Source organism: Myodes glareolus, chromosome 4, assembly GCF_982192425.1.
Source record: "Myodes glareolus chromosome 4, mMyoGla1.1, whole genome shotgun sequence".
Classification (NCBI taxonomy): domain Eukaryota; kingdom Metazoa; phylum Chordata; class Mammalia; order Rodentia; family Cricetidae; genus Myodes; species Myodes glareolus.
Window position 1 is genome coordinate 72,708,254 of NC_142029.1, and position 60,948 is coordinate 72,769,201.

General features: G+C 47.5%; 1 protein-coding gene, 1 long non-coding RNA gene and 1 pseudogene across 4 annotated transcripts; 2 read left to right on the forward strand and 1 right to left on the reverse strand.

Moving 5' to 3' along the window:
* Positions 1-37,553: 37,553 nt before the first annotated feature.
* LOC125388582 (acyl carrier protein, mitochondrial pseudogene) lies at positions 37,554-38,016 on the forward strand (annotated as a pseudogene).
* Positions 38,017-39,538: 1,522 nt separating this feature from the next.
* Positions 39,539-42,766, reverse strand: LOC125388737 (uncharacterized). 2 transcript variants are annotated; one of them, XR_015001609.2, is made up of 3 exons: positions 42,095-42,766; positions 40,632-41,144; positions 39,539-40,468 (listed from the first exon to the last, which is right to left on the reverse strand). It is a non-coding gene; the product is annotated as an uncharacterized LOC125388737 (long non-coding RNA). The 2 variants fall into 2 exon arrangements; XR_007228316.3 differs by having other exon boundaries at positions 40,632-42,701.
* Positions 42,767-42,800: 34 nt separating this feature from the next.
* Thy1 (Thy-1 cell surface antigen) lies at positions 42,801-48,041 on the forward strand. 2 transcript variants are annotated; one of them, XM_048417024.3, is made up of 5 exons: positions 42,862-42,944; positions 43,226-43,348; positions 45,574-45,635; positions 46,011-46,346; positions 46,738-48,041. In XM_048417024.3, the coding sequence occupies exons 3-5, from the start codon at positions 45,599-45,601 to the stop codon at positions 46,848-46,850; spliced, it is 486 nt and encodes a 161-aa protein (XP_048272981.1). In that variant the 5' UTR covers positions 42,862-42,944; positions 43,226-43,348; positions 45,574-45,598; the 3' UTR covers positions 46,851-48,041. The 2 variants fall into 2 exon arrangements, with proteins under 2 accessions (XP_048272980.1, XP_048272981.1); XM_048417023.3 differs by lacking the exon at positions 43,226-43,348 and having other exon boundaries at positions 42,801-42,944.
* Positions 48,042-60,948: the final 12,907 nt, after the last annotated feature.

The following is a 60,948-nucleotide window of genomic DNA, read 5'->3' on the forward strand; positions in this document are numbered from 1 at the left end:
AGTCACACTGAACAATTGGCACCTGAGCAGAGACCAAAAAAAGCTGAGATGAATAGGAGAGGAGGAGCTGCGGTTCCTGCAGTGGTTCTGGGACATGGGGGGAGGGGGGAGCAGCTGCATTCCTGCAGTGGTTCTGGGACATGGGGGGAGGGGGGGAGCAGCTGCATTCCTGCAGTGGTTCTGGGACATGGGGGGAGGGGGGAGCAGCTGCATTCCTGCAGTGGGTTCTAGGACAGTGGATGAGGTAGGGAAGAGCAGCTGCGGTTCCTGCAGTGGTTCTGGGACATGCGGGGGAGGGGAGGGGAGGAGCTGCGTTCCTGCAGTGGGTTCTGGGACACGCGGATGAGGCAGGGAGAAGCAGCTGCGATTCCTGCAGTGGGTTCTGGGACACACAGATGAGGCTGATCCACGTGAGAGTAGAGCATCTGGGGGTGGGCAATATCAATAGGACGGCCTTTCCCCATGTGGCATGGGATGCCATGCCTCCTTGTAGCAGGGCTTGCATGCCTTCCACAGTGAGCTATAGGACATGCAACCAAGTCTAAACTATCTGAGAGGTACAGTGTCATGGGGGAAACCCCAGGGTGGCTATCTTCTACTTGGTATGAGGTGGTTTGATGACTAATGTGACTCTGAGATGCCCCCCAAACTGCTGCTGAACTGGAGACTACATTGCACTCTCTGAAAGTAGCACTTAACAGGATGGTGTCAGTTACGTGGCCTTTCTTGTGGTCATCCACATGCAACTCAGGTCCAGCTATCTCTCCAGAAAGAGCTTGCCCACCCAAGGGAAGGATGCCAAAACACAAAAGGCACTGGATGCTATCTGCTGCATGAGCCTCTGATTTGGCAGGCAATCATTTTATCAGAGGGGGAACAGGATGAGATGGAGGTGTTGGCTTGCTGTTTCATACAGTTGGCAAGATGCAAGGAAATGAGAGCCCAGATGAGATCTATGCTAAACATCCCTTCCTGGATCCAGGGACTTGGGACTCATGGGAAGAACTGGACAGTGAAGAGACAGGAAGGAGGGTGGACGTGTTAGAAGGCACCCTCAGGTCCAGCCTTTAATACTGACACAGGGAAATCCATGATTTGGCATGCAGGCAGGCAAGGGTCTTATGAAAGGTCCCATATGAGACAACGTGTCAATCAGGGGACGCTCAGCATCTGAACCAATTGAACTGGGAAAGACTTGAAGAAGCAATGGAAGAACCTCTGACTGTCTGATGCTGATGTTGTGGCACGTGAGGGTGGGTGGGGTCAGGTTGAATGCTGGATGTATGGATGCAGAGGAACTGATGTAACTTCCCATCTTTCCTTGAGACAAAGTTGCACGACCTGAGGCAACAAGAGGGATACCAGTCCCTATGGACGATTCATAGGGGCCCTTAAGGATGCCAGATGGTCTTTTGTTCGGGTATCTATGAATAGGAGACTGAAAGACGAAAGAGGAATAGCAAGCTTTACTGAAGGAACTGAAAGTGAGAAGGGGCTGTATGATGCTCAGTTCACCAGACCAGACAGGACTGTGCTTGTGGGAGAATTAAGAGGTTAGTGGGCAGTGGTGGTTCACTCCTTTAATCCCAGCACTTGGGAGGCAGTGGCAGGCACATCTCTGTGAGTTCAAGGCCAGCCTCGTTCACAACGTGAGTTCCAGGATAGTCAGGACTGTTTCACAGGAAAACCCTGCCTTGAAAAACAAAAACAAACAAGCAAAAAGAAAAAAAAAAAAGAGGTTAGTTAATTCAGTAGGATCCCCAGGATGGGTTTGGGACTTCTGTGACTTTGCTGAGCCCTGTGTTGAGATGTGATCTCTATGAGGTAGGAGAGGCTTTGGCAAATCTGAATAATTTAGATCAGTTTGTCAATTGCATCTATAAAGTGCTAAAGCAACCAAGAGGGTACAAGAGAAAGACAAAGCAGACAAAGAAATCTATCTGGGCATCTCAAAGGCAAAAGTGACAAACTCAAGTTCCGAGGAAAAACTTAACAGAAAACCAAATGCTATGATAGTTTCTGGAAAACTCTAAGTCTCAGGAACAAATTGCAAGTAAAGATTAAACTCCACCTAGGTGTGGGCAGTTATTCCCCCAGACTGTGCTGCGTATGGTTTCCCTCCGTAAACTAGGAGTAAAGATCACTCACCTAACCCCGGGCCCTTTATGCAACCAGGTGTATCCAGTGGAAAGTCTAGACCCACAGTGCTGACCCGGAGCCTATCAGAACTGGGGAGGTGACTCCAGAAGCGGGCAGGGCAGGCTAGAACATAACCTGTTTCCTATTCAGCCTGAGGCAGGCCAAGCCGTGCAAGCTGGCCGTACTAAAACTGTCAGGGCTGGCCAGTTGTGCAGAGGCCCTGTGGCAGGGTAAGGAAGATGAGGGAGGAGGGGTGGCTCACAGAAAATGACTGTGGGTTGTGAAGAACTACGTGGGGTAGCATCCTCCCCCAGTGCTGCTGTCCCAAGCATGGCCCTTTGACAAGACAACTGATACAGAAATTAAACCACTCTGCACTGAATTGAACATTACTGCCTCTTTTTGCGTCGCCTTAGCTGCTTGTGAACAACCGGCAGACACTTCAGAGTGGATGATGACAGGCTTCAGATCCTACCCACTCTCTGTAAAAAGGCTTCTTTGTACACTGGTTAACCCTTGAGTGTCTTGCAGGCTTGTGAAACATTTGGCAGAACCGCAGAGCTAATGATTATGGAATGTAAGCAGAAGTACCCTGTGTGAGCAGGCAGGGCACACCCAGAAGTCACACAGTTGCCTATTGGAAATCCCAGTGGCTCACCAGGAGTTGTTAGCTGGAAAGACCCCGGAGCTCCCCCACCATGCAAGCTATTGCCACTGCTCTTGGCTGCACACGAGAACTAGGTGGTGGATTGTGTTGCCAAAGACACTGACTGTTTCGGCTATAAGACAGAGAAATGGACTGGGACTGAACCAGAGTCTCCCTTCTGCTGACTGGCTTGTTCGGTGTCCTAAGACACTGTGTGGACTCCTGGGAGAGAACTGTCACCAGCAACCACGGGCACCGCAAACGACAGTATCAAGATGGACCTACGGATCCCAAAGTGGTGCCATTTCTCCAAGAGTATTTCTAAATAGATTCAAGCCTACTCTGTAGACTGGGGGCTCACATCCGGTACTGTAAGCCAGGACAAAATACCACGGCTTAAAAGAGGTCCTAAGTGCCAGTGGGGAGGTCGCTGCTGTCATTTGCTATGTAGGTGTTGAGTCCCAGTCCTATTTGTCTTATAACCTGTCAAATCGCCTTCTAAGCAACGCGGTGGTGTTTCCACCCATAGATGCCTGCTATCAGCCTTGGCTGACTATGAAACAAGATTTCTTTTTTTAATGGGCAGTCAGTCTCCTAATGGACTCATAACTGCTCAAGTTCTTGGGAACAAGTGACTCCTATCACGGCACAGATTCAGCAACAGAAAACAAAGTGGATATGCCATCATAACACCATAATATATACACCATGGACAGGGTAGCTTGAACAGAAGACTCTTATGTCTCACAGTTCTGGAAACTGGGACCCTGAGAACAAGGTCCCAGCATGGTAGGACCTGGCACGATGACTCCATGGGTAAAAGCCCTGGCTGTACTGGCCTGGTGACCTGGGTAAAAGCCCTGGCTGTACTGGCCTGGTGACCTGGGTAAAAGCCCTGGCTGTACTGGCCTGGTGACCTGGGTAAAAGCCCTGGCTGTACTGGCCTGGTGGCCTGGCATCACTCTTCAGACCCCACAGTGGAAGGAGAGCCCTGACTTCTGAAAGTGACCCTCTGACCTCCACACATGCACCTTGGTATGTGTGTGCCTTTACTCACATGACCAGCACCATATGCACAATAATAATAATTTTTAATCTATTAAGAAAAAGAGTTTGCTTCCTCCAAGGCCCCTCTGCTTGGCTTGCAGAAGGCCATCTTCTTCTGGCATCTTTGCCTGATCTTCCCTTCCTTCCTGCTCTCATCTTCCAATAGGGACACCAATCGTATTGGATTAGGTGTTGAATACATTGGATTGAAAAGACCTCACTGTAACTTAACTACCTCTCTAAAGCCTTTCTCTCCCAGTACTGCCACATTCTGTGATAATGAGGGTTAGACGGTTAACACAGAAACTGGGGGTGGCTGAGGACAATGCGACCACAACACTAAAGACACCCTTTGCTTTGGAGCCGTTCCTGAGGAAGAAACCAACAGTAAAGCCAGGGAAGCAAGAAGGGGGCGTTGTCAGCCATGGGAAACACAGTTTGTCCCCATCCCTGTAGCTCTCCAGGATGACCAGATTCATAGAGAAATAACCACAGTGCCATCAGTCCAGTCTGGGATTCTTCTGCCCTGACCCTGAGCCATCACTGGTAAGGCAGAGCAGAACTAAGGGGCCAGAGGTAGCAAAAAAGGCAACCAGGTCCCAGCTTTGGCCTTGATTCATCACCTTAGCATTCATCACCTTCAGCTGCGTGGCCTCAAAGATGCATTTCCCACTGTTGTGGATTTGTCTCGGTTTATTCTTTATTTGAGACAGGGTCTCACACATCCCAGACTGGCCTTGAACTTCTGATTCTCCTGCCTCCACCTCCTGGGTGCCAGATTGCAAGACCACCTAGGAGACACATCTCCACATCTCCAAGCGTGTCTGTGAGGGTGTTAGCGGAGAAGTTAGCTGAGGAGTGAAGGCCACCGGAAATGCGGGTGGCTCCATTCCATGGGTTGGAGCTGAGCTGAGAAAAAAGAAAAGGGAGAAGAAGCACCAATACCACCAGTAACCACCTCTGCTTCCTGGCTGTAGAGGCAGTGTGACCAGGGGTCCTGCACTCACAGCCAGAGCCTTTCTTACCAACACGCTTCCCACCATGATAGATAGACACGTAAGCTTAACCCCTTCCTTCCCTAAGCTGCTTTCATCAGATGGATTGCTTTTGTTTCATAACAACACTGGGAAAACAAAGTCCTGTGAGCGGGGTGTGGTGCATGCACCTTTAATCCTAGCTCCTGGGTGGCAAAGGCTGGTCTGTGAGTTCAAGGCCAGCCTGGTCTACAGGGAGAGTTCCAGATCAGTCAGGGCTACATAGAGATAACCTGTCTTAAAGACACATGTTTTTCACATTTACATTTAAATGCCATTGTAAGAGGATCAAGAGATAGGGCTTTTCAAAGGCAGTGAGATCATTAGGACCTGGCCCCTGTGGATGGACTGACATCACTGCTGAGGCAGGTTAGTTGCTGTGGGTGTGGGCCCTGTAATAAAAGGACTTGTTAGAGTAGGGGCCTTCCTCTCTTTTGCACGTGCTCACTGCCCTTCCACCCTGTTACTGCAGGAGGAAAGCCCTTCCAGACTCCAGTGTCGTGGTCCTCAGACTTTCTACCCTCTAGAACTAGGACCCCAAAATATTGTCATTTAAAAGTTACCCAAGCAGTGATATTCTTTTAGAACAGCAGAAATCGGACGAGGGGACCCGTGTTGCTTTGCTGACTATGTGATACAATATCTGACATAAACAAAGTTTTTAATTAAATTTTTTTTATTTGTTTTGCATACCAACCACAGTTTCTCCTCCCTCCTCTCCTCCCATTCCCTTCCCTCACCTCTTTTCTACCCCACCCCATCCATTCCTCAGAAAGGGTAAGGCCTCCCACGGGAGTTAACAAAGCATAGCATATTAAGTTGAGAGCAGGACCAAGCCCCTACCCAATGCATCAAGGCTGGGCAAGGCATCCCATCATAGGAAATGGGCCCCAAAGAGCCAGTGGTCCTGGTCCCACTGGTAGGGGCTTCACAAACAGACAAAGCTACACAACTGTCACTCACATGCAGAGGGCCTAGGTTGGTCTCATGCAGGCTCCCTAGCTGTTGGTCCTACTGACATAGGCGAATTAAATAGAAAAACTACTTATCTTGGTTCACAGCTTCAGAGGTATCTATGATCAACTAGCTCCATTGCCTTAGGCCTGTGGCAAAACGGGACATCAAGGCAGAAGGACACAGCAGGGGAAACATGCTGGCCTTGTGGCAGCCAGGAAAGCAGAGAGACTGACGGGCAGAAAGGAATGCGGACAAGATAAACCCTTCGAAGTCCATGTTCAGTGACTCTCCAGCCAGGGGGCTTCTACAGTCCTCCAGTGGGAACTCATCAGTGGGCAATGGCCTCACGACCCCATCATCTCCCTCTAGTGCCACCATCTGGGGACCAAGCCGTCCACACATCTGCCTTTTTAGGGACACTTCATAAATTGTTACACCATGATGGTTTAGATTTTAAATGCTCCCAGAAACTGGTGTCCTAAAAGACTTGGTCCCCAGTCTGCAGCACTATCAGTAGGTGTTGGAACCTTTAGCTGGCAGGGCCTCGTCAGGGGAGTGAGGTCCCTGGAGAGGCGTGTTCTTGGAAGGGATATTGGGACCTTGACAATTTCTTCTCTGCTTACTGAATGCCCTGAGATGAATAGAATCTACCCCTATCCCACCCCTACCTCCCTCACCCACCCCTACCCCACCCCTACCTCCCTCACCCACCCCTACCCCACCCCTACCTCCCTCACCCATCCCTACCCCGCACACTTCCTGCCATGATGTGCTCTGCTCCCGCAGGCCTAGAACAACAGAGCAGAGGAGCATGAACCAAAATCTGAAATTATGAACACAGGATAGCTGTTTCCTCTTTATAACTTAATTGTATCAGATAGTTTTTCACAGTATTAGATTGTGGATTAACACAGGCACTCACACACGTGTCTAAACCAGGTCACCTTAAGATTAAAATTAAAAGACAAGACACACAGACTTATCCATCAGTGTGGAACTATAGAAGAATGTGGATCTAGGAGGGAAAGATGGCTCAGCAGGTCACAGCACTTGCTGTGAAGGCCCAGTGACCTGAGTTCAGTCCCTGGAATTCATGGTAGAAAGAACACCAACTCCTGAAAGGTGTCCTCTGCCTGGCATGGACGCAAGCAGGCACGCACGCTTGCACACTTGAAAGAAGGGAAAGAAAAAAGAAAGAATTCTTATGTGGATTTTAGAACCATACAGGCTTATCTGAGATGGGTTTGGTTTGTTTTGTAAGTATGCAGCTTGCTTTGCAGCTAAGGACTTGCCTTGAAGTCCTGATCCCCCCTGCCTCCACCTTCCAAGGCCGGTTTCCATGCACTCTTTTCTCACCCCTCCCGTATCGCTTTAAAACAATGGTGATTGAGGCTGTGGGTGTAGTTCAGCCAAGGAGTGCTTGCCTGGCACACATGAAGCCCTAGGTTCAAACCCAAGCACCACATAAACCAGGTATGATAATCGCACAAGTCTTTAATCCCAGTATGTGGGGAAACGTCAGAAATTCAAGGTCATCCTTGACTACTGGTGAGTTTCAAGTAGATTTGTAACATGTGGCATGAGGCTCTGTGTGTGTATGAGGGAAAGAGAGACAGAGACAGACAGAGGAAGGGAAGGAGGGAGGGAGGGAGGGAGGAAGAATCAAAGAGAATTAGCTCTTATATATCTGAGCTTATCAGCTAAAATGAGAGCCTCTCTGTACAGCCACTAGTACTGGAGCTTGTTTGAGAAAGACCAACAGAGAAGGGGAAGGAAACGGAAGCAGAAGAGAAACACGGCAAAGGTCTTGCCTGAACCTCTCTCCATCTCCCCCGCTGGCCTGAGATTCCCTCTTCCTAGCAGCAGGCTCTGATCTTATCATGGGTACATACTTTTCTTCACAAGTGTGTTCCTGCCTTAAAGTCAAGCTCACAGGGAAGGGCTGACTACCCTCTGCTCATCCCTCAGGCCTCCAACACACCCTATTCCAGGCAGGAACCCAACTAATGTTCTTTAAAAATGGGCCCTGGGTCAACTCACAAAGATGCAGAAGAAACCCAGAGCTCCTCAAAGCTCAAAGGTGGAAGCAAACCAGGACAGTTTCCCGCAGCAGGGAAGCCAGCCTCCTTCTGGGGAGAGAAGGAAGCCTTGGTCTGGAGCTGAATTTAGCCAGGCAGAGGGGGTGCGGACGGACTGGCACAGAGCCGGCGACATCCCCGGCCTTCTCAGAAACCAGCTCCAGGGCTTCCAAGGAGCCAAGAGTGAGGGAACTGTCACAATGCTGTCTATTTCCCGTCATGATTTATTTAATTAAGCTGTGTCTGAAAATATCCCTAGCAGGTGGCTTATTCTCTGCAGGGCCAGGACGAGGGCGGGCACAGAGTGCAGCCTCCTGATACAGCTCTAAGGCAGACCGATTAGACACCAGCCAGCCTGGTTCACAGATAGACACATTGAGGCTGGAAGGGAAACAGATTTCACCAGGCTCCTGCAAGGCCAAGGGTGACTGCAGGAAGGCAGAACTACATACACCAGGAGAAAGAAAGCGTGAGTCCTCCCAGCCCAGAGGACAGAGAGACTGCCGTGACCTAAGCCTCAGGAGCTCCCACCTACACCTGCTAGCCCAGCTCTCTGAGAGAGGGGCAGGGAATGAGTGAGGAGATCCAGGCCCATGCTGAAGAAAGCAGCCCCAAAGGGAAGGAATCGTCACACACAGAAGCTGAGGTTCCCTGCAGGTCCCACTGATGTCTGTTCCCCCACACACACACCATCCCCACTTCTGCATGCTCAAGAGCCAAGAAGCAAACGTGAACCCTCTAGGTCACCATGTCCCTGACTCAACGTCGACCAGTATCTCAGCTCAGTTTCTGCGACACAAATCAACCTGACCTTTTTGCAGTGGTGCTGGGAGCAGTGACTCCGGAGAGCCTTTAGACTCTAGGAGGCTGTATCTCCTCGATGTGAAATGGGGATGGGCTGACTAGAGAAAGGGCTGCTGGACGGAGAGCGGAGATGTTGTGTGCAGGGTTTTGGGGTTTGGGGAGCTTCAGTCTTCTCCTGTGCCCCACACCTTCTTATCTACACCACCTCCCCCTGCTTTCCAGGCCATCACCCTTTAAATAGAAGAACTTCCCTGGAGAGAAGGCCATACATCATAGATGATAAATGCAAACAGACTCCTTACCACGCCTGTTTCTACCCAAGAGGCCGCTGCCTTAAAGAGCACGGACGAAAAAGCTTTGGAGACAGAGCTTTCCAAATACCAGGGAAGTTCTGAGGGAGCTGTCACCATGGATTGACACCTTCCCCGACCTACCAGGGTCCTCACCAGGAAGAGGCCAACAGGCACGGCAGAGACATGACGGCAAGGGGAATACAGCAAAATGGCCAGTGTGTGTGTGTGTGTGTGTGTGTGTGAGAGAGAGAGAGAGAGAGAGAGAGAGAGAGAGAGAGAGAGAGAGAGAGATCTACTGAGTTTAATCAGAGTTGCTTCCATGAGCATGAGGGAGGAGGTTGCTTTTTGGAGCATGAGCAATGTATTGATGGCTACACCACCAAAGAAAAATGACTCACCTGCCCCCATCATTTTAGCTAGCACTTGGGAGCAAGAGACAGGAGAATCAAAAGTTCAAGACCAAAATCTGGGATACAGCTCAATGTTAACGTGTTTCCCTTTAGTTCACAAAGGCACCGGTTCAATCCCTGTTTCTGAAATCAGAAGAAAAATTCATGCACAGATCTTGTCTCAAAAAACCAAGGGCTAAGAATTTGGTTCAGTGGTAGATACTCACTTGCCCAGAACTTGCAAGGTTCTAGATTTGACCCCCTGAAATACACACACACACACACACACACACACACACACACACACACACACACACACTACTCATTCACCTTAAAAAAAAATCTCCCCAATATAACAATCACACTCATAGAACCACAGATGGAAACCATGGTTCCAGCACCCGTGCATATGTATCATTAAATACAATGACCTCCACATAATTTGTTCCCATCTCAAATTTTAGTTGCTAAATAAAGACCAAAATGACAGCACCTGATGAATCCATGAATTCACAGATTGTGCCCTGGTGCTGGGGATGTTGCTGGACAGCTAACTAGAGCTCTTCAGCTGGACACAAGACAGCTCAGATTTGCATTTTAATGAGAACACTCTGGCTAGCTAGGATGGATGCCAGGATTCTCTTCCCACCTCCCCGGGATTGGACAATGCTTCTGACACTATGACAGCCAGGAACAGCTGCACCCGATTCATAGGGGATCCACTGAAGACTGCTGTTGACAGTCAACCCAAAACCTCAACCCAGCTAAGCTTCCAAACAGAAACTTGTTTTAGGAAGCAACACGGGAAGCCTGGTGAGATGGCTTTCAGGTAAAGGTGCTTGCTGCCAAGGCTGACCACCTGAGCTCAATCCCAGCACCCACACGGTAGAACACACCCTCACCAGTTGTCCTCTGACCTCCAAAGCTTGTACACCCCCACCCACACTGACAAATAAATGTTAAAAAGGAAGAAAAGAAAGAAGAAAGAAAGAAAGAAAGAAAGAAAGAAAGAAAGAAAGATAGATAGATAGATAGATAGATAGATAGATAGATAGATAAAGTCTAAAACCAAAAATATGGCTTCAGAATCAAAGAGCTTGGGGCTTACTCCAAAGAAAGCAAGAACTTATCAAGGCTTTAAACCAAGCCAAGGCCATAGACAGTCAAAGAGAAGATTCAAGATAGAGAAGCCAGATGACGTCATAGGAGCCCCACCTTCTCCTCAAGTACACATCTCCATGGAAACCTTTCTTTTTAATTTTTGTTTTATTTTTTTGATTTTTGTTTTATCTTTACTTTATGTGTATGAGTGTTTTGCTTACTGTGTGTGTGTGCACACAGAAGACATTTTGCCTTACTCTTTTTATTTTATCTTATTTTATTTTATTTTAAACAGAGTTTCCATTTGTAGTCTTGGCTGGCTGGCCTGGAATTCACAAGATAGATTACACTGTCCTGGAACTCGCTGGGACCCTAGTCCTGGGATAACAGGTGTGGCCCACTACACCTGGGTCAATGGTTTTATTTTTCTAAATAGCCCTCAGGTGGCTTACCATCGCTCCATCCCTACATTTACTCCAGATTTTTAAGAACACAGGGTGATTGTTTGGGGATCATTTGGCAATTCCTCACAATTATGTTCAGCATATACTTTTGAGGCAGTAAATCCCTCAAAAGGTGTGTTCCTCTCCATCCATCTCATGGGCTGGCACCGCACTTCAGTTTCTGGTAAATTCTGCTGCTTTGTTGAGGCTGCACCTGCCAGGCTTCTCAGTCACACGACCGTTCGCGGTTCTGTAGTTGGTAAGGAATCGGTGGGAGTCTCTGGACAACGCCAGTCTCGTTCCTCATCAAACATTCACTCACAGATTTTCATAGCTACAGGACCTTTCTGCCACACCAAAGTGAGGGCTAATGCTATCTTACATTTTAAGTTTAAATTACTGTGCCTGAGAGAGCTCTAAAACAAAAATGCCTGTAAGCCCCACTTGCCAAAGGACAGATAACCCCCAGGGATGCTGGGGGCTGCTGTTCGTAACAACAACACATAGCAAGCCGTGTGTTCTCACTTCTGTAAGCAAGGTCGGTTGCCCCAGCTGCACAGGATGTGTGTGATCACATGTAGGTGGGGGGCAGGTAGGCAGGAAGTACGTCAAGATGTAAATGATGTAAACTTGGCCCCGAATGGATGAAGGCAGGAAGAACGCAGCCCTGTGAGGTTTGCCTTTCTAAGTGCCTGACTAACTTTTAATTCAAGGCCTTTCTCTGGGCATCCCAGGTACGGCCATTGTCCTGGCCGGTATTTTATAAAACTTGCTTCAAATCTGGCTCAAAATGTGTTGTGGTGGTCTTATCCTAGCCTGGTGGGATTTAACACCAGTTCTGATTGTGATGTGGGTAGGACTGTTCCTGTTAATTAAATTTGCAGAGTCCTTGAGTTCTTCTGGACTCCAGAGCCAGGCTCACAAAGCTGAGTGTTGCCCTCCTGAAGGGCGTCTTGCTGTTACCACAAGGCTTAGTGTGTTGTTCCAGGACAGTGGTGAAGATCTGGGCTCTCACTGTGTAGCCCACGTGGTCACTCACTGTATAGCCCAGACTAGCCTTTGAGCACATTATATCACTTAGGCTAGTCTTGAACTCAGGTCCTCCTTCCTCAGCCTCCCAAAGGTCAAAGTCACAGGCTATGCTACCACGCTAGGCTTCTGATTTTTGTTCTGAGAAATCATCACATCTTTTTCTAGGATGAAATATTAGGGTCCAGTAGAGGACCAGACCCAACAGAGTGTAAATAGTTATAAAAGGGACCTTATGGGTATAGGGGATCAGAGGCTGAATAGTCAGTCACACAGTGGTCATGGGAAGACTGGAGGGTCGGAAACCAGTAGCTGTTCGGTCTAAACTGAACGCCTCAAGACAAGAGGGAACAAAGGAGGCTGGGAAAATAGTTCAGTAGGTAAACTATTTGCCTTATAAACACAAGGACCTGAGTTCGACCCCTACCCCCAAAACTCATATAAAAGCCAGCCTGGGAGTGGGAGAGAGACAGGGCTCTGTGGTTGGGAGTGCTGGTTTCTCTTGTAGAGGACCTGCGTTTCACTACCAGCACCCGTATTGTAACTCCACCCCTTTGTAACTCCAGTCCCAGGGGATCCAATACCCTACTCTGGCCCCACTTCATGCCTGTGGTATACAGACATACACGCAGGTAAAACATCAATACATCAAAATAAAAAAAAAAGTTAAAGTCAGCATAATGGAGCCAAGTGAATCTGGGGCTTGTTTGTCTGCCAGCCCAAACTACTTGGGGAATTCCAGCCCAGAGAAAGAGCCTGACATCCTGAATCAAAACATGGGGGGCAGGGGAAGACCTGAAGAATGACACCTGAAGTTGTCTTCTGGCCTATACATCACGTCATGCACCCACATGTGTACATATTCTCTCATATGTACATACACATACACACATGCCATGATGCGGCCTGTCACGTCTCTGGAGAGCTGCTGGTGTGAATCCAAGTTCAGACTGAAGAATCTGGGGGATCTAATGTTAGCAGGAAACAGCTGCAGAGGAAGGACCGTTCGCATGAAAGGGAGCTGTACATGCGAGCACGCGGCCTCCTCCTTGCACTCCTGGCCCCAGCCTGTCAGATGGTACTGTTCACATCCAGGGTGGGTCTCTTCCTTTCAGTTTGCTCACTCACATGCCAGTCATCTCCAGAAATGCCCTCACAGGACACCCGGAAGTCTGTTTTACTCATTTTCTAGGTGTCTCTCCATCCGGTCACGGTCATAAACCATCATAGGTCAGGATCTAGATCTTCAATTCAAAATCGAATTTGGACCACTGGCTCTAGAAGTCCACGTCTAGAACAAAGGTTGTTTCTTAAGATCCATGAGGTGGGCTGGAGACGGGTCTGTAACTCCAGTCCCAGGGGACCCTGTGCCCTCTGGCCTCTGTGCCACCATCTCTCAGGCAGGAAACAGGATCGCACCAGAGGACTGTGTATGCCTGAAAGGCTCGAGAGAATGCGATTGGGAACGTCACAGCGCTGTGTTCTACTTTTCACATCTTTTCACGCTGTGGTTTTTCTGAATCACGTAAAGACATTATTAAATTAACATAATTGAAGGGTGCATCCCAACAAAATGTTAAGTGGAAGAAGACAGGCACCAAGAGCACACGCTGCATGGATCCACTTACGGAAACGATTGGACTGGACATTAAGATGTTGTGATAGAGTCAGGTTAGGGAACTCACGTGTCCTAGTTGTAAAGCTTGTTTCAGAGCTACAGAAACCAAAGCAGCGTGGTGCTGATGTTAAAAGTGAACATAAAGTCACACCGATTAATGGACTCCAGAAACCATGTATCCATGGCCGGTTAAAATTTGACATAAGTGGGGAGAGCATGCAATGGGGAGAAAACGGTCGTTAGCAGATGGTGCTGGCAAGGCCAGAGAGCCACGTCACAGAAGGAAGCAGCACCCTGTGGGACAGACAGCATCCACAGACACCAGCTCAAAATGGACCGACATGCTAGTACTTTTACAAGAATTACCATGAATTTTCATAAGCTCATATTTGAAAGGGACATCTTAGATATGACATAAAAGGTGAAGCAGAAAAAAAAAGTAAACAAGCTGGACTCCACCAAAACTAGGGCGTCAAAAGCCACCACGCAGGAAGGAAAGGGGTTGGGGTGTGAGAGACGAGGCGAGATCCTGAAAGGATAAGAAAAGGCAATGGGGTACATGTGATGCCAAAGAAGGGGGCAGGGTAGCTGAAGGAAGGAAAGGAACGATCCAGAAGAGGACAGGAGACACAGGGGAGAACACCGTGACGGGACAAGAATACAACAAAGGGCGGGCCAATGTTTCAGCAGGTAAAGGTGCTCATGGTCCGACACCTGCGTGCTCTCCCTGGAAGCTATGTGGTGGAAAGAGAACCAGCTCCCTAAGCTGTTCTCCGACCTCCACATTCCAGCCGTGGCACACAAGTGTTCACACAAATACACACATGAACACACACACATAAATAAATACACACAACACATCATTTAAAGAACGGAGGAAAGCTGTGCACACGCATGAAAGCACATAACGGAATCTATTACTTAATTCTAAAAGGACAGACTGAGAAATTAAAATTGAAAAGTGAGCTACTGCGTACTGAATGCTTGTGTCTTCCCGAATGCTCATGTTAAAGCCCGAACCCCCAGTGTGAGAGAATAAGGAAGTGATTAAAATTGGATGAGGTCACTAGATTGTGTAAAGATAGGGCCCTGATCTAATAGAATGAGTGCCTTGTGTAATTAGTGTATTCACTTGAGTGTGTATATGTGGGTGGAGGGCAGAGGACCACCTATTGGAGTCAGCTCTTTCCTTGCACCATGTGGATCCCAGGGATCACACTCGGGTCCTCAGGCTTGGAGGCAGGCACTTTACCCACTGCGTCTTGCTGCCCCAGCATCACTGTGTCCCATGGTGGTTTGAAAAAAAAGAAATGGCCCACATAGGAAGTGGCACTCTTAGGAGGTGTGGTTTTATTGAAGTAGGTGTGGCCTTGTAGGAGAAAGGGTGTCACTGTGGAAGTGGGCTTTGATGTCTCAAGCAACACCCAACGACGCAAGTCACTTCCTGTTGCCTGCAGGTCCAGATGTGGAACTCTCAGTTACCTCTCCAGCGCCATGTCTGCCTGTATGCCACCATATTCACCATGACGATAATGAACTAAACCTCTGAAACTGTGAGCTGCCTCAATTAAATGTTTCCTTTATAAGAGTCGCCGCGCTCATGGTGTCACAGCAATAGAAACCCTAAGACAACGTCCTAATAAGAGACAAACATTGCAGCTGTAACGTGCAGAACACAACAGCAAAGAAGCTAACAGTATAGTCTTAAATGGGAAAAGTCTTTTTTCTTTTTTGATTTTTTGGGGACAAGATTTCACTATGTAGCCCCAGATGACCTAGAACTCACAACGATCCACCTGTCTCTGCCTCCTGAGTGCTAGGACAAAGGTGTTTGCCACCACACCTGGCTGAGAAATAGACGTTTCTCAAAAGAGCAACCACAGATGGTCAACAAACACATGGAAGGACCCTTAGCTTAATTAGCCATTTGTAAAATGCCAGCCAAGACCCTAGGAGAGAGCTGGCCGTCTGGCTCACTGGGTAAATGCACGCATGTGCAAGGCTCATGGCCTGAGTGTGATCCCCAGAGCCCACATGAAGGTGGAAAATGAAGGAACAAGTGTCCTCTGAGCAAGCACCCACACTCACAAGCACACACATGCTGTGCCCATACACATATAATAATAAACAAAATTGTTTCTAAAGAGTAAAGCTCACCAAGAGATGCCACCTCACTGCCTCTAGCACGATCATAGTTCTTTGAAGTAAGTAGGGCAGGGTGGTGCTGGGGAGCTGATTCACTGGGTAACAACACTTGCCGCACAGCCTAAGGACCTGAGTTCAAATTGCCATGGCCCACATCAAACAGCTCGGCGTGGTCCTACACACCTGCAACCCCAGTTGTGGGGTGAAGTGGAAGCAGGAAGATCTCTAGGGGAAATAGAGACAGGAAGATTTCTGGGGCTTGCTGCCCACCAGCTTAGCAACCGTTTTAGTGAGAGACCTGTCTCAAGGGAGCAAGGTGAGAGCAGAGCAGATGACATCCTCTTCTGGTCATGGCAAGCACATGGCGTGAACACACATACACTGTGCACATACATCAGAGAGAGAGAGAGAGAACTGGGGATGTAGTTCAGTTGCCTAGCGTACATGCTACATAAACCAGGCGTGGTTGTGCATACCTACAATGCCAGTCTTTGGAAGATGGAGGTGGAAGAATCAACCTCAACTATCTAGCAACTGTAAGGCTAACTGAAACACATGAGATCCTGTTTCAAAGGATTTTTGCATAAAAATAAAGTGTCGGTGACAATGGGAAGCCCCTGGGGCCTATATATACTGCATGCAGGGTATAAATGGCTCGTCCTCACTGCAAAGTATGGGTGTTTCCTCAAAAAATGGACCATAAACTTTGGTTTTATTTCTGCTTTTGTTTGTTCATTTGTTTGGTCCCTTTAGTTCTGTTTCGGTATTTGAGACTGTCTTGCTATGTACCCCAGGCTCAAAGATAACATCCTCACAACTCAGTTTCCCATGTTCTGGGATTACGGGTGTGTGCTACCACGCTCCACAAACATAAACTTCTCAAACAGCACAGCAACGCCCCATCTAGAAAGACATGCAGAAGAACTGAACAAAACTAGTCGAACAGATATTCTCCCGTGACCGTTTATAACAACACAAGAGCCAAAATAGGAAGTCAATAACGCCTGTCAACAAATAAATAAATAAATATAGCTTACTATACTGTGGAATATTATTCAGCCCTAAAAAGGAATAGAATGCCAGCACACGTTACTGAGTGATAAACTAGGGAACCTTCAGTTAGCTATAAAAGGTCACACAGTGGTTCTGGAGGCTGGGGTGGGAAGAATGAGAAAAGATTGTTTCACGGGGAACAGTCTCCCATGGGTTGAAATTTGGTAGAAGCTGTGGCTGCACAGTGCAATGAGCACGTGAAATGCCCCTGAATCGTACACATTAGGCTGACTTTATATGGAGTGAATTTCACCTCAATAAGCATAAGAAGAGAGGGCTGGCAAGGCGGCTCAGCAAGTGGAGGCGCTCACCTACAAAGCCCGATGACCTGAGCTCCATTCCTGGGACCTATACTGTCAAAGGAGCACCGACACCAAAAGCTGTCCTCTGCCTCCCACATGTGCGCCATGGCAGGGGTAAATGCATATACAATACATTGAAAAAAATAAGTAAATGTAATTAAGAGAATTAAAAGCTGGTCGTGGTAGCACAGTCCTTTCATTTCAGCCTATGGAAGGCAGAGGCCTTCTCACAGAGAGATTGCTCTCTGTGAGTTCAAGGTCAGCCTGGTCTACAGAGTGAGTTCTGGGACAGTCAGGATTACACAGTGAGACCTATCTTTTAATTTTTTTTTTAAAGAAGAAAAAGCAGGCTAAGTGTTAGCCTCAGTTTATGGGAGACTAGTCCTGGGAGGAGCTGATTCGTTGCCTTAGTTTCTAGGTTCTGTGGTATCTGCACCTGTGTATCAATTTGTGGCAATTCATCCAGTTAGACACGGTGACTGGAACAGAGCCACCTATGTGTTTGCACTCACATAAAAGAAAGATTTTAAAAGCTTTTAAAAGTCAAACCAAAGCCCCTGTCATGTTTAAGATGGAGGGACTAGGAAGGCTGACGGGAAGGTGAGGCGTATGCAAGTGCTGAGTCAGGCCCTGGCTTTGTTTCAAAGATTAATATTTGATTCCCCAGGCTTCCCTGTATTCCTTCTGATTTTCCGGAATGTTGCCATTAGGCCTAAGCTGCCTTGAAATGAGTAAGGATATGGTATAGAGACATCTGTATGAAAAAATGCCATAATGAACGCATCACTTTGTATGCTGATAAAAAATAAAAGACGTTACAGGTAGTGGTGATGGTGGTGTGTGCGCATGTGTGGTGTGTGTGTGTGTGTGTGTGTGTGTGTGTGTGTGTGTGTGTGTGGTCTCTCTCCATATAGAGCCACCACCAGGATTTATTTTTCAATGATAAGGGCTCCATCCTGATGACATTATCTAATTTTTTCTCATTTCTCCAGTACTGGGTCTTCTGCATGCTGGGCAAGCATGGTCTCTGAGCCCCAGGCCCAGACCAGTCTCATCTAACTCTGACTACTTCTCCAAGTCCCCCTTCTAGACCCAGAGACATGGCAAGTTTCCATCTCTCAACACCACACTGTTGGAAAAAAAGTCAACAAATGGAGACAGGGGATTCAGCTCACCCAGAAGACAAGATGACCTTTCTTTCAACTTTACACTCCCCTCAAGTTCCTCAGCCACCTTCCTGGAGTCCCAGTCCTAAATCTTCACTGGGAAAGACAATGCAATTGTAGTCGTAACAGCCACAGTGGGGTGAGTGCTCATCTTCCTCTCACTGGCTCTGACCCCAGAGAAGATGCAGAAATAGAAATCCACACAGGTACCTCCGTGTCAGAGGAAAGACCTTCCTAAAATGGCTCCCTTAGCTGTCAGTGACCTAAGACTCCAGCCCACCTCCCTGATATCCCACCATGAGATCTCCTGGGCCCCTGAGGCCCCTGTACCAGTCAGTAGGCAAGGACTTCGGGGCCCACACTCCCACTGTGGGGAGTCCTAAATGAAAGTGTATCACTGTCATGGGCACACCTACACACAGCTGGCAGTTGGTTCTCCCCACCACTACCCCACCCTGATTCCAGGAATGAAAACAGGGAACTGGGTAGGACATGAGATGCAATGGAAATGAGGCATCATGGCCAACTGAAAAGCTCAGCCTCAAACAACAGCGTGAAGGCGCTTTCTTGCACCACACTGCATCTATGATATCCATATTAAGCAATAAGATTGACAAGTCAGAACCGAGTGGTGGTGCCTCTCGGGAGGCAGAGACAGGCAGATCTCTGGGAGTTCGAGGCCAGCCTGGTCTATAAGAGCTAGTTCCAGTTCGGGACAGAAGATGCAAACCCGACCTTCACGTTTCACAAAGTAAGTATGTAATGATTGTGATGGTTAGTATTGACTGTCAGCAATGCAAAGCCAGTCTGACTTACGCCGCAAGACTCATCTCAAAAATCACAATGCAGGAACAGGGAGATATTACATAATTGGTAAAAGAATAAACCAACTTAAATGGCCTTGGCCCATTGTGACCCATAATAAATGCTATTCAATAAAAAGGCAAGATGCGTGATGGAGTGTACAAGAGACTGCGTTTCTATGCCCCCTCCCAGAAGGACAGGATGCTAATACTGTTACAGGCATGGGCTGTTTCTGGAAGGGCTCATAGTTTCTAACAAAAAAAGACAGGACTTGGAAAATTATATGGAATGTTCTACGCTTTACTCTGTGAGGTTTTGTTTTTCTCACATTGTAGTTATAGAACTGTACATCTATGACTTTTGTCTTGTGGTTAGAGCCTCACAATGTAGCCCAGGCTGGCCTCAAACTGGAATCCACTTGCCACTGCCTCCTGAGTGATGGTATTCCAGGAGTGTAGCACTGCGTTATAATTTCTGCAAGGCCGTCAGCCCTCTGTTTCCATGAAGTCAGCTATGTTTGGAATGGAAACATTTGTGGGAAAAAAATGTCTGTACTGAACAACATGCAGGCTTTTTTTTTTTTTGTCGTTTTGTAAACAACATGTTCCAAGAGCCGTTCCCATGTTATTTACATTGTGTTCAGTATGAAAAGTGAAATCCGTGGGAGGCGCTGCCTACTACACAGGATGCCATGACGGTATCACCTTATGTGGAATGCAGTGTGTACTTCGATCAGCCTACAGGCTGAAGCTCCAGATGCTAAGGAGCAAGGGGACATGATTTTCAAGGCGGTGTCTCTCGGCATTACTCAGGCTCACCTCACACCCCTAGAGCCCAGCAGTTCTTTGCCCCTCCCAAGCAGCTGAGATTATAGGCCTGCACTACTATGCCCAGCTGCAATTAGAGGAGGGAAATTGTGGTCTAGAAGAGTTGGAGCAAGGAGCGAATACAGGCTGCTTCTCTGGAAGAACCAGGTTCAATTCCCAGCACCCACATGGAAGCTCCCAACTGTCTGCAACTTCAGTTCCAAGAGATCCAGTGCCCTCTTCTGGGCCTCCAAGGGCACCAGGCACACGTGTAGTGAGTGCACAGACACATATACAGGCAAAACACCTATGAATAGAATTATAAATTTTTTGAGTTTTTAAAATATGGTTTGAAACAAAAAAAAATGTTAATTCTTATAGCATTGCCAAGGACAAAGCTACACATGGGTTACCAACCAGCAGACCATTGCAGCAGTGCAAAGGTCTGTCAGCTGCAGCAGGCTTGCCAGTGTGTGGGAAACCCTGGGTTTGATTTCCAGTGCTGCAAAAAGAAGAAAGAAGAAAGGGAGAAGGAGGAGAACGAGAACTGCAGCTGCATCAGGGAGGATGGGGCGGCTCCAAAAAGTACCTTCAGTTGGTACCCAAACTTAGATGACCGAATGGAGATGCGAAAGGATGTAGGCTGAGAAAGGCTTCTTTCTCAGTCGTAAGCCCTAGGTCTGCCCTTTTCCTCAAACCTCCTGGAAGGTTCAAAGGATCTGAGTGAGCTAAAGAGTGGGCTGTAGGGCTGCAGGTGTAGCTCAGTGGAATAGCACTAGCCCAGTATACGGCCCTGGGTTCTGTCCAGGGAGGACAGGGAGAAAAGGAAGGAGGGGAGAGAAAGATCTGGGGCCAGCCAGGCAGATGGCTCAGCCCGTAGAGACACTTGCTGCTAAACCTGATAACCCGAGTCTAACCCCAGACCTGAAGAGTGGAACGATTCTTGATTCCCTGGTTCCCACAGGAAGCCCTCTGAGCTGCACACGTGCACATACTGCATACACACACATAAGTGTAAAACGTTTTTTTAACTTTTATTCTTCTCTCATGTATTACACCTCAGCAGCAGTTTCCCCTCCCTCCACACCTCCCAGTCCATCCCCCCACCTCCCTGCTCCCCCAGATCCACTCCTCCTCCTTTTCCCTTAAAAAAAAAAAAGAAAGAAAGAAAGAAAAGAGCAGTCCTCTCAGGGATATCCCCCACCATGGTCTAATAAGATACAATAAGACTGGGCACAAATCCTCATATTATGACTGGATGAGGCAACCCAGTAGGAGAAAAAGAGTCCCAAAATCAGGCAAAAGGTTCTGACCCCCTCCACACACATTCCCATTGTTGGGAGGCTCACAAGAACACCAAACTAACCAGGAGAACATGGTCCACGGATTCAACTAAGCAGGGCTCATAGGGTCTCACAGAGACGGGAGCAACAAACACAGACCCTTTATGTGTCTAAGCTAGGTCCCCTGCATATACTTTATGGTTATGTAGCTGGGTGTGGAACTATTTGTAAAGGAGAAAAGAAAAAAAGGACAGGAGGAGATGAGAAGAGACAGAACAGGAAAACTAAAGAAAAAGCATCCGGAGCTGAAAGTAAATGAAGATCTTTGACCACCCATGTGTCACACATGCACACACACACCATCACCCCATGACCACCCATGTGTCTCACACACACACCATCACCCCCATAACTACCCATGTGTCACACACACACACCATCACCCCATGACCACCTATGTGTCTTACACACACACACGCACACACACACACTATCACCCCATGACCACCCATGCCTCTCTCTCTCTCTCTCTCTCTCTCTCTCTCTCTCTCTCTCACACACACACACACACCATCACCCCATGACCACCCATGTCTCTCTCTCTCTCTCTCTCTCTCTCTCTCTCTCTCTCTCTCTCTCACACACACACACACACACACACACACACACACACACCATCACCCCATGACCACCCATGTATCTCTCTCTCTCTCTCTCTCTCTCACACACACACACACACACCATCACCCCATGACCACCCATGTGTCTCTCACACACACCATAACCCCCATAACTACCTATGTGTCACACACACACACACACTATCAACCCATGACCATCCATGTGTCTCACACACACACACACACACACACACACACACACACACCATCACCCCATGACCACCTATGTGTTTCACACACACCATCACCCCATGACCACCCATGTGTCTTACACACACACACACCCCGTCACCCCATGACCACCCATGTGTCTTATACACACACACACACACACCATCACCCCATGACCACCCATGTGTCTTAAACACACACACACACACACACACACACACACCATCACTGCATAACCACCCATGTCTCTCTCTCTCTCTCTCTCACACACACACACACACACCACCAACCCATGACCGGGATCCATGTGTCTCACACACACACCATCACCCCATGACCACCCATGTGTCTCAAACACACACACACACACACACACACCATCACCCCATAACCACCCAAGTCTCTCTCTCTCTCTCTCTCTCTCACACACACACACACACACACACACACACACACACACACCATCACCCCACATCACCACACAGCCTCTTGAATGTTCTCTATACTGTCACCTGAAAAGCAGAACCTCATATGCTCTCTGACACAGTGTGCTTTGGACAGAAGAAACACCTGTCAGCATTGCCCTTCCTTTCTTCCTGCCAAGGAGCACAGAAATACCTCCACCATAGAAAAAAATGTTTCCGGTTTCCTTCAGTTGACAGTCTGAGTGTTAAGCCTCCTCAATGTGGCCAAGTAGCCCAGGATCCATTTGCATACTGCCCCGCTGCTAGCTGAAGCCAGCTGCAAGGGAGCTTGGTGGTGAGGGGCCTCTCCCAAGGAGCTGGGATAGCATGAGCCTATAATCGGGAGGCAAGAGCTTGCTCAGCAAACATGTCTTTAATGGAGCCTGTCTGTGGAAAGTTCAAGAGGACGTAGCCTCTGAGAGTCATAAAACTTGTCGCCTCCTCTCCTCTCAAAAAACAATTTTAAAAAATTTTAAGTAGGCGCCTGCCTACATTCCACAAAGATGAGCCTTGTTCATTCCTCAGTTCAGCTGACTCTGCCAAAAATCTGCTATTTCATTCTCCCCGTGCAGGAGAGTCAAGCTCAGCTTCTCACCCTCACATGGCCTTCTCTGGCCGCAGTGACCTGGTGCAGACTGAGAGAAGCTGAGTTCAGTCAAAACAAAATGCAGCTGGTATCCTCCAAGATCCCCACCAGGATCCACTGCCCAACAAAAATTGGAGAAAGATCTTACCAGAAGGTCTATCCTGGCTTTCCCAGATGCCCTGAGTCATCTCTCTGCACCTCTGTAAGGTATCTACCAAGCCACCTCAACCACCGTCAGCCTGACACAGACAAAGTTCCTTCTGCATGATAAATTCATTCCTCAACCCATGGCCAGGTTAGTCCACCTTACTGGTGTGTGTGTGTGTGTGTGTGTGTGTGTGTGTGTGTGTGTGTGTGTTCACGTGCGCTCATGTGTATATGTGTTTGGAGTCCAGTGGACAACATTGGGTGTCATTCCTCAATAAGTAACTATCTACTTTGGGTTTTTTTGGTTTGGGTTTTTTAAGATTTATTATTTATGTGTGTATATATATATATATATATTTGTGTGTATCTTCATGTATGTACATGTGTGTGTGAGTGCAAGTGACAAAACACGCCAGAAGAGGGCATCAGAACCCCCGGGACTGGAGTTACAGAGAGTTGTGAGCCACCGTGTGGGTGCTGGGGATCAAAGCCAGGTCCTCTGGGAGAATAAACAATATTAAGAATATTGAGCACTGAGTCATCCCACTACCCCCTACACACACACACACACACACACACACACACACACACACACACACACACAACACAACACACTTTGTTCTCTGAGACAGAGCCTCTCACTGACCTGAAACACCACAAAACCGTCAAGCGGGTTAGCCAGTCAGCCCCAGAGATCTGCTTTGCCGCTTCCTCCGCGGTGCAGTGATCACTAGTGCGTGCCCAGCTCAGCTTTTATTTTATTTATTTATTTATTGGAGGAGGGGTTCAAGACAGAGTTTCTCTGTGTAACAGCTCTTGCTGTCCGGGAACTCACTCTGAAGACCAGGCTGGACTCGAACTCACAGAGATCCACCTGCCTCTGCCTCCCGAGTGCTGGGAGCAAAGGCGTGTGCCACCACCGCCTAACACGCCCAGTTTTTTAATGTGGATTCTGGGATCAAACCCAGGTCCTCATGCTTGCAAGACAGGCACTTTCCTGACTGCCTTCCTTCCAGCTCACGTAGGTTAATGCTTTAACATCAGGTGACGGTCCCTTCAAGTTTCGTCATTTCCTAGAGGTAGAAACAGCTCTGCATCCTGAGCAATTTGGTGCCCACACCTCCTTTGTGGGGCCGTCACACTTGGGTAACAGTTGCCAGCCATAATCTGCCCAGGATCCATTACCAGACAACTGGGGACAGTACTACACTCCCAAGCAGAGCCCCATGGGATTCTTCATATCAGCCAACCTACGCTGGTCACCTAACCTCACTCTTTCCTGCCTCAGAAACGGTAAGTGAGGCTCCAGCCTACAGCCTTCCCTTCCCCAGCGAGACCTAATGCTTCCCAGTGTCCCCCACAGCATGATGTGCAGTCTCTGTTTGGAGAACTGTCAGTTTGACAGACTCCCAAAGGTGGCTAGTTGTGCTTCCCTTGGCTTGCCATACTTGAATAAGAAATTTTTTGCATTTATTTATTTATTTGCTTGTTTATTCTTTGCTTATGTGTGTGTGCCCACATATACATACACCCACTTGTATGTGCGGAGGTCAGAGAACAACTTGTGGGAATTGGTTCTCTCCTTCTACCACATGTGGCCTGAGGATCAAACTTGGGTCATCAGGCTTAACAGCAAGCACCTTTACCGACTGAGCCATCTCACCAGTCCAATAATAACAATTTTATTATGAGCACATAACTTGTCATTTATTATAAAGCTATAATGTATTAATTATACTAATCTATACTACATAACAAATAATACCTTGGACAATAATAAATTATAACCATTTTGAAGCAACAGTCTCAGGCTCTGTTCTGGAACCACCCTCACCATATTTTCCAATCTCCTGGCTGCCAAATCCTTACCTCATCCCTCCCACCACTTCCTTGCTGAAACACGCCATTTTTGCAGGTCACTGTCTGGGTTCAGTCCTCGTGGCTTTAGACTCTTCTGATGTGGCTGCTCCCATCAGTGCTCCACCGGGCCCTGAACTCTGTCCATTTCCAGAACCACACCCAGCGCCAGTTGCCACCTATTCACAACCCTCACTAGACACCTCTGGGACGCTAACCCACTCCTTGCTCATGCTCGTGTCTCTAAGCACCTCGAGCTCTATCCTGAACTGATAGCCTGTGTCTCAACATTCTCTTCTCTCTGTTCTTCTTGTATAAAAGCTCACCAGAAACCTGGACGCCCCAGCGGCCCTCACTGAAAACCTCCCGGGAGTGCCTAAGTGATGTACACCTTCTTCCCAGAGCCTGCCACCATTACCCATCATGACAGACTCTCCCGCCTCAACTGGATTCCAGCCCTTTGCTCTGGTCCCTCTCATTCCTCCTGTGTACCCCCCCCTCCAGCCCATCTCCACCAATCCAGCCCCAATGCTTCATCAGACTGCTTCCCTAATTTAGGGCTTTCCATGGTTCTGCTCACTGGAAAGTCTAAAACCTTTGACCTAATAAATGCAATCTTCGTGATCTGGCTTTCCTTCCAAGCACACATCTAGCCCTGTTCCTCCTCCCATTCCACACCCTGGCAGCACTTAGCTCCAGAATGTAGTGTAATGACCCACACTTCTGCTCCTTCATTCCTTCTCTTGCTTCTGGGGATCCCTTAGGAATGCCTGTCCATAAGCCACTGCTCTCTCCCAGCATTTCTTCCAACTGCTCTCTTTTTGGCCTCATATGATCCTTGTAATGCTAGATTGTTCTTGTTTCTTCCCATGTTTATTCACAGATGCATCTTCCCAGGCATGGTGGTACACACCCATCATCCCAGCACTCAGGAGGATGAGATGGGAGAATTGGCAGGATTACAAGGCTAGCCTAATCTACATAGTAAATTCCAAACTAGGCTGATGCGGGAGAATTGTCTGTATTCTGTCAATCATATTTTAATAAAACGCTGATTGGCCAGGCAGGCAGTATAGGTGGGAAAACCAGACAGGAAGTAGATGATGCAATGAGAGGTGATGCAATGAGAACAGGAGAATTCTGGGAAGCAGAGAGGTTCCTCAGCCACTCCTGCGCAGACCACTGAAGAGACAGCATGTAACTTGCCCAGCTGAGAAAGGTACGGAGCCATTATGCCTAACATAGATCAAAATAATGGGTTAAGATAAGTCATAAGAACTAATAAGTAGCCTGACCTAATGGGCCAATCAGTTTATAACCTTATGGAGTCTTGTGTGTGATTTTCTTTGTTGCTTGCCAGCTGTTGGGGTACTTGGAGGGATGGAAACCCCAACAAGCCGGCCCCCTCACGTTACACTAGGCTAGACCTTATGGGGGGCAGTGGAGAACCAGGGCCTGGTGAGATAGTTCAGTGGATAAAACATTTGCCAAGCAAGCCTGGCAATCTGAGTTCAATCCCCAGAACCCATACCCCCAGGAGGGAACCTACTCCTGAGAGTTGTGTATGCCTGCTATCACGCACACCAAATAATAATAATAATAATAATAATAATAATTTCTTCCCAGAAATCAAAAACAAAATTCTTGAAAGCCAGTGTCTTGGATACTTTTCTATTGCTGTGATAGAGAACCATGACCAAGGCAGCGTATAGAAGAGTTTATTTGAGGTTTACAGGTGTCGAGGCTGAGTCCATGACTATCGTGGCAGGGAGCATGGCAGCAGGCAGGCAGCATGGTACTGGAGCGATAGCTGAAAGTTTACATCTTGATCCACAGCAAAAGGCAGGACATAGTGGTACCCACCTTTAATCCCAGCATTTGGGTGGCAGAGACAGATGGATCTCTGTGAGTTTGAAGATAGCCTGATCTACATATGGGGTTTCAGAACAGTAAGGGCTACGTAAAGAGACCCTGTTTCAATAAACAAGCAAACAAAGCACAAGCCAGAGAGATAGAGTTGGGGGGAGAGGAGAGAGAGAAGGGGGGAAGGAGAGCTCACTGGGAATGGTGTGGGCTTTTTAAACCTCCAAGCCCACCCTCAGTAACAACTTCCTCCAACCAGGCCACACCTCCAAATTCTTCTCAAAAAATTCTTCCAGTTGTAGACCAAATATTCTAATACATGAGCCTATGGGAACCATTTTTATCCAAACCGCGACAGACAGGTAGAATGACACATGACTATAATGCCAGCAAGGGAGAAGCTGACGCAGGAAGATTTCTAGGAGTTTAAGACGAACATGAGCTACCTACTGGGTTTCAGTCCTCCTTGAGCTGTGTGTTTGTGTGTGTGTGTGTGTGTGTGTGTGTGTGAGAGAGAGAGAGAGAGAGAGAGAGAGAGAGATGTGTGATGAACTGTGACCTCAGGTCACAGTAGGCATATCAGCTTACAGTCCTGTTCCAGGGAGAGGTTTCCCCAGTGTAGCAGCTCTGCTCAGACGGGGAGAGTTCCCCCAGTGAAAGTGTTCCAGCCTTGCTCCGCTCTGCTCTGCAGCGCTCCTGTGAATAGTTGTTACTTCTCTCATCTGCTCCATCCTGGCCAAAGGTCTTCACCCAAACCTCAGTCAAGAGACTTATTGGGAGGGAAGAATCCAGGAGAGTGGCTGCCTCTGCCAGGGTGGAAGAAGGGCACAGGGCTTATATAGGGCTTCTTAGGGGCAGAGATTTTCTAGGGAGAAGTTTTCGGGGTAGGAATTGGTCAGATTTCAGTCTCTTGAGCTCAGTCTGGCTAGAGCTTGTACTCAGGGATTGGTTGGTTTTCTGCTAAGGGATTGGTTGGTTTTCTGCTCAGGGATTGGTTTGTTTTCTGCTCAGGGATTGGTTGGTTTTTCTGCTCAGAGATTGGTTGGTTTTCTGCTTAGTTGGTCAGGGCCAGATTTGGCTCTGGTTTCAGGCCAAAGTGTGTTTCTTTCACTGGCATTTATAGACCTTTTGGCCCTAATTTCAGGGCCAGGACATATTTCTTTCATTGACTCTGATGCTAGGACCAGTGTGCTTCTTTCGCTGACCATTTTACCTTACAATCAGGGCAGCATCTATCACCTGTTCTTCCTCCCCAGAAACCACATCCTGTCTCCCACCTACAGCTGAACAGACAAAAGAGCAAGCTGCGATGATACTCATCTCTGCCCTGCCTTGTCGGCTGACATCGGCACCATTGGGGTGCTTGTGGAAGGATTCACTCCTCGTCTGGCCGTCAGCAGGTGGGTCTGACATAGCAGGTCTTCCTCACATGGCAGCCAGGCGACACTTATGCATCATGTTTGACGGAAACCATGAGCCAAAAGTGTACCGTAAAAGGGTCAACCAAAGAAATCCATCCTGGCCCTGAAGCCCAAGCCAGTGAAAGAAACACACCCTGGCTCTGAGATGAAAGCCAGTGGAAAAAAATACTTTAACTCTGAACCCAGAACCAAAGAAACACACCCTGACCCTAAAACCAGAGCCAAATCTGCCCCTGACCCACTAAGCAGAAAACCTACCAATCCCTGAGATTGGCTCTAGCCAATCTGAGCTCAACAGATTGAAATCTGACCAATTCCTACCCTGAAAATCTTCTCCCTAGAAAAGTTCTGCCCCTAAGAAGCCCTATATAAGCCCTGTGCCCTTCTTCCACCCTGGCAGAGGCAGCCACCCTCCTGGATTCTTCCCTCCCAATAAGTCTCTTGATTGAGGTTTGGGTGAAGACCTTTGGCCAGGATGGAGCAGACGAGAAAAGTAACAACTATTCACAGGAGCGCTGCAGAGCAGAGCAGAGCAAGGCTGGAACACTTTCAGAGACGAATTGTAACAACTTCCCTACGGAAGCCTCTCCTGCTGGAGCAGAGCTGTTACATTGGAGAAGCCTTACCTTAGAGCAGGGATGTAAGCTGCTAGGCTTGCTGTGACCTGTGGTATTCCTTGGCCCCCAATTGCCAGAATATTCTTCCATCCAAGCTGAAGCACTTAGTATTCTTTGACTCCGGAATGCCAGGATCCCTTTCCATCTAAGCTGTAACATTTACAAAAACATCTAGGACCAAACCCACTGTTAGTGTGGAGGGGGCATGGATTTGGAGGGCCATCAATGTAGGGATCAGCCATAGTCTCCCCTCCACTAGAGCGTCTCAAGCCTCCCACAAGCACAGTAGACCTTCACAAAACACCCATAATATGGTCCAGAGGTCTGTGAACTAAAAGCACAAATAATCTACCCCTGGATGAAGCAAGAATGAATCTGCTCAATAGATGCTCACAACAGAGGGGGAGAAATAAGCACAGAGAACTGCCCAAAGCAGTTCTGAACTCAAGCCAGGAACGTGGAGGCAGAACCATACTCTAGAGCAGTGGTTCTCAACCTTCCTAATGCTGTGACCCTTTAACACAGTTCCTCATGTTGTGGTGACCCCCAACCATAAAATTACTTCATTGCTACTTCATAACTGTAATTTTGCTACTGCTATGAATCATAATGTAAATATCTGTGTTTTCCAATGATCATAGGCAACCCCTGTGAAAGGATTGTTCAACCTACCAAAGGGATCATGATCATGGTTGAGGGCTGCTACTCTCGAGGCAGTATTGCATCTAAAGAGATCCCCATGTTTCTGGGCTCTTGGTCCTATGCATTCCTCCCTCCCCCCTTCTCCGGCTCTTCCCCTGTTGTGTGATATAAGTGAGTGTGTATGGCTGCACTCCCTGGAGCCCTCACAAGGAGAGGCCAAAGTTGACTCCAGACGTCTACTTCAATTACTCTTAACCTTATCATGTTCAAAGACTTAATTTCTTGTATTTATGTGTGTGGCTATGTGGCCACCAGATCTTCTAGAGTGGAAGTTACAGGTGATTGTGAGCAGCCTGGCAGCTGGGAACTGAACTCTAGTCTTCTTAAAGAGTAGCCACGAGTTCTTAGCTACTGGCCTCTCCAGCCCTCTCCACCTTATGATTTGAGACAGGGTCTCTCATTGAACCATGAGCTCACCGTTTAGGCTAGACTGGCTGGTCAGTGAGCTCCCAGGATCTACCTGTCTCTGCCCACCACCACCCACCCACCCCCTTTCAGCACTAGAATAATAGGCATACGTTGTTACACCCAACTTGCTGTCAATCAAATTCCGGTTCTCTCTTTATCCACTAAGTCATCTCCCAGACCCTCCCCCTTCTTTTCCCTGAGAAATAGCTCATGAGTGCTTAGACCTGCCTCCTGTCCAAAGAAAGCTGGGATCCACTCTCACACTGAATCATTTCCAGCCCTTTGGATCATGCCCTCTCCCCACTTCAAAACAGGGTCGGCATCCTTTCATAAACCAGTGGATGGATCTTTCCATTAGACCTGAGCAAATTATGTGGTGGTACTTTCATGTCAAAATCTATCCATGGCAGATTATTCAGATATCCACATTTTAGAATTTTAAATATTTTAAATAAACTGCATATATGGTGACTGTGAGTATAACTCCCCCCCTTTTTTTATTAGATTCCATGTGTTCTTTCAATAATTCCTTGCCCCTGAGTAGTATATTATCTCAAATCCTTGAGATGAGTTTGTTCCAGAGGCTGATATTGGGATTTTAGCATCATTATGTGATGTGGGATTCTCCTCTGTATGCTGTGAATACCGTTGGTTAATAAAGAAGTTGCTTTGGGCGTATTGCAATGCAGAATAGGGCAAGGTGGGAATTTCAAGCAGATAGAGGAGGAGAGAGTAGGCAGAGTCAATGAGAAGCCATGTAGTTGCCGCAGAAGACAGACTCACCTGAACTTTGCCAGTAAACCACGAGCCTCATGGTAAAATATAAAATGATAGAAATGGGTTAATTTAAGATGTAAGAGCTAGCTAGAAATACACTTAAGCTATTGGCCAAACAGTATTGTAAATAATACAGCTTCTGTGTGATTATTTCGGGTCTGGGTGGCTTGGAAATGAACAAGCAGCCTCTGCCAACAGTACCCAGACAGGAATTATCATTTATTTAAGGCATCAGTGACCAAAAGCCCTGTGATGGCTAAGAAAGAAATTTAATTTCTATCTAACATTCCATGGTGGGGAGGGGACAGGGCCGATGTATTCTTTCTATAATTACTTCCTGCTGACCTTAGGCTATTGTTTCCAGTCCCTGGAAGGCTAGAATGTTAGTGGACGGCAATGCAGGAACTTAAAAGCATCTGGTTCATTGAGAAGTTGAAAACACAGCATTTACATTGGCTGGGTTGGTTCACATCAGCTTTCAGCAAGTTCAGGACTCATAGTCATTTGGAGTAAGCTGTTGTCAGCAACTGACACTTGGATGTATTTGTCATCCAAGTGGAAACCTGTTGAGACAGATACAAAATAGGAACAGAGTTAACATTTATGAACTCATTTGAAACTTGTAGACTCATAGTCTCCGTAACTGAGGAAGGGGAGGAGTGCCAAGACCAGCAGAGAGAAAAAATACCATAATCCTTTTAACTTGTGAGAAGTGTATCCAAGTGTTAGGACTCTCTTGATTTTCTGAAATTTATATGAACCTCCATTTTACAAAAAGACATAGAAGTTTTAGATATGTTAGCATTATCAATCTGTACTGAAATCCAGGTTGTAAGCCTATATTCAGAAGACAACTAAAAGAAATTTAAAATCTTGAGCTTGTGACCCCCCCCAACAGTAAGCAGGCATTGCTCTGTGACCTTGTCAGAACTTTATTAATGCTAAACTATGAACTCTTGAAGTCCTGGTATATTATGGAAGGGGAAAGAAATCCTGTAATACTTTTATATACAACTTAAGCCATTCTTATCCTTATAAACTGTATCCCTATTTTTCAGACTATCCTCTTAGAACCATATAATCCAAGCCTTTGTGCCTTCAGATCCTTTCAACCTGTATTGATGTCCTCAGGCCTTTATATTTTTTAGACCCTCAGAGTTTATGCAGACTCATTATGCAAGCATTGTATCTTATTTATAACCATCATAGACATTAGACTGCCGTTTTCACTTACAGACCACAGATGTGATGCTGGCAGTTTTAGGAAACATGTTTGGACTTCCCTGTGAAAGTATGAATTGCGAAGAGCTTTAGCCTGTCATTCCATTGGAGGTCAACCACATAGAACCCTGTGACCCAGAGGGTTGCAATATGATGATTAATTATTAACTTGTATTTTTGACCTGAGTCCTCCTTTCACCTTTAAAGAACATGATCCCATTTTTAACATAAATATTCTGAAGTGAAGAATCACCAGCCTTCTTTTATTTTTCACCAGACTTCTTAATGAAAAAAACCAAACAATTTACGCAGCATGATCAAACCTCATACAGACTTTACAGCTTCCCTTGAAACTCAGTATTATTCACGTCCCCTGTGGCCTTCTACAACTCTCCATGTATCCTTGGGTCCAGCCTGCCCTCTTTGCTCCTCTGGTTTAGCCAGACATAGACAATTTCCTTTTTTCTTTCCCAATTATTATTCCAGTCGCTTGCATTTTTTCTTATCTTTTCTCTCACTTCCCAGACAGCATGCAAATTTCCATCTAAGTGTTTTTCTATGATTTCTTCCAGCGGTCTAAAACATTGCATAAATACAACATTTTAAACAAGAGCAGAAATATATATATATATATCATAATAGGAATAACTTAAATTTGCATTAACAAATAAAAACCTGTAACAATGTGAAACATTTGAGACAAGCAGCAGTTTTCTATATCTTAATCAATAATAATTTGTACCTAATTTCCTTGAAAGATGATAAGTATTTGTAACCCATTGGATATAAATGACTAAAACTCGTATTTTTTTCTTTTCCTGTGAAAATAAAAGTATAATGTTTCCCAAATATAGTGCATCTTTGCTTTTATCTTAAAATCAACGCTTCCCAAAGCATACAGGTTGGTATAATTCGACATTTTTACTTCAAGCAGTGTCAGGACAGGAAAGGGTTAAGGTGGGAAGCTGCTGGCCAGCAGAAGAGACCTTGAGTGCTATCACAGTGAAGAAGAATTTGACTTAGGAAGGAAAGGAGGGGGAGCAGCACTGGTGGGCACAGAATGTGCCCTTGGCTGCCAGTGTTCCTGCAAAAAAAAAAAAAAAAAAAAAAAAAAAAAAAAAAAAAAATTGCTAACTTCTGCAGCCACAATTCCGGATTCTCTGTTTCACATCTGTGCAGTTTTTCAGCTGCAAGCTGTCAATTCCCTGCCACCCCGTTCACACGCGCATGTCTCCCTGTCTATCCTCCCTGCCCTCCTGAGCTTGTGCACCCCCAGCCCTCTGCAGGAGCTGCTGACTGGCTGTGGGCCAGAGAACAGCAGAGGGAGGTGGCCCTTGCCATGCCTCTCTTGAGAGAAGCTTTTCTTTCAGGACTCAAAGTGCTGGAACTGATCCAGCAAAATGCACAGGGTGGATGAGGTAGAAGACAACAATGACAAACAGGTACCTGCACCACTTAAGCTTTTCAAAGACCTGAACACATGAGACAGAACAGCAACATAGTAACAGTCAAAACAGACCAAGACAAGGAGAGCTCATCCACTTAAACCTTCTTAAATCTCTAGACTCATACTCCTTACTGCGGGGACCCAGGGGCACACCCTTAACACATTTCAAAAACTGAAGTAACTGCTGTTGTCCTTCCATAGTACCCCTAACCTTTAAAACATCTGTAAGTAAATGTAAAAATTCTAAAAATGTACACAGTTGTGGATGCCCTACCTTGGCACCTCTAACTTTTAAAATATCTAAAAGTAATGTACAAACAACTGTTTACTATTTCTTAGACCTATAGTTATATTAATTATTAAATTCAAGTTATTTCTAACGTATTTTCAGACTGTGTAACTGGCGTTTTTAGTATTTACATGTGTGTTTACTTACTTTTATATTTACAATGCACAGCTCCTGGATAAGCCCACCACAGTTCCATTTTTCTGAGTGCACTCTTTTAACTCAAGGTGACCATCACATAAGTCCCCCGAATCCAGCCCCACTTTGGGCGCCATGTGTCAGAGCCTGCTCCAACAAAGTCGGGTGGGGTATCTGGTAGTGGGCACAAGGTTAAGGAAATACCAGACTGTAAGAAATTGAGACAGAAAATACAGGATAGATCCAGAAGGTCTGTTGGTGAATGCCAACCAGTCTCGAGTTTATTTCAGAGCCTGCTTATATACAAAAGTAGAACCAAGCACGGCATATCAGTCAGTATCTGATCATGAGACCACTCCTGTCCTTGAGTAAAAGTTTCCAATTTCTACCTCAGTATTCCTGAAGTTTGGCATCAGCAGTACTTGTTCTGTTAGATCACGTGTTCTTTTCTCATGGTCAAAATGCTCTTTCCCATGGGCTTAATCAGAACTTTGTCATAGCCCTCAAGGACACAGGCAGAGCAGGCAAGCTTGAACTCAAATGATTTGTAAGTCAGAATTAACTCCAAATGGAAACTAAGTCACACATGGGCTACCACACACCTCCCATATCTGTGCTGGGCTCTCCCACAGCAATCACTAAATAACAAAATGCCCCACTGGCTTGCCTACAGCCTGATCTTATGGAAGCATTTTTTCAATTGAGTCTCCCTCTTCTCTGATGACTCTAATGTGTCAAGGTGACCTAAAACTAGCCAGCACAGGCAGTCTGAGCTTCATAGTTCAAAAAAGGAAAAGAGGGGCTAGTGAAGTGGGTCACTGGGTCAAGATGCTTGCCACAAAGAGTCATGACCTGCCTTGGGTCCCACATGATTAAAGGAGAGAAACAACCCATACAAGTTGTCCTCTGACCTCCACATGTGGGCCATGGCATGCAAAAGGACAAATAAACACACAATAAAAAATAAATAAATGAATGAAAAATAATATTTCTCTTAGTCTGTATTCTATTGCTGTGAAGAGACACCATGACCATGGCAACTCCCATAATAAAATTGGGGCTTGTTTCCAGTTTCAGAGGTTTAGTCTGTTATTGTTATGGTAGGAAGCATGGCAGAGAACAGGCGGATATGGTACTGGAGAAGTAGCTGAGAGTTGTACATCTGGATCCACAAGCAACAGAAAGAGAGAGCTACTGGGCCTGACTTGGGCTTTTAAAACCTCAAAGCCTACCCACAGTGACACACTCCCTCCAACAAGGCCACACCTCTAATCCTTCTCAAGTAATGCCACTCCCTAATAACTAAGCATTCAAATAGATGAGCCTATGGGAGCCATTCTTATTCAAACCACTACATACTTAAATGCAAGGCTTTCTTGTTTGTTTTGTGTTTTGTTTTCGCAAAAAAGGAGGAACTAGAAGAGAGATATGTTTATCTCTCAGATTTGGAATATGAAGCCCAAGGTTTTGGGCCCATTTGGTCAGCATCTGATAAGAACCTTCCTCTCAGCTGCTTCTGGGAAGTTTCTGAAGGGTCACACAGAGGAGAGACCATACAGAGAGAAGGGAATCAAGAGTGAGATGAGACAAATTCAGTCCTTCAATAACCCACTCATGAGGTGGAGCCCTATGACCTATTTAGCTTTCACCAGGCTCCACCTCTTAAAGGTACCACCAGTTTCACACAGTTCTACTAGGGACCAAGCTTCTAGCATGAGTGTGGGGGACTGCACACATCTGAACCACAGCAGGTGGACCTCCAGTCCTCTAAGTCACCAGACCCAGAGCTTTTATCAACTGTGCAACTGCTGCATAGCACAAGCACTCTTGTTCGGCTGCCGCGTAATTTCCCTAGCAAGAAAGCTTGGACCATGCAGAGCAGCTCCAGGACAGGCAGATTTTCCATGTGGGTCCCAGGAGAGAATGTTCCGGCAAGCCAAGAGAAGCTACATACTCATGTGCAAAACTCTTAGCATCACTTCTGCATGACCTGTTAACTGAAGTAGTCAGAAGGCCTGTGGAGAGTCTAGAGGAGGAGGCAGAGGGCTGTGGTGGGGCACTCCTGTGATCTTAGCACTTGGGAGATGGGGACAGAAGGGTCAGGATTTCAAAGTCATGCTCAGCTATATAGCAGGTCTGATGCAAAGGCAAAGAGAGAGATTCCCCGTTCTTTATTTTATTTTATTTGTGCAGCCCTGACTGTCCTGGAACTCATTTTGTAGACCAGGCTGGCCTTGAACTCAGAAATCCACCTGCCTCTGCCTCCACAGTGCTGGGATTAAAGGCATGCACCACTATGGCCCCAGCTCTTTCTTTTTTAAACAGGGCCCCACTATGCTCAGACTTCATTTCTTAATAAAAGAATACATGAGAATTTGTACCTAGGTTTTAGAATCAACGCAGGCCTATCTGGGGCAATTTGTTGTTTTGAGAGACGTATTCATTCATTTTATTCCTTCATTCATGTTTTGAGATTGGGTCTCGTGTATTCCAGGCTGGCCCCAAGCTCTCTATGTAGGCAAAGACAGCCTTGAACTTCTGATCCTCCTGCCTCCCACTCCTGGGTGCTGGGATTGTAGACATGTACCACCACACCCGGTTTGTGGATGCTGGATATCAATCCCGGGGTTTCATGCATATTGGGCAAACATTCCATCCACTAGGCTGCATCCTCAGTCTCCATTCTATCGTATGCTGAATCACTTGAAGTCACACGGAATCACACATGCTTCTGTGGTCATACATAGAGAAAAAGCCTGTCACCTGGGAGCTGTCTGAGATAGGTGATCCCATAATGACTCATGGTCAGTTCTCCACATGGTTAGCTCAAACTTCTTCATAAGACTGATTGGAACTAATTTCCAAGAAAGCAATTGCCAACACAAACGCAGTGTTTAGGCATCTGTCTTCATCACGCATGCTAATGGCCAATTGGCCAAAGCTTGTCACATGGCCACACCCAGAACTGGCACAAATACTGGAGACTTGATTTATGTGGGCCACTGATGAGGCAATCCATCACCCATGAGCAACTCTGATTCACCTTTGAAGACTCAGTGCCCATCTCTGCTCTGACCTATTCAGGAGAAAGGAACGAGTAACTCTGAGGAAGCAGGGCTCCAAACACAGCAGGACTGAGCACATTTATATTCAGGAAGACTACAGCAGGATGCACAGGTTCACGAGAGACAGGGATCAGGAAGTCGACAGGTGCTCCCACCCCTAACCAAGAAACTGTCTGCGGCTGACACCACTTACAAAGGAAAAATTTGTTCTCTCCAATGGAGTCTCACGGGGTCTGTCAACCACAGTCAGGGTAGCCCCATGCCTAGCAGTAGATGGCCAATTCAATACAAATTTAATGGTGTCTTTATAGATTCTAATTGCTTCGGGCAATTTTTTTTGTCTTACTGGTCTTTTGCTTGTATATTTCAGTTTCCATTTTTGTAGGGATTTGTGTGGGGCAGTGAATGGGCTTCTTGGTCTTTGTATTTTTGGTCTATTTGTTTTGCTTGTTTGTGTTTTTAAGAGAGAAAGAGCATGGAGTTGGGTGGGTGTAGAAGGTGAGGAAGACCTGGGATGAGAAAAGATGATTATAATAGATTTTTATGGCAGTGCATTCTAGGTTGGCGCAGCCATGGCGGCTCGTGTCCTTTCTGTCTGTGTCCGCCACCTGCCCGCGGACTTTGCGCCTCTGTCCTGGCTTCCCACACGCCTTGGCCCGGCCACTCAACACCACTGTCTACCTTGAGGAAACCCGGAGGAGGACCAGAACTCTGCAGCACCCCCTGGCCCTCACGCAGGTTACACACTTGTGCCTCCAGTACAGTGGCGTACCTCCTTTGATGTTAGAGGGAATTAAGGACCGAGTGCTGTGTGTCTTGAAACTCTATGGCAAGATTGACCCAGAAAAACTCTCAGTAAATTCTCATTTTATGAAGGACCTGGGCTTAGACAGTTTGGACCAAGTGGAGATTATTATGACCATGGAAGACGAACTTGGATTTGAAATTCCTGATATAGATGCAGAGAAGTTAATGTGTCCACAAGAAATTGTAGGTTATATTGAGGATAAGAAGGATGTGTATGAATAAAATTTCAGAACCTTCTTCCTCATTGGGAGGACTCCGAGAACGCCCAATTGCATCATGGCTGACTGACAGAGGTTCTGTTGGACTTGTATTTAAATTGTCTGAGTGTTTTACCCTTTAAAAATAAATCTATTACAAAACTAAAAAAAAGAAAAAAGAAAGAATATATATTTTTTTCTTGTAAGGGTGCTTTGCCTGCATGTATATCTGTACCACATGTGTGCAGTGCACTCAGAGTTCAGACCCTCTGAACTGACTTAGAGACAGTTGTGAGCTGCCATGTGGGTGATGGGTCTCCAGGTCCTCCAGAGGAGCAACCAATGCTCTTTACTGTGGAGCCATGTCTCCAGTCCCTACGTTAGTCATTTTTAAGTGCATATTTCAGAGACTTTCAGGATATTTCACACTGTTATGCAACCATTCTCTCCATCATCAGCAGAATTTTTTTATCTTCTCAAACTGAAACCCTGTATTCATTAAGCAGTATTGTTTATTGATATTTATTGAGCTTTACATTTTTCTCTGCTCCCCTTCCTGCCTCTCCCCTCCCCACTTCAGCCCTCCCCCAAGGTCCCCATGCTCCCAATTTACTCAGAAGATCTTGTCTTTTTCTACTTTCTACTTCCAATGTAGATTAGATCTATGTAAGTCTCTCTTAGTGTCCTCATTGTTGTCTAAGTTCTCTGGGAGAAAGAATATATTTTTATGAAAAATATTTCAAAAGAAAGACATATAGCTCTAATCCCAGCCCTCGGGTTACTAAGGCAGCAGGATCATGAGTTCTAGGCCAGCCTAGGTACTTTCTCCTCTCAACTCCTTTCAATTTCTGACTTGTCTCCTAAAAAATAAATAATTTATTTTGGTCATCCTAACAAGCATATACCTACTTAGGAAACCAACCCAACCTGAAATTAGGACAGGCAGCAGCGAGTACAACATTGATTCCAGGATTCTTTGAATTTCATAGGTAAGTCATGTTTCTAAACAAATTTAAAAATAAACAGAGCTGGGCAGTGGTTGTGTATGCCTTTAATTCCAGCACTCAGGAGGAAGAGGCAGGCAGAGCTCTGTGAGTTCGAGAACTGTCTACAGAGAGAGTTCTAAGACAGTCACCAAAGAGACACAGAAAACCCTATCTCCAAAACCAAAACAAAACAAAACAAAAAATGAAAACAAACAAACAAAAAAAAACAGAAAAGGCTGAGTGTGGAAATGCACGCCTTTAATCCCAGCACTTGGAAGGCAGAGGCAGGCAGATCTCTATGAGTTCAAGGTCAGCCTGGTCTACAAGAGCTAGTTCCAAGACAGCCAGGTCTACACAGAGAAACCCTGTCTCAAAAAAAATAATAATAAAATAAAATAAAACAAAAACCAGAACAGACAGAACCAGTGCAAACTGGAAGGCAAGAAATGAATCACAGAATTGTCATCTGACCTCCACATGCATGTCATGGCACATGCGATCCAACACGTGTGCACACATGTGCGTGCACACTCACACACACACGCACAATAATAATAAAGATGATGATAATTAATTTTTATTGAATGTTTAAAAATCAACAGAAAAAGACTGTTCCCTCCTCCCCCAGTTTTCTTTTGCCTCATAAGAACTTTAAAAACACACAGGAAATCCGCCATGAGCACTTTACAAAAACATGGGAAGCCATACTCTAGAGATGCAAGTGTAGAAGAGGCAGGTGTGTGGCCTTAGACTGGCCCAAACTTGGAGCTGGGTACCATGTGCTGTCTTGACATCTGATCAAATCTGCAGGGTTTCAAGTGTCCTAGCATCTTACTGAATCAGAGGGCTGCTCCACTCCACGCAAGCTGATAATGTCCTCGGCCAGACAGCCCTCCTTCTGAGGACCAGGCTCACGTCTTGCTTCTCCCTGAGCAAAGGCTTCAGTTTTCGGGAGACTACAAGCATGAATCAGTCTGTCCAGTTCACCGTCCTGCAGGGAACCCGGCATCACATCTCTCTGGCCCGCCAAGCCTGCCTCCCAGAGATCCAGGTTGGTTGGGTTCAGGATGCAAGCCCCTTCTGGCAATTCTTTGGATAGTATTGTTCTCTGGATTGTGAGTATATGAGGCCCATAAAGCCTATCAACTCAATTAGCCCTGGGATAGGTACCTTTCCTACATCAACTAAGTGAAGGGTGGAGGCTTCAAACATGGTGGCAATCTGGCAGTGATGGTCAAATATCCCCACACCATCTCCCCCATGGCACAATGAAATCATTCTAGAAAAGTCTTGACAGTCCAGGCTCAAAGTACCGGAGTCCTGTGGAGTCAGTCTGGAGACCTAGTCGCTCCTCCATCCCAAACCTGGCTCCCCTGCAGAGTAACTGGCGAACTTTTGACAAGTCATTTCCTTTCTCGGTCTTCAGGTCCAGGCTATAAAGTGAGGGGCAGTTCTGTGACCCCTCTGATGTTCCCAACACTCTGACAGCATCTACAAAAACCATCCAATGCGATTAGATTTATATGGCTATAAAGGGTAAATGTCCCTAGGTTATTTTGATCTTGAGGAGTTTGTCACCCACGTGTCTCAAGCTGGAGGGGCTACAGGAGACAATGAAAGAGGGGCCGGGGTGACCAAGAAAAGACTCTCTTACCTGACTCAGTTCCTTCCAGCTTTGACTTCTCACTTGGCAGAAATGGGAGTTTTCTGTCTCCTCCCTTTCCCCATACATAATCTCTCCCCAGATCCTGGATTGTCTTCTTCCGACCTTTGATTCCATCCAACTGGAGATGACGCTCCAGCAGACTCAAAGCAGCAAGCTCTCAATAGGCCATGCTCCCCTCCCTTTCCTGAAGGCAGAGTGCCTGGGGACCCAGAAAGTAGGCCAGGTCCTGGAAACTTCACAAAGTAGCACAGACAGGCCTCAGAAGGACCTGCAGAGTAGCATCCAGGGCCTCAGGCAGCCTGAGCCCTGCAGCTAACAGCCCTCTGACCCATGTTCTGCTCCAGAATAAAGGAACCAAGCAGCTTCAGACCTAAGCTGTGGGAGAAGGAAGTCCCGAACTAAAGCAATTGGGCTCAGATAGAAAAGATCCCTGAGCTGGACAGGAACCCACTACAGTCCAGGGACGGAACGGAGCATGTGTGGAATGAGACAGGAAGGAAGCTACAAGAAGGAGAAAGAATGCAAGGGGGTGAGAAGCTGAGGCCAGGACACCCAGATTCTGAGAAGTTCCCCTTTGAACAGTAAAGCTGGGTGTGTTCATCTGCAAGAGGGGTGGTCCTCCAAGGGGACGCTGTTCCTTAACCCCTAAGCCCTGGGGTGCTTTACCAAAAGCACCCCAGGAGTTCAGTGGCTTACCGGAGGAATAGCCCACTCCTGTTAGAATGTCCTATCATCTCAGGCACTGAGGAAGGAGAATGAAATTGCATCTGCAGGCCCAGGGATGGCTTCCAGCAGGGCCATTACTGTATTGAACCTGCAGTGCCGGTGCCAGGGCTGACTTCAATGTGGAAACAGGAGAATGAGCAGGCAGATGGCTGAGACCTAGGGCTAGCCCACAAGACTTCCCAACCAGAATTCAGAGACCAGGAGGTTCAAGTCAGACCAGCCTTTTAAAAATACAAATATAGGGACAAGCAAGATGGCTCAGTGAGTAACAAGCCTGAGTCAACAAGCCTGGGTTCAGTCCTCATGAACTATGTGGTAGGAGGACCCAACTCTGGAAATCTGGCCTCTGGCCTCCAAATAGGTGCACTTGGCCATGTGCTTGTACAAGACACACACACACACACACACACACACACACACACACACAATGTGTGTAAACAATTTTAAGTTTCATTTAAAATAATGATAAATATTAACAAATAAATCATTAGCACTAGGTCTTTAAAAAGAACCTCTTAGTGACATCACAAAGTGGATGGGGGAGAAGAGGTACCCCTGAGGATGAGAAACTGGGACTGGGCCTTTCCAGTTATCGCATAGCCTCCCCCCTCCATTCTGAGAGTTCTCCCTTTTCTCTTCCACTAGCTGAAGGGCGCGAAGTGGAGTGGCTCAGCAATGAGGCTTTGGGTTCCAAGATCCTGCGATTGGTCTGCTGGACTACTCACCAACCCCGAAGTAACAAGGTGTGGGATAGGCCGAGTCTGTTGTGATTGGAGTGGGGATGGAATGTGACCATGGACGTAATGAGCAGGACACAAAGCTTGTGAGAAGGCAACACTCCTCGCCTTGTTTGAAGACCCAATGGGACCATCTTGTACTCATGGAAGTGAGAACATTCTAGCTGGCTGGGCCAGGAAGGGTCAGCTCAGGAATAGTGTCAGGAGCAGAAAGCACTCTCCCTGCAGCCAAATGCTCTGAGTACCCGGAGGTGGGCAGGCCTGAGCAGCAGAGAGAGGGGCCAGGCGGGTGCACCTCTTGACTTGCTTCCGAAAGGCTGCTTTAGCATGGAATGCAACCAACCAATTTCCTTTGCAGAATTCCAGGCTCCAAAGCCAGCACTTGTCCCTGGAGGCTCCAGCCTGGAGGGAAAGGAGGGGGGAGCTAGCAGGCCTCCCCACAGCACTCTCCCCTTCCATTGTCCAGACTTCTGAAGGCTCTAGCAGAGAAAGGGTTACAGCCTTAAAAGCAGAGCAAGCGCTCCGGGTATGAGAAGGAGGCTGCCCCATCCTGATTCCGAGGGTCCCAAACTGTCTTTTCGCTGAGCAGGCCAGTCGGCCACATGACTGAGGGTACCCCTTCAGTAACAGTCAGCCACCTTCCCACACCCAGGCGCGCCCTCACCAGACACCCCACCCCCTCCATCCTTTTTTTCCCTCAGCCTCTGATTGGTTGAACCCCGAGGCCCTCCCCGCTCCCCCTCTCCCCCACCCCTGGTGAAAACTGCGGGCTTCGCGCAGGGTGCAGCAACTGGAGGCGGTGGTGCATCTGGACGAGGCTGCAGCTACCAGAGTCCAGGTGAGAGCAGGAGCCAGGAGGAAGCCGCGCACAGAGGGACAGTCACAGAGCCGGGGTGTAAGCCCTTCCTTCCAGCTGCAGCTTTGGAAAAGGATACGAGGGCGCTCCTTAATGGGGGCGCGGTAACTGGGGAAGGGACTTGCATCCCAGACTGGGAGGGAGAGAGAGTCTGTGCAGGGTCGCAGGCTTTTGCTGGCGGGCGCTGTCAGAAACTGGGTACCAGAGGAGAACCGTGAGGAAGGGGACACCGAGGAAAACCTTTGGTTCTGCCTTCCACCCAGAGGTCCCCACGTTCAGATCGCTAGGGAAAGGGTGTAGTGCCGCTAGAAGGAAGAGGCAGGTGGCAAACTGGAGGGAGTCTCCGCCGGGTGACCTCGCGGCTCGCTGGGTGCGGGGCACCTCAGGTAAGGAAACCGCAGTGCTGCAGAAGGGGACTGGGTGGCAGGCGCGGGGGAGGGAAGAACTAGAAAGGATGCTAACGGGGTGGGGGGGATGGGGAACCTCAATTGGTAGAGGAGAATTGAAATACGGAAATGGCATCAAGGTGGTGTAAGCCGGGCGTGGCCTCAGGGAGAGACCGCAGAGTTTGGCTTGGTGTGGGCTTCTGAGACTGGGGCACCAGGACACAAACTGCCTCCGTCGGGGCACTCTACCTCTTCATCTGGTTCTGCCAGGCTTCTCAAGCCACAGCTCCATTTCTTTCCTCTAGGGTTCCTTTTTCCTCCCCGCGAATCCCAAACCCACACTCCCTCCTCCAAAACCCAGTGTTCTTAAATCCAAGCCCTAAACGGGCTTGGGCGTGGTGGGTTAGCCTTTAATCTCAGCCCTCGGGGGATGGGGGCTGCAGAATGGAGAGTTCAAGATCAACTTGGTCTTACCTCGCGAGTTCCAAGCTCACCAGGGTTACTTAAGGAAACCTTGTCTCTAAAATAAATAACAGCCCCCCTTCTCTGCCACAAAGTCTTGGGATCCGGCGCCCCAAGCTGAGATAACATTCACTGTCGCAGCCCATCCTGGGGACCCCATTCTCTTCCCCCATGGACCTTGGACTGCGAGAGTGGCAGAGTGGTGGTGCGCCCTGCGCAAAGGCTGTGTAGCCTAGGTGGAGCTCGAGAACACTCTCTTGAGCAAGGACAGGCTGCTCAGTGTTGCCAATGTGCTGAGCAGGGGGCGCTTGACTGCAGGGTAGGGACTAAGTCGGGGGTGGGGGGGTAGAACTGGTGATGGCAGAAAACCTATGTCGGGAAGCTATGAACACTGGACTAGAAAACTGCATCCCCCAGAATCCTCGAGAGCTGGCCATTTGCAAGCGTCTCTGGCTTATGTACAACCAGAGCGCTAAGGCTTCTCATTCGTATCCTGTGTCCTGTACAGACCTCTGTGGTACCTTAGCTAGACACATGCCTGACCTCATCCCTAGTCGATCTGGATCACTTACTGTGGAGCATAACGCCTGATGCTTATCTTTTATTTTTTTTTGGGGGGGGGGGCGAGACAAAAAGGTTTCTCTGTAGCTTTGGAGCCTGTCCTGGAACTAACTCTTGTAGACCAGGCTGACCTAGAACTCACACACAGAGATGCACCTGCCTCTGTGTCCCAAGTGCTGGGATTAAAGGTGTACACCACCACCGCCCAGTGCTTACCATTTTCTTAAACCCCATCACAAATTCCTTTTTTCCCCCCCAAGATAAGGTTTCTCTGTGTAACAGCCCTGGCTGTCCTGGAACCAGCTCTATAGATCAGGCTGACCGCCTCCAACTCACAGAGATCAGCCTGCCTCTGCCTCCCAAGTGCTGGGATTAAAGGCGTGCACCACCACATCTGGTCACAATCCTAATCTTACGTAAGGTTCAAAGAGCCTCATTTATCCAGTAAATATCTTTTATCCAGCTCTCAGGACACAGTTTGAGGACACCCTAAACTACATTGGGAGATCCAGTCTCGATAAAATAATAATAGGCCAGGTGGCGGTACGTACCTATAATCCCAGCACTCGGGAGACTGGAGCAGTTTGGTGAGTTTGAGGCCAGCCCAAGCTACTTAGTGAGACCCTATAAAATAATAACAAATAAATAAACATAAATAAGCAAATATATTTGAGTATCTATTATATGCTAGGACTGATCTGGGCATTAGGTATCTTCTTCTCAACTAGTCCCTAAGGAGGGAGTATTTTTGTTCAATGAGTATGAAAGTGTTCATTTGGAAAGACTGAATGAGTTCTGGAGAGCGGCTGCACAATGGCATGACCAAGCCTGACCCTCCTGATCCTTGCACTTGGGCCCGAATTAAGACAGTAAATGTTATGTGTAGTTTACCAGATCAAAATCATAAATATAGCCAATGCTTACCCAGAGGGGTCTTAAATCCCAGAAAAGTGATGAAGTCGCCCAGCAGGGAAGTTCTCCAGGGACCGTGCAGACACACACAGCATCCCAGGATGTGTATTTCCTCCTCCTTTGCTTTCTCTGAGTGGCAGAGAGCCCCAGGCAATGTCACCTTCAAAGAGAAGGGGTGAAGGAGGGGCTTGGGTGTCCATCACATTCTGCATGGGCTGTACATCCTGACAGTGAATGTGGGCCCACTTGTCCCACCTCTTGGCTGATACCCAGCTTTCCCCCCACTCCAGAATCCAGGACAGAACCCTTGGCACCATGAACTCAGTCATTGGCATCGCTCTCCTGCTTTCAGGTACTGGGCAAGGGGCAGGGCTGGCATTCCAGGGCATCTGGCTTTCTTCCCTTGGGGAAGTAGTCTCTTTGTCAGAGACGCAGAAGCTTGGAGGGCTTTTGATCACTGATCTGCCTGTTGGTGGTCTTCGGCAAATTGGAAACTCCATACAGGAACGAAAAGCTCCCCTTGATCTCCTGTTCTTGAAACATTCACTGATGGGACTTAAGGGTTGAGTAGACTAGAGATGGAAGTTGGAGTCTGGGGGGTTGTTGTAGCCCAGGGGTGAGTGCGAACCCCACATCCTCCCCAGCCAGGCCCCAGCATACTCTTCCTGCAAGTGGGAGGCCCCTGCTCTGTGTCTCCCCCAATTCAGAGAAGGCACTGCTGTGCCAGTCTTGCAGATGTCCAGAGGACAAAAGGTGACCAGCCTGACGGCCTGCCTGGTGGACCAGAACCTTCGCCTGGACTGCCGGTATGAGAATAAGACCAACTCGCCCATCCAGCACGAGTTCAGCCTGACCCGAGAGAAAAAGAAGCACGTTCTCGCCGGCACTCTCGGGGTACCAGAGCACACGTACCGGGCCCGGACCAGCGTCACTGGCAGCACCAACATCAAGGTCCTCACCTTAGCCAACTTCACCACCAAGGATGAGGGCACCTACGCATGTGAGCTGCGAGTCTCTGGCCAGTCTCCCACAACCTTCTCTCAAAATGTCTCTGTGCTCAGAGGTAAGACTGGTCCCCAGAAAGATGAAATGGCCAGGTTAGCCGTGCTGGGGCTAATTAATCTGCCTACAAAAAAAGCAACCAGCAGCTCCATTCGTTGGGCTGGAGAGGAGAGGGACCCTATAGCGTTCTCATATTCCCCAACTGCTGCCTGATCCCTAGGAACTGCTGCCCTCTGTGCGAGTGGGGACGGATCAGGGGCTGGATAGGTAGAGCTTGGAGTAGAGGCTAAATAGTGAAGAGCCAAGGAAGGACGGTGGGAAGGACAGAGGTGATTCTGTTACACCTTCAGGTAGAGCCAGCTAAGACATCAAGGCACCAGCTGCCTTAAAGGGACAGCACCTGGCATTGTCTTTGCTGCCCTTCCTCCGCTTACCTCCTTCTCTCTCCACAGACAAGCTGGTGAAGTGTGGTGGCATAAGCCTGCTGGTTCAGAACACCTCCTGGTTGCTGCTGCTCCTAATCTCCCTCTCTCTCTTCCAAGCCATGGATTTCATTTCTCTGTGACTGGTTGGGTCCACAGAGAAATAAGAAGCCTCAAGGCCCAGTACAGAGGTCCTGCTTCTCTGGGTCAGCTGACTCCCTTCCTCAGTCCCTCAGTCTCTTGGAGAGAAACAGGGACCCTGTCCCTCCTAAGGAACCCCAGTGCTGCATGCCATCCACCACCCCGCTCTGACACTTCACCCTCTCCACTCACCGCTGGCTGCCATTTTATACTCTTCATTCCGGGGCTGCTTTTGTTTATTTTGAGTTTCTTCTTTCTTTTTTCTGGGAGTTTGTGACGAGGGAGGCCAGGATTAGGGACCTAATAGAGCATAAGGGTGGATGATGGATATTGGGGTGGCAGGATACCAGTCCCTGTGGGGAGTTCCTCCTTGCCAACCAGGCCAGATGCCTGAAAGAGACATGAAGACGGAGTTGGAGTGTGTCTGTGCCTGGTACAGTCATACTCTTGATGAAAGTATTGCGAACGGGCAGGGAGGGGGCCTCAAGATCTCAGGATATCAGCATGCTGCTCAGCCTTTGTGGCCCATCCAATGAGGATGAGAGCCGAGATTCTACAAGATCATTCTAGCCGCCACATACATGCCCCCTCCTATCACTGAAGAAGTCCCCTGGGGGCTCTTGAGCCAGGGCACATTCAGTAAAGATGCAGGTTCTGCCAGAGAATGTTGGGGAGAGGGGAGGGGGAAGAGGTGAGGGAACATCACCCCTCCTGTCTCTAGCTGCCACTGCCTGGAGTGACAGGGCTGGCAGAGGAAGGCCAGCTCCTCCCCAGCTCCCAAGGAGCCAGAACTCTGACTGCAGGACCTAAGTCAGTGCAGGAAGGGGGCCCTAGAGCCATCCAGCTGGACCCGGTTTGCTAAAGGAGACCCTTGGCTCTTCTTTCCCTTGCCCCTCTGTGCCAGCCCCTCTGGCTGTCCCTGATCCCCCAGACAACCAGAGTCTTGCCACCTGCCTCCTCTGGGACCTCCTAGGGTGAGAAGCAGGTGGTGGAGAGAGTGAGACCCAGTGTGAATACCTCTCAGAAAAGTGAGACCCAGTGTGAATACTTCTCGTAAGATAGCTTTTCCCAACACCCACTTCCCCACTGGCAACTCTGCCTGTCCTGTCACCGTGTGTAATGCCACCACAGCTTACAGCATCTCGCTGAGGGAAAAAAAAAATGCTGCACAATAAAACCAAGCCTCTGGCGTCTGCTCTGGTGTCTGTCTTCACTTCGCTCCACCATGATCCCCGACCCAGATGGCTTGACCGGGTGTTTCTATGGGCAGAAGGTTCAACAGGACTCTGAAGACCTCAGTCTTCCTGTCCCCTTGCCTCCTCTCTCCCACTTTCTGCAGCCCCCTCCCACAGGAACACGATACTGGGCTTCTCTATGGAGCGACTCTGACGTGAAAGCTTCAGTCAAAGCCATGTGGGTTCTCTCTGCTGACTCACCCGGCAGCAGCCATGAGTTCACCCGCCAACACATGGGCCCCACCAGGCAGCCCTGGCTCTGGAAGTACCCGTGATTTTGTTCTGACGGGTGCACCCCGCCTTTTTTCCCAGCCCTGTTTCTACAGAAATGCAACCTTAAGTTCTGTTTGCTGAGAAAGCATGCATGCCCTTGAGAGCTGGAGCAGGACAATGGGAGGGCCAGGCATCAGGCCCTCAGTACAAAAGGGCTGGGGTAGGCTTCCCCTCCCGAGTGGAAACATGGGGTCCCATCCCTGGAACCCTCCTCAAAGAGTGATGAGTGAAAAGTGAACAGGCACCACAGGCCGTCCTGGGTTTAGGATCGACTGGGGACCACAGGGTGGTAACGTGATAACAGGTTCCGTGTGCAGTAAACTATGGAGACAGCCTGAGACAGCCCACCCTGCTTTGACAGGCAATGTGGGAGGAGGCTGAATCACTTGGTATTTAGCCTGGATAGAATAATTATCTGAACATTTTTCTTAAACATCCCAATCTAAATCAATGCCACTTGTTCCTAGTCTTCCTGTCCTTGCATTGGCCTCCCTTCTGACCACGCCTCCTGAAGCCAGGAGAAGCCACGCATTGCGAACCATAAGCCATTCGGCAGGTGCAGCCAAGCCTGGGCTGTCTAGGAAAGGGATAGTCCCAAGACCTAGGCTCCCTGTTCGGCACTTCCGTGCAGCTACAAGCAGTAGACCAGAGAGTATGTAAGGAAACCTTCGCAGGGGAGAGGAGTTACTCAAATACAAGGCAACTCTGGGAAGCCCTGCCCTCAGAGCAGTGGGAGGTCAAGTTCAAAGTGGACTTCTGAAAGGAACTGGGAGGCTGGGTAGGAAGCCCAAATGAGAAGCCAGTGTGAGACCTTGGCACCTGGAGGGTATTCCTTGTGTGGCCTTTGCTACACCTGGCAATCTTTCCCTGGAGAACGTTGTGGCCATGCTGTTCGGGAGGTGGGGTTGTCTCTCTGAAGTTATCTCAGAGTTGCAGATTCAGCCCCAGAAACCACAGAGGACCAAGAGGCAAAGAGGGCAGAAGGTGAGAGGAAAACCACGAGGCCTTGCAGTCTAAACCAACCCAAGACAATCGTGACACAGACAGGAATGCTAAAGGTTTTCAGCAGCTGGCCATGGCACCCAGCAGTGCCTCGGGTTGAGCCAGCAAATCTTGGGGAGGCTGTGAGATGTCTGTAGGATTTGGGGCTCTTAGAAAGGCCTAGGGCTCCTGCCCAGATGCCCCAAGTCTCCCACGCACCTCTTCACTGCCCCTAACCTCACTCTAACGCCAGTGTCTTGGGGCTGGTGAGATGGCTCAGCGGGTAGAACTCCTTGCCACCAAGTCTGATGGCCTAATTGCAAACCCTGGAACCCACATCGGTGGAAAGAGAACCAACTGCTAACAGCTGCCTGACCTCTACACTTAAACCATGGCACACCTGTGTGCATGCCTGTGCGTGCTTACATACACATACACGCGCTAAATTGTTTTTCAAAAGGTTTATTTAAAATGTTTTTTAACGCCCTCTTTGTGCCCTACATCTGAATGGGGTTACCCACTGAGACAAACTGTACAGGCTGTCATTGTCACAGTCTCTCCAGAACTCCCTTGAGAAGGGCAAGGAGATTACCATGAGATGTGGGGACAGTCACTGGCCAACAGAGAAGTCATCATAGCCTGGGGATCTGTGACAAGTAACTTCCTGCCTTCTTGCACAAAGTCCAACTCCTGCCTGAGCTTGTAGCTTTTGTGTTGGGGGGCGGGACAGGTACATCTTCCTATGTGCATGCATGGTGGAACACGAGGCTAGAGAGTCACCACCCACGCTCAATCCAAGAGTGCTCAAGGTAATGGAGCAACAACTTTCCTCACCAAGGCCCAAGGCTCTTGGTCTTAGGAGGTTGTGTGGCCCAGAATCATCCCCCACCCTTAGAGAAAAAGCATTCTTTGCCTGGCAAATGGAAAGCCCAGGGTCAGAGGAGATGGCTTAAGACCAATAGCAGAGGCCTATAATAGAGGCCAAGTATGGCTCAACACTCAGGAAGTTAATGGTTGGAGGATCTTTCTATATAGCCCTGGCTAGCCTAGAACTCTGTATGTAGACCAGGCTGGCCTTGAACTCACAGAGATCTGCCTTCTTCAGCTTCCCCAAATTCTGGGATTAAAGGAATACAACACCATGCTCCAAAGTTTACAACTTAGTGTTGGGCCAGATTCATACCTATCGAGGGATGCACAGGCCTCAGGCAGGATGCAGCAGGATCTGATCTAAGCCTGTGCTTAGCTCTTTCTTGCTCTGTGCAAACAGATTAAAGAACAGTAATTGAAACAATAAGTGGGGAAACCCAAGTGGAGAAACTCATACCTGCAATCCCAGTACTTGGGGCAGTGGGGGCTCAAGCAAGTGGGGTGCCGTGATTTCCGCACCAGAATGGCTACATAGTGAGCCTAGTCTAGACTATGGAGTGGGATGCTGTCTTGGGGAAAGGGAAGTTAGGAGATGTTGCGGTAGTCCAAAGTGAGGATGATGGCTTGGACAGAAGCCATAGAGCAAAAATAGAGGGAAGTGGTGATTTGGGGAGACATTTAAAGTGGAAGATGGGTAAAATCTAAAAACGAAGCCTGTGAACTTGATCATATCAACAGTTCAACTTTGCTATCGTGCTGGTTATATAGGCTGCTACCACTAGGGGAAACCAAGTCACAGGTATAGGAGACCTCTAGCCTCCTGCCTCAAGAGTCAGAGTGCAAGCAGGTCCAGAGTGGATCCCCTGGAACTGGAGTTACCAATGTTTATGAGCTGGGAATAGAACCCAGGTCCTCCAGAAGAGCAGCACATGCTCCTCATCACTGAACCACCTTCCATCCCTCTTGTACTATTTTTATTATTTGTATCTTTTTAGGGTTGGGGCAATCTTTCTTTTCCACTATATTCGTTTTTTAAATTGCCTCAAAGGTTTAATGAGAGAACACACACACTTCCTGCCGTAGCAGCTGGAGCATGTGCAAAGCTAATTTCGGCCACCTGCTTGGAAGCCTCCCTGTCCATGATATTTGTTACAGCAGATAGAATGGACTAAGATGGCATTAAATATAACCTTGACCAAAAGTCACAGCAAAACTCTAAGGGAAAGAAGAGAATAAGCGCCAGGTGGAATAGGTCCACCTTTAATCCCGGCACACGGGAGGCAGGGGAAGGCAGATCTCTATGAGCTGAGGGCACCTCAGTCTACAGAGTGAGTTCTGGGCCAGCCAGAGCTATTCAGTAAATCATTGTCTCAGGAATAAGAAGAAGGAGGAGGGAAGGAAAAGGAAGAATAAGGAGGAGGAGAGGTGGCTCAGTGAGTAAGAGCACTTGCTGTGAAAGCAAGAGGACCTGGGTTCAAATCCCTAGCACCCATGTAAAAGCCAAGCATAGCTCCCATGTCTGCAACTCCAATGTTGGAGAACAGGGACAGGCAGCTCCCAAGACCTTGCTAGCCAGCCAGCCTAGTCAAAATGGCTAGAATCAGGTTTGGTAGGAAACCTTGTCTTGCCGGGTGGTGGTGACGCACACCTTTAATCCCAGCACTCAAGAGGCAGAAGCAGGTGGATCTCTGTGAGTTCGAGGCCAGCCTGGTCTATAGAGTGAGTTCCATGACAGGCACCAAAGCTACGCAGAGAAACATGTCTCAAAAAATAAAAAGAAAGAAGGAAAGGAAAGAAAAAGAAAAAAGAAACCTTGTCTAAAACTAAATAAATAAATAGAAGTGCAATAGAGAAAGACACTGAAATCCTCCCCTGGCTTCACACACACACACACACACACACACACACACACACACACTTACTGTTATAAATAAATAAATAGACTTTTTTTGAAAGAATAAGTAAATAGGCTAAGTGTAATATTAGTAGGGAAGTCACGAATCCGACATCATCCTTAGCTATGCAGTAAGCTGGAGGCAAGCGAGCCTATGGAAGAGCTTCAGCTGTGACCAAAAGATGACTCAGCAGGAAAAGGTGCTTGGCACACAGCATGGCGACCAGAGTCCAATCTCTAGAAACTCTCTCACACATATAATGAATAAATAAATAAGCTTAAAGCAATAGACAACACAACATCAAAAAATTTAAATGCTTATATATATATATATGAGAAGTTTTAAATATACAAATATCATGATCAGTTTTAATGTCAGCTTGTCAAAATTAGTCATCTGAGTAGAGAGCCTCACCTGAAGAACTATTCTGATTTCCTTGATTGATATGGGACGACCCACTGGGATTTGTGGGCGGCACCTCCTGGCAGCAGCCCAGGTGAAAAGGGTATTGCAGAAGGAAGGTGTCCTCTGGCTTGATTTGCCCTGCTGCTGCTAGTGGTGATGGTGGTGGCGATGGTGGTGGTGATGATGATGATCATTGATGATGATGATGATGATGATGATGGCAACAATGATGATGGTGGGTGATAATGGTGATAATTCATCAGGGACTAGAGAATAACTGCTCTCAAGAAACTTTCAATCTGCCCATCAAAATCCCAGCAAAATTCTTCAAAGACCTCCAAAGAACGGTACTCAACTTTATTTGGAAAAGCAAAAAATCCCAGGATAGCCAAAACAATCCTGGGCAATAAAAGAACTTCTGGAGGCATCACAATCCCTGACTTCAAACTCTACTACAGAGCTACAGTACTGAAAACAGCCTGGTATTGGCATAAAAACAGACAGGAGGCCAATGGAACCGAATAGAAGACCTGGATATCAAGCCACACATCTTTGAACACCTGATCTTTAATAAAGAAGCAAAAAATATCAAATGGAAAAAAGAAAGCATATTTAACAAGTGGTGCTGGCATAACTGGATATCAACATGTAGAAAATAGACCCATATCTATCACCATGCACAAAACTCAAGTCCAAATGGATCAAAGACCTCAACATAAAGCCAGCCACATTGAACCTTATAGAAGAGAAAGTGGGAAGCACACTTGAACGCATCAGCACAGGGAACCACTTCCTAAATATAACCCCAGCAGCACAGACACTGAGAGAAACAATTAGTAAATGAGACCTCCTGAAACTGAAAAGCTTCTGTAAAGCAAAGGACACAGCCAACAAGACAAAATGACAGCCTACAGAATGGGAAAAGATCTTCACTAACCCCACATCAGACAGAGGTCTGATCTCCAAAATATACAAAGAACTCAAGAAATTGAACACCAAACGATCACATAATCCAATAAAAAAAAATGGAGTACAGACCTAAACAGAGAAGTCTCAACAGAGGAATCTAAAGTGGCTGAAAGACACTTAAGGAAACGTTCAACACTCTTAGTCATCAGAGAAATGCAAATCAAAACAACTCTGAGATTCTGTCTTACACCTGTAAGAATGGCCAAGATCAAAAACACTGATGACAACTTATGCTGGAGAGGTTGTGGGGAAAAACACTTCTGCTTTGCTGGTGGGAATGCAAGCTGGTACAGCCCCTTTGGATGTCAGTGTGGCAATTTCTCAGAAAATTAGGAAACAACCTTCCTCAAGACCCAATAATACTACTTTTGAGTATACATCCAAAGGATGCTCAATCATGCCACAAGGACATGTGCTCAACTATGTTCATAGTAGCTTTGTTTGTCATAGCCAGAATCTGGAAACAACCTAAATGCCCCTCGATCGAAGAATGGATTTAAAAAAAAAAAAAATGTGGTACATTTACACAATGGAGTACTACCCAAAAGAAAAAATAACGACAGCATGAATTTTGCAGGAAAATGTATGGAACTAGAAAACATTATTTTGAGTGAGGTAACCCAGACACAAAAAGACAATTATCACATGTATTCATTCATAGATGGTTTTTAAACATAAAAAAAAGAAAGCCAGCCTACAAACCACAATCCCAGAGAACTTAGACAACAATACGGACACTAAGAGAGACTTACATAGATCTAATCTACATGGGAAGTAGAAAGTATAAAAAGACAAGATCTCCTGAGTAAATTGGGAGCATGGGGACCTTGGGGGAGAACTGAAGGGGGGAGCCGAGAGGCAGGGAGGGGAGCAGAGAAAAATGTAGAGCTCAATAAATATCATGGAAAAAATAAAAAATAATAAAAAATAAATAAAATATCAATCTTTAAAAAACCTGGAAAAAAAGAAACTTTCAGTCTTCTGGTACCAGATTGGTACCACTGAGGCTCCTTGCCTTGTGGACTGAGTTGTCATCCCCCTGCAGTGAGAAATAGCTATTCTGGCACTACTCTTGACTGCTGAGACTCCAGCCTCAAGAACCAAGTAACTACCGGATCCTCAGCTGTCAGGTTTGACCTGCTGCTGTTGTTATCTAAAAGGTGACTTATTAAAGTCTGGTAAGTGTGTGTGTGTGTGTGTGTGTGTGTGTGTGTGTGTAAGAATTTAATAAATATATATTTATATCTGATAAATACAATTTTTTGGATATATTTATATGTGTAATCTGTGTATTTACTAAATATATATATCAAGCAAATAGAAGAAAAAACTGAACAGTTAAGAGTGGTTACTTTGGGGAACGAGAATATAGGATGCAGTAACAGACTGCTTTTATATTATAAACCTAATAATAACTTTTGTCTCTATAAAAAAATAAAATCTTTTAAAAATTCTATTAATGCCCTACCAGAAAACAGTTCTGTTTGAGGGTTTGCTTCTTAGTGGCCATTTTCATGTTGAGGAGGGTTTTACAGGAAATGAGGGCGAATCTCAACTTAAACATTGGCATCACACCAAGATGCCAAGGAAGTGTTGAGATCGAGAACCAGATGTAGGCCATTTGTCATGTCGGCAGACGTTACCTTGGAAGTATGGAGAGGACGGCTGGATAGTGATGGGGTTCAGTTGATAGAGTGCTTGCTTAGCATGCATAAAGCCCTGGCTTTGATCCCCAGCACCACATAAATTGATCGGGCACAGTGGCACGGCCTATATAATCCGAGAACTTGGGAGGTGGAGGCCAGTGGATCAGTTTAAAGTCATCTTCAACTACACAGCAAGTTTAAAGAAATGAAGAAAGGCAGAAAGGAGGAAGGAAGGAAGGAAGGAAGGAAGGAAGGAAGGAAGGAAGGAAGGAAGGAAGGAAGAAAGAAAGAAAGAAAGAAAGAAAGAAAGAAAGAAAGAAAGAAAGAAAAGTCCAGGCATAGAGGTGCATGCCTTTAATTCCAATCCTAGGGAGGCAAAGGGAAGAGGATCTCTGTCAGGCCAACCTGGGCTACATAGTGAGAACTTTACTCAATTATGATGACGATAAATAATATTAAAATTATATGAGAACCAGATTGTTGGTGACTAGGGTAGCAAATCTTCAGATAGCTCCCAAATCACCACGGCCTGTGTGTAAACCCTTCGTTGCATCTAGAATGGTCTGGTGTCTAGAGACATGCTGCATGCCTTCCAGCGCTGAATCACAAGACACCTGCAACTTCTAGGTGCTTCTCCTGGAATGCTGTCTCCAGGGACACTCCCTCTTGGAACCCAGTTTCCATGCTGAGAAGCCCAGTCACACAGATGTGTAGGCACTCTGGACATCAGCATGAGCTAAGCCAAGCTCCAGCCAGGAGCCACCATCACCTGCCAGCCATTCCTGGGAACCACCTTGACATCTGGCTCGTGAGCCGTGAGATGCCTGAGGGCCCAGCTCCCAACAGCCTTATAATTTGACAGGAGCCACCCTGGGAGCTATGGTAGTGGCCTTCAGCTTCAAATGGGTGAGCAAAAGTGAATTAGAGACGGCCCGCTTGTTTTCTGGGAGTGCTGTTGCGACTGGAGTCAGAGGTGGAGTCTGGGGCTTGATGTGTTTTAAGGACAAGCAATGTAAGGCTGGAGAGACGGTTAAGTGGTTTAGAGCACTTGTCGCTATTGAAGCAGAATTTGCACGGGGCTCACAACCATCTGTAACTCCAGTTCCAGGGGGTCAAATGCCCTCCTCTGACCTCTGCAGGTACCGAGTGCATGCATGGTACATGTACAGATATGCAGCCAAACCACTTACACATAAAATAAATCTAATCTTTGAAAAATAGGCAATACTGCCAGGTGGTGGTGATGCATGCCTTTAATCCCAGCTTGGGAGGCAAAGGCAGATGGATCTCTGTGAGTTTGAGGTCAGTCTGGTCTACAGAATGAGTTACAGGACAGCCAGGGCTACACATAGAGAAACCCTGTCTCAAACATACAAAAAAAAAAAAAAAGGAGATACTACATCATGGTTGTCTATTGATATTCTTGTTCCTGAAGACTCTAGAGGGGTTTCCAGGTGTCCAAGGAGATGTCTAGAGCTAGGTCCTTGGGCAACGGAGGGGAGGGTGCCTGAACTGGCCCTATCCTATAGCCACACTGATGAATATCTTACATATCACCATAGAACCTTCATCTGGCAGTGGATGGAGATAGAGACAGAGACCCACATTGGAGCACTGGACTAAGCTCCCAAGGTCCAAATGAGGAGCAGAAGGAGGGAGAACATGAGCAAGGAAGTCAGGACCGTGATGGGTGTGCCCACCCACTGAGATGGGGCTAATCTAATCAGAGCTCACCAAGGCCAGCTGGACTGGGACTGATGGAGCATGTGATCAAATCGGACTCTCTGAATGTGGCTGACAATGAGGGCTGACTGGGAAGCCAAGGACAATGGCACTGGGTTTTGATTCTACTACATGTACTGGCTTTGTGGAAGCCTAGTCTGTTTGGATGCACACCTTCCTAGACCTGGATGAAGGAGGGAGGACCTTGGACTTCCCACAGGGCAGGGAACCCTGACTGCTTTTTGGACTGGAGAGGGAGGGGGAAGGGGAGGGAGGGAGAGGGAAATGGGAGGAGGGGAGAAGGTGGAAATTTTTAATAAAAATAAAAAAAAGATATTTAGAACAAAAAAAATTAAATAAAACAGTGTTCACCAGACGCTCAGCAAAGGTCGAGCAGATGCCAATAGCGTACTCTTAGACCACTCAGGCTTTAGAACCTCGAGCCGAGTGAGTTCTCTTTATAAATTACTGAGCCTCCGAGATTCAGTTATAACAACAGTCAAAGAACTACATGGGGCTTTTCATGCAAGAGGTCTCTGCTTCTCAAATATGAGGTCTGTGTCAATCCAATGAATGGGAGTTTTGAGAGGTGGAAGGGAAATAGGGAAGTTTGAAAAGGGAAAAAATGTCGCATTATGACAGAGAGCTTACATGACTGGCTGGGGACATTGCTTAATTGATAGCATGCTCACTTGGCATACCCAAAGCCCTGAGTTCAATCCCCAAGACATGGAAACTAGGTGTGGTGGATCAGACCTGGAATCCAAGTAGCTGTGAAGTGGAGGCAGAAGGATCAGAAGTTCAAGGTCATCCTCAGCTGCCCAGTGAGTTCAAGGTCAGCCTGGAGGATGTGAAACCTTGTCTCGAAAAAAGAAGAAAAGAAAAGGAAGCCTAAATGCTTGTTCCCAGGAGTTAGAGAGACCTACCTTTAACTCTGCTTTGGCCATGTTACCTTAACCTCTTAAGCTCAATGCTGCCACAACTGTGTTGGGAAGAAACAAAGGACATGGCGAAATCGCTGTACCGGAAAGTTGGAGCAGGAGCAGGTTTCTGAAGGCAACTTCCTCATGTCACATACACCCCCCCAACCCCTGAAACTCATGAATGAGCTCCAGTCACCTCACACCTGGGCAAAGCTGTGTGGCTTAACTGACCTTTTTGTTGTTGGGTTTGTTTTTTAAGACAGTGTCTTGCTGCTTCTCCTAGGCCTCAAGCTCCTTGTGATCCTTCTTCCTGAGTTCCGAGGCTGGGATTACCGCTGTGAACCACCATGCCTGGCTTGTGGCATGGTTGATCATTTATTTTGGTTGGGGATTTGTGTTTGTTTGTTTGTTTGTTTGTTTGTGGAGCCAGGGTCTCAGACTATAACTCAGGCTTGGCTCAAACTTCTGGGAGCTCCCTGCCTGAGCCTCCTGAGTACTAGGATTATAGATTCTGCTCATAATTGATCTTAAAAAGCAGTAGGCTATCTAGGTAGGCCTCATTGTATCACACAAACTCTTAAAGACATAGAAATTTCTCTGACTACACGGTAGACAGAAAAAGGGAAGGACCCAAGTATTGCCATGGCTGCATCTGGTCCTAGCAAGAGGAAGAAGGGCAGTCTCTAGGAACAGAGGAGAAACCTAGTGACCTCAGATCAGCATCCTGAGGAGCTAAATTCTGCCAACAACCTGGCCAAGCACGTCTCGAGCATTCTGGCTGGAGCCCAACCTAGCACTATTCTTGATTTTGGCCTTGTGAGACCCTAGCATTGTAAAGACCAAGCCTATCCTTTAGACTGTGCAGTGACAAATGGTGTCACTTTCAGCCACTATATTTCTGGGTATGTGTTAGGCAGCAGTAGAAAAGTAACTCAATATGAGCCGAGTGGTGGTGGCGTATGCCTTTAATCCCAGCACTCGGGAGGAAGAGGCAGGCAGATCTCTGTGAGTTCCAGGCCAGCCTGGACTACAAGAGCTAGTTCCCGGACAGGCTCTAAAACTACAGAGAAACCCTGTCTTTAAAAAAAAAAAAAAAAAAAAAAAAAAAAAAAAAAGGAATCAAAGCAAGAAACGCGGGTGGAAACGGAAACACTGGACAGCACCAAGCTGTGTGGGCGTGAATTTAGAACACACCTGATCGGCTCATCTTTTCCCATCTCTTTTATTCTGTCGAGGAGGTGGGTAGGACAGCTCAGCAAGGGTCAGGTGTTTCCAGACAGGAGTGACAGAGGAGCGGACAGGAAAATCAAGGGAGTTGGCAAGAAGAGCCTAGCAAGACGTCAGCGGCTAAACTGAGCGCGGATGTGAAGAAGCCTGTGGGTGGGCAGATGACGCTCGGTGAGACAGTGGGGGTCAAGAGGCCTCCAGGCTGACAGGGGGGCTGATGGCAGCAAGAATGGTGGAGAGGGGTGGAGTGGGAGACAGTGGCAAGGAGCTGGCTGTGGAAAAGACACCCAGTGTCCTGGAGGCAACGGCAGAGACCAACAGAAAAGGGTCGCAGAACATAGCCATAGGTTCCGTAGAGCATGGGGACTTCGTGAAGGGGCTGCAGAAGGACTTACCCTGCCTGCCATGGGCTAAATTGTGTCTCCTGAAAAGATGCATTCCAGTCCTGATCTGCACTCCCTGCCAATATGTGGTCTTCTTTAAAAATAAGCTCTTAACAAATGCAACCAAATTAGGGCAAGGTTATCTCGGTTAGGGTGGCCCCCGATAGCCTCATAAAACCAGGGGAAGCAGGACAAAGAGAAATGGGAGACAGAGAGAAAAGCCAGCACGGAAAGAGGACAGAGAGACTGGAACAATGCCATCTGGAGCCACCAGAAGCTGGGAAGGTGAGGAAGGCTCCTCTCATGTCTCAGAGCAGCAGGAGGATACTCACACTTTGACTAGGACTGATACACATCTATCATTTTAAGCCCCTCCCCCTCAGTCCTCAGAAGACAGCAAATTTCACTTAAGCGAGGAAAACAGGAGAGGGTTGGGAAAGGCACTGAGTCCATGTTGGGGCTTGAGGCAGAGAGGGAGTTAACTCAGAGGAGGAGACGTACTGGAAGTGATGGATCACCTAGACTCTTCAGACTTGGGAGGGACAAAACAGACAAAGCCCTATCAGTTCAGACATCACTGAGGAGATGGGTAAAGAACGGGTAATGAGGTTACAGAACAGGCCCGGTACTGGCCACACCGGTGATCTGGGGATCCCTGTACCCCCTTCCGTGTCACCCTCAGGCGGCTGATCTCTGTCACATCAGGAAATTGTGCTTTCCTGCTGTGGGGCCTCCTGGTGGGATTCCTAAAGCACCCAGGTCCCCAGTGATAACAGCCAGTTCGCAGCTCTGACTGGGTATATTGGTTATCTGTGTGTCACTGTGATCGAAATACTTGATAAACAAGCAACTATTGCTGTCGTTCTCCATTTCAGAGCGTTCAGTTCATCACTGTCAGCCCCATGTTCTTGGGCAGAAGGACATGGCAATGGCCATGTGGTGGATGGCATCCAGGCACAGTGGTAGGCCTGGAAACAGAGACCACAACAGGAACCAGGAGCTAGGGATAACCTTCAAAGGCACACTTGCTTCCTCCAGCCCAGGTCTTCTCTCCTAAAGGTCCCGAAATAGCACTCCCCTCTGGAGAACAAGAGTTAAATGAGCTGGTGGAGGACATTTCTGACCATAACATTCAAACCGGAACACCAAGCTTTGAAGCTTGGCTGCTTTCTGATGCTCTACCAGCTGTACAGCTGTAGACCTCAGCTGCACAGGATGGCAGCTGCCGGCCACGGGCTGCTCCTTAAACATGCAGTCAGCTGAATTTAGGGAAGTTCAAAGCAAGCTGACCAGATGACTTAGCAGTTAAGGGCACGGGCTGCTCTTGCAGAAGATTCCAGGTCAGTTCCTATCACCCACATCAGATGACTCACAACTCCCTATAACTGCAATTCCAGGAGCTCGCACAGGCTCTTCTGACCTTCGAGGGCGCCCACACTCACACAGAGAGAGAGAGAGACAGAGAGACAGAGAGAGAGAGAGAGAGAGAGAGAGAGAGAGAGAGAGAGACAGGAGAGATGCATTGATACAAATAAAAAAAATTAAAGAAGTTAAAGTCAGACAGGCGGTGG

Bases quoted from the DNA above. Each gene is read 5' to 3' on its own strand.
- Thy1 (XM_048417023.3), top strand. From the start codon at position 45,599: ATGAACTCAGTCATTGGCATCGCTCTCCTGCTTTCAG. The intron at 45,636-46,010 runs GTACTGGGCAAG...CTGCTGTGCCAG, and splicing joins CATCGCTCTCCTGCTTTCAG to TCTTGCAGATGTCCAGAGGA. The intron at 46,347-46,737 runs GTAAGACTGGTC...CTCTCTCCACAG, and splicing joins AAATGTCTCTGTGCTCAGAG to ACAAGCTGGTGAAGTGTGGT.